Here is a 70829-nt window from a genome sequence, read left to right as displayed (position 1 = left end):
TTTCTCTTTGAAGTTCAACATATAATAACTTGATGAGAGTTTAGATGAAGAGATTAGTTAGATGGAAATATTCGTCATTCCGTCTTTAATTAATTGTTATTTTTTGATATTTTATATAGATTAAAAAAATTAAAATAGAAATAGTAATTTGATTAATATAATTTTAGCATATGTAAATGTATTGAAAAAACAAATTAGTGTCAATCTAATTTTGATAAAATTTTATATGGGATATCTTCATTATTTTTTCTAAAAAATAAATCAAATATGTTCCACGTATGTTGTAGATAAATGTTAGATAATCACTTATAAAATTTGATTGTAAAATAAATTTAAAAATTATGTCTTGAAATTAGTTGTTTAATATATATATATATAATACAAATACACGAAAGTAAGGAAGCCGATAAAATGAGAAAAACATACTTTTTTTTTTTTCTGAAGTTCAACACGTAAATTTTATTAAGCCGTAAGACAATCCAAACGAGCTACAAAATCCACCATCGGTGGAATAGAGCAATGATCAAAGGAAATATGAGGAAAATATAATAGGAAAATGAAAGTACGTCAATTCATGGACTACCTTATTACCAGATCTACGAATAAACTAAAATTACAATTTTAAAACAGAGTTGTAGCCTTTTGTTTGATATTGTCAATCAAATTTCCAACAGCCAAGAATGATCTTTTTGAAGAGTTTAAAGCATCAATGAGAACCTTGCAATCGCCTTCAAGAATGATATCACCAATCTGACTAGTAATTACAAATTCTAAGGCCTTAAGAGCAACAACAGTTTCGGATTGAAGAGCGGATTCAGTTCTTCCAACTATACCACTTGCAGCCTTAACTATGCGCCCAAGATGATCTTTAGTTACAACACCATAACGATTACTAACATTGTATAAAAACGTGGCATCAAAATTGATTTTATAAACCTCTATTTTTAGAGGTCTCCAGACTTAGAAAGGTAAGACAAATTTTTGTGGTACAGGATTTCCATCGGCAACAGTCAATAAACACAAACTAGCCTGCCATTTTTTGCATCCAATAACAGCAGAGCATAATACGAAACAATTTCCTCTAAATATGCAATCGTTCCAATTATTCCAAATCCACAACAATCCAACAATGAAAAATTTCAAATCATCCAACGATAAAAATTCAAATACATTATTAAGTCAGAATTGAGATGGAGAAGAAATAAACCCGAAGATATTAATATATCAAAATTCTACCAAAATGATGCAGCCCATAAACAATCTCTGAATAAATGAATCATAGATTCATTGTGGTCGAAACAAACTTCAGAATACAATGGAATGTCCATTCCACGAGAAATCAAAGTTTCCCTTATAGAGATAATGCCCACGACAAACTTTCCAAACAAAAAATTTTATTACCTTAAATTCCAGACAAACTTTCCCAAACTGAAAAACATACTATTTATCAAAATGACATTATACTTGGAGGCAATTTTATTTTTATTTTTATTTTTCAAAATTGGCACTTAAATAATACGGACGGAGAGAGTATGAGACAGGAAATTTCATAAAAAATTAGAATAGTAATCTCCTCTTTTTGGAAAAAATCTCAAATAATTCAAAAACCTAATAAAAGTTCGAACTGAAAAAAACATCTGATTAAAATGGAATTACTTGAACTAATTACGTTCGCATTATTATTATGTTTTTATAGCGAATCAAACATTATCCATTTATTTATTTTGATCGGAACATAAAACATGTGTTGGATTATGTTATTGTAGAATGTAAATGCCACGTGTTTACATGCAATCCAATTAATTGGTTCCCGCAAAAATCAAACGTCTCCTCTGCCACACACAAACTGAAAATGCAAACTTGAATAAAACTTGTGTAAAGCAAAAACTACTCATGTGTGAGAAAATAAGCAGAACATCATCATCTCTATGAGCCTCAGCACTATGTGGGACACCATTTCTTGCTATCGAACTTCAAAGGTAACCTCCATTAATTTCTTGCTATCAAAAGGAACTTCAAAGATAAGTCATGTTAGTTCCTCAATCGAATCAATCATTGCTAATTCCTTGTTCGTTTATAGGGATTTGACTTTGCTCAACATCATATCCCAATTCGACCTCCATCGCATGCTAAATCATCACCTTCTTCCAATTGTAAAATCGCCAACACTCGTCGTCACCTGCTGCTTTTGAGTTCATCGTCGGCCTCTCAGATAAATTATGGGAGCAAACTTAGGTTTTCTGTCTCCAAAAGTTCATTCGGTAGCTCCATTTCCTCAATTTATGGCTCTTCCCGCCGGGAACGAGCTGGGGTATTGGCGGCGCTAGAGGTTGCTTCTGCAGTTGAAGTTATTAATGATTTAGGATTGGACACTTTGACGTTTCTGGCTGTAACTGTCGTCGTTGTTCCAGCCTTCAAGTTACTTAAAGCTAGCCCTGTAAGGAGGATATTATACTAGTTTCATTACTCGTCAATTCTTTCTTTCTTTCATTTGTTTTTTTTTTCTGTAAGCATTGGCTGTTAGATTTTCCCATCTATTGCATGATTATCCAAAGGGTTTCTTGTTTGTAAAGAAGAACAAAATACTTTTTGAATTCATTAATTTTCAGAGGGATTCTTCAATCTATCTCTTTTATGATGTCCTTCAGTATCAATGACAAGTTAGCCTTGTCTGTATGAATAGTCCATGTTTTCTCTTCTTTCGTGATGCGTATCCCAGAATTTCTGTTATGGAATAATAGTCAGAAGCTGCTGATTTCATGTAGTAATTATGAACTTAATTATTGCCTTAATTCTCATTGAACAAATTGTTTGTTGTGTTTTAGATCCTTGGCTTCTTTTTAGCGGGGGTTGTGCTCAACCAGTTTGGTTTGATAAGAAATCTTACTGATGTTAAAGTGCTGTCAGAATGGGGGATCCTATTTTTGGTAAGTTCAATCATCTGTCTGCTTCTTATAATCTGCTGATACTGTCATTCTTTTTGTCTAACTGTGTGTATGTCGGAGTATTGCATAATGTCATAATTTACGAATAAAGTTTGGGCTAATACTCCTTTTCAGCTGTTTGAGATGGGTTTGGAGCTTTCCCTAGGACGTTTAAAAGCTCTTGCGAAATTTGCTTTTGGCATGGGATTGACTCAGGTAAGAGTCATAAAATTATTAATATTATTGCTTCATCCTACGCGAGTTTCTGAAGTTTTGTCTCATCTTTCTTATTCAACCTTCTTTCTGTATTTGAAGGTTGTGTTATCTACTCTTGCTTTCACAGCATTTGAACTTCCCCCTAATGGTGCCATTGGAACAAAAATTCTGGAGTTCCTTTTCCACTCAAGGCCGGATTTGGTAAGATTATATTCAATGCAACCTTATAACTGTACTTTGATATAGACTACTAGATATGTGCCCTTTTTGGAGAAAATGAATTTTGTCAGACTCTGGAATTGCAAGTTGGTGTGTAGAGTGCAAGTTTGTAATGTTTTTTGAAAAGTCCCATGTTATAGTTTTACATTCTTTTACTTGAACTTTTACATCAAATGACTTTGTGCTCTTTCACTTTGCTTGATGTCCAAGTAGCAATTATGGGCACTTTTGTAATAAACATAGTGCTAAACCGCAATTGGTAAGGTTAAGTAACTAAAGAGTGATGATATATAATTTTGCATTGTCGTCGTTGGTTTATTGTAGGTAAACATCAGAAGCATTGATGAGGCTATAGTGATTGGTGCCGCCCTCTCTCTCTCTTCTTCGGCATTCGTTCTGCAGGTATTTCTAAAGGAATATATCCTCAGATGGTTGTTATCATAAAGCAATCCTATTTGGCATGTATTCCCTCATTTGACCAGTTGAGCTGATCAAACATAGAACTCAGAATGTTATATGTTCAAATAAGGCCTTAGTCGTATGCAGCTTTTGCAGAAATGGGTTCAGACATATACGTTAAAATGAAATAGGACAAACATCAAAGTTTCGAATCCAAAGAGAAGAATAAAAATTATACATTCGGGACCTAAGTGAAATTAATACAAATCGAAGGATATAGATTTTATTTCTCAATTACTTACATGCATAATCTATAGCTACTTGCAGAGAAGGGTGAGCTCCCAACAAGGTTTGGCTCAGCAACTTTGGGAATTCTTCTTTTTCAGGTACATTTTACTTTCATACGTGGATTTACCTTCTCGATATGATTTTCCAACGCCACATCTAATTTTCACAGTGATTATCTTATCTGTCATACAGATAATGCGAGATGAATAACCTTTTAACAAAACCCATTGGTTGTTTCTTCCAGGACATAGCAGTTGTTCCTCTCTTGGTTATTCTTCCAGTTCTGGAGAGCCAGGTATATAGTAGGAGACTTCTTAATTTTGTATAGATTATCTTTTCAACTTGTTTCACCATCCACTGCTCTAGAATGCTTTGTCCTTCTTGTACACCTTCTTCTTTGTGCTTTTGTTGTATGTGTGGAAGAACCTTTTATCCTTTATTCCTTTTACAATCTTCCTCCAGAATTTGGCGGAGGGAAGTATATGGCCAATGCTTGCTAAAGAAAGTTTGAAGGCTTTAGGTGGACTTGGTATACTTTCTCTTGGGGGGAAATATGTTCTTAGACGCTTTTTTGAGGTGAAGATCATGTTTACCCATGATATTATTCATTCTGAGTTTATATTTTGTAACTTTGAGCATACTTTCGTATTGTTCTGACGTTCATTAAGCTTTTAGGTTGTTGCTGAGGCGAGGAGCTCCGAGGCTTTCGTCGCCCTCTGCCTACTAACTGTTGCTGGGACATCCCTCATGACCCAGAAATTAGGGTTCAGTGATACGGTATATTATATATCTTCTCAAAGATGAAGATTGTAACTCGATTATCTTCTATGCACGTAATAATTTCATCGTGCAGCTTGGAGCATTTTTGGCTGGGGCATTATTGGCAGAAACAAATTTCCGAACACAGATTGAAGCTGACATTCGGCCATTTAGAGGCCTATTTCTTGGGTTATTTTTTATGACGACTGGGACTTCAATAGACATGGAGGTATAAAATTACTTGAGAGTTACCATTGTTTATTAGTCTCAATATATCACATATCGTTACTCTTTGCTTTGGGAGATTTTAAATTCCATTGCGATAAGCTAGCATGTGCTTAGAATAAGATGGTCCAAACCTGATCTTGCAAGAAATGTCCGTGATGCAATGGAAACTTTTACATTTACTGCATACTTAGAATACAGAATAGTGTACGGGATTGCAGTTCTAATTGTATCCTGTAAGCTTCTAGTTTGATCATTTAAACAAGTAAAACCACATTTAGTAGCATTCATAAATTTCCTTTGTGTAAGTCACATGTTTTTCTATGCAGGTCCTTCTCCGCGAGTGGCCAAATGTACTCTCACTCTTGGCAGGTTTAATCGTCATCAAGACGCTGATTATTAGTGCAATTGGTCCACGGGTTGGGCTCTCTATAAAAGAGAGTGTCAGAATAGGATTTCTTCTATCCCAAGGAGGGGAGTTTGCATTTGTAGTTTTCTCACTAGCGAACAGGTCAGTTGCAAACGTAAATTGATCTTGAAATAGTCCCTTACAAAGCATTATTCTATTCTTCTAACACTTTTGCCTTTCCTCTCACAGGCTTGGTGTATTGCCACTAGAGCTTAACAAGCTGCTTATAATTGTAGTTGTACTGTCAATGTCATTAACTCCGTTTCTTAATGATGTCGGAAGAAGGGCTGCTGAATTCCTTGATGACAAATTTGAAGGAGAGGAGGTTTGTAATCTGCATTCACTATTGAAGTATATATAGGCCTAGTGTTATTGTTCTTGAGCAATAAGTCAAAACATCCTTAATGTCTTTTTCTTACTTTGTGAAGAAAGAAGATGTCTCGGTGAACTTTGACGCAAGTGAGCCTGTTGTAATCCTTGGATTTGGACAAATGGGGCAGGTAAGCTATTGAGAGTGTCCTTAGTCCTTACAATTGGTACATTTTGAAGACTTTGTAGGAATATTAATATTTATTTTTTCATTAATGCAGGTCCTTGCCAATTTGTTGTCTACCCCTTTGGCATCTGGCGAAAATGTTGGATGGCCTTATGTAGTTTTTGATCTCGATCCGTCCGTTGTCAAGGTCAGTTGTTTCCTTTTAACCATTTATTTTAAATGATTATCCCTGGTGTTGGTGGTAATTATTTTTCGTAAATATTAAGGAACATTAAAAATTTTGCACTTTTGCAGGAATCTAGAAAACTCGGTTTTCCAACCCTGTACGGTGATGGATCACGACCTGAAGTTTTGCAGGCTGCTGGTATTTCCTCCCCAAAAGCTGTTATGGTCATGCACACAGGAAAGAAGAGGACAACTGAAGCTGTTCAAAGGCTTCGCCTCGCATTTCCAGCGGTAATTTTAGTTTAACCCACAAAATACATCATTCTAGTACATCCATTGAAGATACAAATAGAATTGAAGATTCCAAATGGTAATAATTGTGTATGTTACTATAGGTCCCAATTTATGCCAGAGCCCAAGATCTCAAGCATCTCCTGGAGTTAAAGGAAGCAGGCGCGACAGACGCTATTGTTGAAAACGCTGAGGTATCTTTCAAGTAATTTATCTTTATCCGTGTGGTTCAGCCACCAGAAGAATGAATATCTGACTGAGGATTTGTTATTTTTGCAGACAAGTTTGCAGCTTGGCTCTAAACTTTTGACTGGGTTTGGTGTCATGTCTGATGATGTGACCTTCTATAGCCAGATAGTTCGTAACTCGATGGAGTTGCAAGCTCAAGATAAATTAAGCAAGGTTGATGAGCAAGACGTGGATATTATGAAACCACTTCAGGTATGTATATTACTAGTTCTTCATTATGGTTGTTTAGCATTTCTGTTTTCCATGAATGATTATGACCGTGGGTTGACATCCTAGTACGTTTTTGCACTTGAAAAATTACAGTGGAGATTAACTTTTCTTTTTCTTTTTTTTTACTTACAAGATGAGAGTGGCCGACTTGATCGGGACACGAGCCTCTGGGGAAGAAGAATCAGCAAAGCAGATTGAGGCTGCAAAGATAGGAGAATCCTCAGATTCCGATGCCAAAGGAGTTCTATACTGTGAACTTGAAGCAGATTGAATGAAGTGATATTTTTGTTGCTGGCTTCAATTCTTTTGTACAGAGACATGTGAGGCCTTACCCTTTATTCAAAATTTTCGTTACAACCTAAGTATCATCAAGTAGGCAATGATGCTGAAAGCTTAGGAATTATTTTTTCCTTCAATTATGTAATTATAGTCTATAGGTCCCTGAACTTTATCAAAAAGTTTAATAGACGCCTTCTGTTATGAATCTAATCAATTACTTACTTACGGCTGATGTTGCCCTTCAAGACATCTGCTACGGAGATTGTACATGTTTCTGTTCACAGAGCATTAAGTAGGAAACGATTCGGAGCTTCATTCTGGAACTTGTGTAAAATAAGACGGCGGCCATGTTGTAATCTATCTATCTATCTATGTAATTCTGAAGACCAAAAGCTGACGTGGCAGCTCAGATTTCTGTCTTTCACCATTTTTCAATTTAAATTATATATTAAGTCTAACTTTTACGATTAACCACGATTTTGCCATCGAATGTTTTTCCCCAATGAATTCCTCGACCTAAAAAATTAAAACGACGTCGTAGAGACCCTCTATTGGGACCTGGTCCATAAATCCGTTTAAGCTTCTTCCGCTATACCGCCCGCGGTGGGAATACATACAGACCCACTAGGGCCACTAGACCACTACCGACCGCAGGTGAACCACGTCGTCTTCGGGATTACACCGTCGTCGAAGCTCTGGCACCATCGGAAAAACTACACCAAGCTCTGGTACAAGACTGAGAAAATGAGAGGCTTCCTTCCATATTCAATTGCAGGTATTATGTGTTTCAAATTGGATTTGTAGTTCTAGCAGGATTGAGCTTTGTGTATATACTGATTAGATGTTAATGATAATATGCAGTATCTCCCGATGGAGGGGGTTTGGCTGCTTCAACAAGACAACTGCAGAGTTATTGCTTGAAGCAGATAACCCAGTAATAAAGGAACCAAAAGGTATGTAAATCTCAATGATCGAATTCATTTTCTATTTCTAAATTGCAGAGATTTCTGTTAAAACTAAAAAAGGATTTCTTAAGTTTACTTTGTAATTTACTGTTTCCCAGGTTGCAACCGTTCAAGGTCTTACAAGAACAGGTCCTCTACGACTGCCTGCTGCTCGTATAGAACGATATTTCTCTGGGGCAAAAGTTTAACAGCATTGTTTGGTAGATAATCACAAGAATATATTCAATGATGCTTGAGTTCCTTGGTCTGAATACAAATACTATGATGCACAAACTATTGGGATGGATTTTGCATGACAGCAGACATACATGTTGTTTCACTTTTTAGTAATCCGGTTATATATTTTCAGCATGCAATTGTTGTTCACAGTGCTGAGGGTGCTCATCCGTTCCACAAGGCAACAACTATGCCACATGGATTAGCTCTTGGAATGGTTACCAGCTCCCTTCAAGTGATGAGACGTCAAATAGTAGAAGGCATCTTCTAACTCGACTTCATGTCTGTATGGGAGGACAAGTTGCACTCGAACTCATCTTTGGTCGGAACGGTGTCACAACTAGAGCAAGTAATGATCTTAACACTACTATGAAAGCTTGCACAATGTATGGACTTCTTTTATCAACATAAAACGCACCAGTGATAGAGTGTTGTTGTGTAGGATCTAGTTACGGGTTGGTTGATTATAGAACCAATCCAAAAGAGAATATGAATTGAGAAAGAACAAAGAACGGTAAAACTAATGAGTCTTGATAAACTTTAGACTTCATTTTATTAATAACTTATGCAACATATATATATGAAACCTAGACTTGAGCTTCAAGCAAACCCAATTACTAACTTAATAGGAAACAAAGGTCAAATAAGAAACATACTTCTATTTGAAAAAGACTGATCAAAAGAAAAAGGAAATAATATCAAATACTATAACTAATTTATACTAATTAATTATTGAATTAATTAGCACTCATAACATCACTCCCCTCTTGAAGATCGAGTTTGTCCTCAAGCTCGAAGCTCGAATGATGGAAGTCCCCACTAATCAATCAGGATGAAAATTAGGCACGCTGGAGCTCGATGCAAAAGTCTGATATTGGGCTTCTAGCTCGACTCACAGCCTGCATCATTGGGATTTCTTAGAATCTCCAGTATTGCCACCAGATCTAGCAAGTTTTTCTTCAACAACAAAATTCTCAGGTTTTTCCTATGTTGCCAACACCAGAATTCCCATGTTTGTCCGTGTTTCCAGTTTCAAGAGTAAGGATGCGATCGCGAATGTTTGTCATGTCAACGTTCACAGCTGCAATCCGTCTTCCATTCGTGTTGTTTGCGCATCCATATCATTGGCGAGTTTTGCTAAATCGCTAGTGATTTGTGCGGAGAGTTGTTCGGAGAACTTCCGAAAAGCCTCCTGAATTGACTTGTTAATTTGCTCGGTAATACTTGGAGTGTCTCCCATAATGCCTGGAATCTGATACCAAATTGATAGAGTATTGTTGCCTGGAATCTGATACCAAATTGATAGAGCGTTGTTGTGTAGGATCTAGTTACGGGAGAATTGATTGATTATAGAACCAATCCAAAAGAGAATATGAATTGAGAAAGAACAAAAAACTGTAAAACTAATGAGTCTTAATAAATCTAATTTAAGTTAATACTGTAGACTTCATTTTATTAATAACTTATGCAACATATATTTAAGAAACCTAGACTTGAGCTTTAACCACTGAAACCCAATTACTAACTTAATAGAAAACAAAGGTCAAATAAAAAACATATTCTTATTTGAAAAAAACCATGATCAAAAGAAAAGGAAAATAATATTAAATACTATAACTAATTTATACTAATTAATTATTGAATTAATTAGCACTCATAACAACCGGTGAAAAATTCCCAAAATTCTTTTACTTCTATATATTTTTTCTTATTCAGTAATGATTTTTGTTAATTATCCTTTCTACAATGGGTCAAGTTGTCGCATGATGGACGCAATCGGGCCAATTCATATTAAAGATGAACAGAGTTCAAGAATGTAATCACGGGTTGATGCATGTACGTGCTCTAAACCCTAGGCTCATGATCTTGTCAAAGCCTTGCTAAAACAGGTTTGTCCCATATGGTTGGATTTTACCAAGTTGTACAGAGGTTTTATTAATAATGAAAAATGCAATAAATAAGGACATATGATTTTGAATCTTTGGCCTTTCAATGATGCTATAATAGCCTTTTGAACTTGCATATAGTTCCACGATTTAGATCTATTTTGTTGTAATAGTTTTATAAATTTTTGGATAATTAGCTTATAATATAATCTTATTTTTCATCTTCCTCAGAGAACGGACAAATGGACCAAAAGGTAGACTGAAAAGAGGGGATCAAGAGATCCTCAATCAACTCAAGGATCTATTGGAAATGTTAATTCGGCTACGTTTATTCAGGTAACTTCAAACACAAGATTTATAATTGAACAACTTCTATTCCAAGTTTAAATAATTTCTTCTCTTTCTTTCTTCTTTGCCATGTGATATAATTCCCTCTATTATACAGAATGAACGTCAATTAAGAAGCCAAATTCAGATGCTTCATAGAAAGGAAGCAAATTTCAGTCATACTGGTCATCTGGTAGATTCATCTTCTTCTTCTTCAACACAAGCTCAAGAATATAATCAAAAGAGACTTTCACAATCAGGACAACTGGTTCAGGGTTCTGGTTGGCCAAAAGGATGGAAACCAAATGATTATCATCTAATGGTGTCAAGTGTCAACTAAATCAACCTTTTATGGTTTTCTATCATCAACAAGAAACAATCTGTATGATGAAAGCTGCAGTCGAGATAAACAACGGTAAGAATTGATGAACCGTAGTGATAAATACAATGATGGATTATCATTTAGTGAAGTTGAGATTGCAATAAAGCAAGATCATTCAGGAAATGGAAGAATAAGTATTAAAGAATCCCCTCTGGTTAGTGTCCTCTTCATCCAATATGGTCCCTCTATTTTTGTGTTGTTCCATTTTCATCCCCCATTTCCTTTTCCATTCAAGTTTCGTCCCTCTGGTACATAGAAATTGGTATGTGCGCCTCTGGTTTGCAAACTCATTTATTCTAAGGACATATTTCTCCCCCTACAACATAGTTGAGGACCTAGAGGAAACAAGCTTTATGTTTACTGCCTGTTACTTGGTCCAACGAATAATATGGATCAGCTAATGAAAGAACATGATCGGAAAATCCAAGAATATGGCAGACGAACTACTCTTGACAAAACAAAACCTGAAAAGCAACTGGCTAGCAGTTCAACATTCGTTTCTATACGAGTCTGTAGGTAGATGATTTAAGTAAACAAGATTCCTCTTTCAAGTGTTGGATGGCTGGAATAAACCATCTATGTATCTAACAGAATAATTTGGCCGTTCGAGTGGAATTACTATGTACAGTTTTATTCTTTTTAATATTTTATACAGCCTTAGTAGAATATATATGATTCTTTTGTATCTTTCTTTTCCCTTTTCCCATGTTAATACTAGATTGAGTTTGCCTTTTCTTTTAAAATGCAATTACCGGATTTTGATTATTTGGAGCATATAGAGCACATATGATACTGCAATTGAATTTTATATGGGTTGGTTTCAATTTCTAACATTTTTGTTTAATTTGCGGCACACAGTTGTGATGAAGATGACAAGAGAGGCCAGCAATGGCTGGAGGTTACCGATGGGAGCCTAGAGCACTTGCAAGAATGCGACCAACATTGATTCGGTTATCAATCGGCTTGAGAAGCATTGAAAGCCAAAAAACTAAGAATTATCGGCGTCATATTATCAGAAGGTTGTTGTGTGAAAAGATACTGACAGAATGATTGATGTATGACCGTAAATTTAGTTAACTAATACAGTAATGATTAATGGAGTCTATATTTGGTTTACTACCATAAATTTAGTTAATTAATACAGTAATGATTAATGGAGTCTATGCTTTTGGCCCAACCTTAGTTATGTTAGCTTTTGTTGCCTGTGTATTGAAAAAATTATAGGAGCATTTTTTCTTACAGACTAAATATTGAACTTGCCAACCACCCACGCGTGAGACTATAACATCAAATTCTAATCTTATATTATATTATCGATATATCAAAAATAAAAATTAATTTTAAATTTCAAAAAAGTTAAATTATTAGTATTATTCATCATAATTCTTCATATCATGGATGGAAGTGATAATTTGATCGAGCAAAGGAACACACATTCTTACTCGAATCCAATAGTATTGCTCACTCTTTCATCCACCTTCTAGTTTCATAATTTTAAATTCAAGAAAAAATATAAATCGGATAAAAAGAGATCAAATCGAAAGCCTCTTTCTTTACGAAAAGAAATGAGCACATATGAATCATCAATCACGAATAGGAATCAAATAAAGTAGTTTTAGAAATTAAGAAATGAAATAAACTAAATAACAAATATATAAAAAAAATACAAAACATAAAGTAGTATAAAATTCTAATTGATATTGCCAGCTTTTATGTTTATAAAAATTAAAATATTTGTAGTATCAATTCCATCAAATTAATTTTTCAAATTAGAAAGTTTACTTTCAAATGTAAGAAGATCGACGACTGCTAGGGGCAGCGCCTTCAATGATATTTCTACTATGAGTTCTTCCCAACGTGATTTTTTGACGTCATAATCGTCGTACAATATTTACCCAACACGAATTAAATTTGATGAAAATTCTAAAATAATAAGAAAAATGGTTAAAATGAAACTAAAAATAGAATACGTTAAACAAAATTAGGTTATTCAGAAAAACCGTTATACATAATTACATCAATTATAAAACGGACGGCGAAAGAGGAACTGAGAGAATTATTACTCCATAATACAATAGAAATTCTTTAAATTAATATTCGGTAAATTATTAAACTCTCTAAAATAATAAATTTGTCCGGTCCCGACTTGGGTCAATGTAAAAAATTGAAAAACTCGATAAAATAATAAGATAATAATTTTTCGAGAGATCCCTTTATAATTTTTGTTCTCAAGAAAATCATAAATTAATAATTCATAGAAACTAAAAAAAAATATATTACACTCTATTGAAATATGATTCAATAGTTGTCTGTTTTTCTTTAAAGTTCAAGTCTATTTGGAAACATTGCCACCAAGTAAGAACACAGTACAACTATTGAGTCTGAAGGTTCGCTGCAACGTAATTCTAAAAGGCATAGACTAATTTGCTTTTTTGTTTGGTATGTACAGTATAATTATTTTATACGGAAATATGAATTACGTTGAATCGATTAAAAACTCTTTACATTAATAACTCTCTAAATTAATAAATTTCTCCGACCCTGATATTATTAATTTATAGAATTTTAACTTTAATTAGTATAAAAATTAACTATTTCTAAAATCTGTAAATATGTTGAGGTGACAACATGAAGATATATGTAGAGATGCTAATTGCTAAGAGCATATAGACAATCTTCTTGCGCCTTAAATCTGTAAAAGAAGAAAAAAATTTAATTGCATTTTGAAGATATTTTTGATAATTTTTGGGTCTTCATATGTGACAAAAATATTTTTGAGCAATGGCTCCAAACAATGATAAAAGTTAATTTTTATTTTCTAATCTTTTAAAAAACGTGATCCGCTAAAAATTAATAGATCAAGATAGAGATTATAATTTTTTTGAAGTGAAAACCATCAGTTCGAAATGTTACTATATTCTTGGAAGTTTTTCTTTCTACGATTATACTCGATTGTATTTATAGTGAATATTAATCAATCTATTTGATAATCTTATAAAATTGAATATCAAGAGTCTAAAAAGGATGAAATAAATCAAATATATTTTTTCCGTTATTAATTAATTGAAATTTAATTATAGATTTATTGTTGGTCGTGAAGTCCTTTGAGCTATATGTTATAAGTTATTTACATGTATGAAAGAAACTCCCCATTTGGGCTGCCGAATGACTTCTTCAAACAAAAATTTGATGAGACAAAATTTAAGATTGTTGTGGCATTTAAAGTTTAATTGATTAGGAAACGGGGGAGTTGTTTTTTTAGAATCAAGACTTGGTGGTGGGTTTAGACTATCTCTATTCTAAGGGTTAAATTTTTCATGTCATTTAGCTTGGAACTAAACTTGCACAAAAAAAAGTTGGATGCTGGCACTTCAAAACCTAAATTTTTTTTTCCTGACCTTCTTTTTAGGACCCGTCCCAACCTTTAAATTGACCAATTGCATTCTAATTCTAATTAATGAAAAAGTTCCAGCCATAATCTTATCCTAATTGGCTAATTAAAATCTATTTTCCGAAAGTAAAGACGTGAGTACAAATTAATAATTTCCATTAATAATTTAACACTATAATATAGAAAGCTGGAAAACTCCAGATTCTACTTTTAGATATAACTACATTTTCAACACATGACAATTAAAGATGATGTGGCAATTAAATATATATATAAATAAATAGATATGGTGGCTTTTTGTTTAAATTTATTACAGCTAGGATCAAATTAAACGAAGACAGAACCAAATTATGTAATTTGATAAGACTTAGAATATAATGTACAATTTATAATGTTTATGGTGTCTAATATAACATTATATTATCATATGTTTGAAAAATGCCTGTTTTCACGTCAGATTTTTGGAGCACCCAACCTCACAAAAAAAACGCTAGCCCTATGTCAAAAGTCGGACCTCATATTTGACATTTGGAAAACGAACGTCACCTGAGAATCGGACCTCACATTAGATATTTTGAAAAATAATTCTTAACTAAAATTATATCTCACATTAATATTTTAAAAAATATTTTTTAATAATTGACCTACTCATCTCTCTCGATAAATTGAAGGAATGGCCGCAAACAAAAATACAAATTTTAATCGTACCACTCTGCTAGTTTTTAAGAGTTTCTAGGAGGCAATATTGTGTTTGCTACACCACAGCAAAGCCTCATAATCAATCCCGACTCGTCAAAGTGTCGACTCCGAACCAAATCATAAACTAAATCGTGTTGACCGATTCAATCTGGGTTTGACCAGGCCCTGTTATTGTCCGGTTCAAGATCTGAACCAGCCCATGACACATTTTACCAGGCTACTGGTGTTACTGTGAGACTACTTAGCCTACTTTGTGAAACAATCTGAATTACTTGAAACATTTCAATATCCTAGGAATGTTAATTGAGACGATATTAATGCATTACAAAAAGAAAAGTTGGGTTTCATTCAAATCAATCTTTTGGAATTTCAACAATGAAATTGAAGATGCCATCCCCCATGCGTAATGGTATCTTGACAAAAGGGAACTTGAATATTAGGACTTTTGTTAATTAGGCTTCATTTGCAGAAATGTCTTGATGAAATATTTAGGTTCCATCGCTTGCCTTTTGTCTACGTCTTTCCATTCAAATGATAAGAAGGTTTTAGGCCTGGTCTGTTCCGACCCGAGGATGAATTTTTCACAGTTTCAGTTGAGTTATAAATTAGAGTGTTCAACAAATTCTTAATTTAAAATGTTTAAATTTTGGATAAATGAATATAGAGTTGTCGGGGACCAATAAAGGAGGACAACAAAGAGCTAGCCTAGAAATGCTATATTATCTGTTCGTTTTGTGGTTTACGGATGCTTCAAATTATGAATTAATTACATAATTGATGACGTTTATCTCAAAACAGGTGTTTTTTATTTAAAATAGCAAAAAACACGTATTTTATAGTTTGGAGCAAATTAGAGCATGTTCGAACATCCGCAAAACACGATTCAAACGGAACCATAATTATGCGATCAGAGAAAAAAAATAAAAAAAAATAAAGAAGGGCCCTATTATACATGAGTGTGTTCATCACATGCATTCTCTACCTAACACGAACTAGAAACGTACTACTTGTTGTAAGTATTACTTTGTGCACTTTCCTTACAATTGTACTGTAGCTAGCGTACGTCTTTGCTTCTTAATTTCTCTTTTTCCAACTCATGTCGTGCCAAGAAGAAACTAATTAACCTGCATAGCCAACAACATCGTTAACTAATCAGAGTTGTCAATGTACTATGCAATACTAATATTATCAGTAGCTAGAAGAAACTCAAGGATCTATAGCAAGATCAAAAGATATCGATAGTTAAACATCATGAAATTCTCCAAGCAATCATATTTATATTACAAGAAGTCTTGTCTGATATTATTATCAGCCCAATTTCGATGCAATGATTGGCCATTGCCGATATGTGTGGAGAAGGATGGAGAGAAGAAGGAATATGCAAAAATTGTCTACGGACAACATCTTATGAAGAAGATTAAAAACAATTAACTCTCCATGTTTTTAATCTTCTAAATGAGATGCTGTCCATAGACAGGTTTTTGCATATTCCTTCTTCTCTCAATCCGTGTGTTGGAGTGGAAGAGAGAATGAAGTGAGAGAAGAGAAAGTGTGTTGTGCGTTTTTTCTTATGTGCATTTACTCATGAATTTATAGACATTACAAGTACTATCCTCCATATGAGTCATTGCGTAAAGTAGTCATTCTTGTATTCAATACACAAATTAGTTTTTGAAATTACAGCACAAAGAGCATGTGCCGACTGCCGTCCAAATTGGTATCACGATTTCAAGCGTGTGAATATGAACTCATGATATTGGCAAGTGGATATATGATGGTCCCAATTTGTTACAAGTCCACGTCAAGACTAAGTAAAGTTGTAAATTATAGCAAATTAAAGATGTTTTTCGTCTTTCTTATTTCCTTCTTTTTCTTAGAATAACTCTTCTTTCTTTCTTTGATCTACTATATCCATGACGGAGGGAAGTATATGGCCAATGCTTGCTAAAGAAAGTTTGAAGGCTTTAGTTGGACTTGGTATACTTTCTCTTCGGGGGTAATATATATATATATATATATATGTTCTTAATTAGATGCTTCTTTGAGGTGAAGATGATGTTCATCCATGATAGTATTCTTTCCGAGTTTAAATTTTGGAACTTCAAGTATACGTTCGGATTGTTCTGATTGATGTTCATTAAGTTCTTAGGTTGTTGCTGAAGCGAGGAGCTCTGAGACTTTCGTCGCCCTCTGCCCACTAACTGTTGCGGGGACGTCATGACCCAAAAATTAGGGTTCAGTGATATGGTATCTCATATAATCTCTCAAAGATGAAGAATTGTAATTGAATTATCTTCTGTCAATGTGACACGATTTCATCGTGCAGCTTGGAGCATTTTTGGCTGGGGCAGTATTAGCAGAAACAAATTTCCGAACACATACCGAAGCTGATATTCGGACATTTAGAGGCCTATTTCTTAAATCTTGCTTCATTTTAAATCTCGTAGAACACGCATCAAAGCAAGAAAAAAATGAGGCACATAATAATAATAAATCCTTACTTTCATCCAAGGGGTCTAAATTGAGAACTAAAAGTGTAAAAGGTTTGCAGATTACTCGATGCTCAGACTGGGATTTGCAAAAAGTTTGCAGATATAAAATTGATAACTAAAAGTGCAAAAAGTTTGAAGTATTCTGGGATTTCTAGCCACAGAAAAACTCTGGATAAATTATTACAGCTTTTATAGAAGTGAAAGCTCTCCAGACGGAACTGAACGCTTGACCAGTTTTGCCCAAGACTCATTGGTCTCGGTAATGACCTTTAAAGCATAGTCCTGTTCATCAAAGATTTGAAATCAGAACATATAAAAGTATTTCTTCTAGAATCTACACAATCCCCGCAGCTAATTGCAATTTGCAGTATCCAACAGATGAAAACAGACATACCTTATTTACTGCCTTATTGCCAAGACCAAACTTGTTAGCAGGTTTTCCATCAGGGATTTTGTAATCTCTAAACCAGTCCCTGATTGCAGTAAGTGTGCCCTGATCAAAATCAACATATCAGTTCCCATGTTCGATGCATTTTTATAGTTCCTCATTCAATAATTGTAAAAATCCTCCCAGCAAACTGAATTGCAAGAGTACAGTTGAGTGATCTTGACACTATTGGAGAAAACGACTCACTGGAAAATGCTTTTCAACATCGTCAACATCATTGACCAGGGAAGCTCTTGGATCATCCAAGGAAATTGCAACAATTTTCCAGTCAAGCTCTCCCTCATCAATCATGGCTAAAGCAGCCAAAGGCTTGACCTTGACAATCTCACCAATCTTTCCCCGTGCATCACCGATTTCAACCACATCAACTACAAGTTGAAGAATTTTATCAGAGCGCGAATACTAGAGAAAATGGTAAAGACACAGAAAAAATATAGCCCATAACAGTTTAAAACTACACTCAGATATAGAAAATACAGTCATCAAACAGTGGTTTGACATACCTGGATCGTTATCTCCTAATGCACCTTCAACTTCAGAGTTGGCCAAAGATGGGTCTTCCCATGTTTGTGGAAACAGTCCATAGTTCCAATTTATGTTATACCTAATGGGAATAAATTAAATAACCAGGTAGTGCACCATTGCGTGTTTACAATAGTATGCAGTCCATTGACAAAGGGCAATCTAGCAATCATTGGCGTATGAAAACGAATACACTTAAGGAAAACTTACGGATAATAACGAAGCTTTCCCTTTTTTGTATCCTGCTTGATGGGAGTATGAGCTTCATCAGTAGCAACCTCCATCTTTGCACTGGATTGTTTTGGAATCTCAACAATGAAATTGAAGATTCCATCCCCCAAGTGTAATGGTATGTCGTGCCAAGGAGAAACCTGCATAACCAACAACATCGTAAGAAACTAATCAGAAAACACAGTTGTCAATGTACATTTATTTGTAAGAAACTACTCTATTTTTCCTTAGAAAGGCCAAATATTCATATATCTTGTTCACATTTGCTCATGAAATTCTCCAAGCAATCATTTCTCTAACATATTACACTATAGAAATTCCAAATTCAAGTGTATTTATCATTATCAAATAAGATTATAGATCCTTTTCAGTAGAAACTCAAAATGAAGGGAAAAATGCCACCTTTTTGCCAGAGTTATCATGGAAGAAGACTCTGTAATCGAGAGTTTCAAATTGGCCTTCCTCTTTGGTGAGAAGCTCTTGAGGGTTGTGTATTGCTCTACAACTAAACAAAGACCTCTTGGATAGGGGAGCTTTGCGTTTGAAAATGACGGTATTGAAATGACTTTCGATGTGATTATGATTGAAACCCAGAAATGATCCTCTGGAGAAGAAGCTAGAGGTTGTTGTGTTCGTCGTCATCACTCTCGCGGACGCCATGAGTGAGTCAAAGTGAATGATGAGTGAGTGTGACTGACTGCGAGTGAGTGAGGCTGACTCGTTTGAGAGTAATTTATTGCGATCTATTCTAACCCAATTGACAAGTGGAAAGGACGATTTATGGTTCAGTTGTTATTTATTGCGATCTATTCTAACCCAACTTGACGAGACCAGCTTAACGTTAGCATTCAACATTCCGGTTCTTCTCGTGATTTAGTTTAATTCACGTTTTTCTTTTTACAAGTCTGTACACCGGTCTATTGGAAAAAAATTCCGTACTTTAAATAATTACTAATATTAAAAGAATTTAAACATGGGTAAAATATTATATAAAAAAATTATAATATTGATTGATAGAGTTTAAAAAAACATACATAATTAATTGAAATTATAATCAAATTTTATTTTTACTTTTTAAAATAATAATTAGAAATACAGTAAAAAATATATCAATATTCAATTCGCAATAAATTCTGCAATCAATTTTACTTTCTTACTCATTAAATTTTACTATTTGATTATTTCGCAATCATGCAAATGTTTCGGATGAATCTACTCGTCTAGTCTCGGTGTAGAAATTTGTTTTAGGAAAATTATTTATTTATTTTTCCTTTACAATAAACTACATAGCTACAAGACTTACAATTTTTTTTCTTTATCGACGATACAACATGATTTTATTAATGGCTCGATTTTAGTTTGCATATTAATTCCTCGTTGACTTCGTCTCAATTAATCGCTTTTTGTTTCGTTGATGTTCATAGTCGCGAAAGCTGGAAGGCGTAATATATGGAATATCCCCATTGAGAATGTCTCATGTCTACATACTTTCAAATCCACGAGAGCCTCTTGATTTCTTAGGTTCAACTTCAGATATCCGTGTAGACCGTATCCATTTAACCGCCTAAATTTGATCTTGTTCGATGTACTGTCACGTACACATATTGCGCCGAGCTCTTCCATTTAATATTTTTCCAATTCTCGAATTCGAACTCGAGACTTCTAATTTAAGAATCGAGTTCTTTCTTTCGTCCGAACTCTTGACTAGTAGCATCTGATAATTACCGACAAAATGAAAGTCAAGAGAAACAGATTTGTTTGTAACAACAAAAAAGAGAAGAAACAAATTAGTTTGATGCTTGATTGTGCAGAAATGGACTTTTAGGATGATGTTATGATATATCTTTCAATTACGTACCCATCGCTAATCGAGGCAGCTAATCACCCGACACAAGTTTGGATAGATTCGTCGCTCTTCTCGAGTTTTGGGTCTACACACCTGTTAAAAGAACGAAAAATAAACCCACCAGTTTGTAGAGCTTAGTAGATCCTAATTTAGAAATCTAAAGCGATTCATTCGAAGTATGTTCATATATCATAACATAACATGCATATAGTTGTAAAAAAACCAAGTAAATTTATATATCATAACATAACATGCATACAGTTGTAAAAAAACCAAGTAAATTTAGGTGGGTAAGATCTCAAATTTTAATAGATCTTATGCATTTCTTAATTTATTCAAACGTAACCAGAAGACTAAAAAAGAAGAAACAACCAATTAGCTAAACAGATAGACCGACAGAGATATGACTTACATAATCTGATAAATCGTCCATTCGATATGACGTGAACTAGCAATTGAAAAAAAGTTATCTTCCATCATGAAGATTTATCAATAACTTTTCATTGCTCTTAGTTAAATGTGCGGAATAAAGTTGATAAACGAATCCATAGTTTTGGTTTCGAGCTCGAGATCGATGTTTTCGATGTTTAGATAGTAGAAAAGGAAAATGATGGCGATGAAAATAAGAAATGTTGAAGTATAAATCTCAACTGTTCATGAATAAAGTATTTATAGCGAATGAATTGTTTAGAGTTTCGCTAAAAAAGTAATTTGACAATTTTACCATTTCGATGAGACCGATGATGTGTGGTTAACGAATTAAAATGAGTCATTGGAGTATAAATTATCAACCCAAACCAAATTGTTTTTAGCTTGGTTTAAACTATTGATTTCTTTAAACTCAAAAAAAAAAAAAAAAAAAAGTACCGATTTCTTTATAATGTTCAGTTTAAAGTCTTTAGACCAATGTACCAAATAATACGGCCCTGCCCTTGCTCAGAAGTCCAACTCAATAAGATAGCTGTAGCAGAATTTGGTATCCGGTAGATCGAATGCCCGATTGTTTGGCGGATGAGTAGCGAAATACCTCAAAGAAAGCCGATACGCGACCCAACCCTGTCCAAAGTCCTAATTCAAAATAAAAATAATTTGCTATTCACATTCTATGATGTAGTATTGTTCAATACAGATTTTATCAAAATAATTGTTGCAATACAGTATATTCTAATTCAATTCAACTTAGAAAATTCAATTCAACTTAGATTGTTCTTTCTTGATTGACTAGCTTATATCCATCCATCCAGAACAATAAAACTGCATCATACTAAAACTTAAAAAAAAAGAAGACAAAACTGCATTCTTTTTTTCAGTTTTCACCAACTCCAAATGCAAAGAAAAAGAGAGGACATTTTCTCCCTCTAATTTTTTCGAATCGATCAATCAATCGATTCATAACTAAACCCTGCTTTTCCCGTTTTGTATTTTTCAATCAATACTCTACCATGGTCTCCTCCGAGATTGAAGTGGTATCTTCTTCAACTTCAAATTCCCAGCAAAACCCAAACGAACCTTCTGCTCCTGTTTCCATCCACGACGTCTTCTCTGCTTCTGCTTATGGAGATTTGGAGAAACTCAAGCAATTCGTTGAGCTTGATGGCGTCTCACTCTCCATACCCGATGCTAATGGTTACTTCGCTCTTCAGTGGGCATCTCTCAACAACTTTCCTCATGTTGTACAATACATAATTGAGGTGTGTATTCGAACCGTTTATGACGTATTTAATGTTGTCACTTTTAGTTACGAAGCAGAAAATGGTGGAATATCCAGCAAATTATTGCGTAATGCAATTGGGTCTCTATTCATTTAGATGTGTCTTTGGCATTTACTAGCATTTATCTACTTTTTTAGATTTTTCATTTTGGCCTGTTTTACAGCAGGCGGTACTATGAAACTGATAATATAAACTGAATTATATTAAATGCACAATTTTCGGTTTGATAATGTGTTTACTTTCTATTGATGATGGTGATTTTACTTCACAATGAAAGTTTGATTCATTTTATGCGCACGCTGTCTAAACACTGAGCTCAATTCTATTGTTGAAGCATGGTGGCAATGTAAATGCCACTGACAACACGCAACAAACGGCATTGCATTGGACAGCTGTTAGAGGTGCAATTCCGGCGGCAGATGTGCTCTTACAGAATGGGGCCCGAGTTGAAGCTGCAGATGTCAATGGATATCGGGTAAATATTTAAATTACTGGTGCTTCTTTCAAACTTTGATGTTACATAATCACTTTGCTCTAGAACTCCCTCCTTATGCCTTATACAATGCTGTTCTTGTTGAGAAGCCATTTGGGAAACATTTTTTAACTTGAAATGAACATTTTTTAACCCATCTATATTCATATAGATTGAGATTAATGTGCTTTTAAATTGCAATTTAAATTAGAGTATGTTATCTTGCAGGCAGTTCATGTTGCTGCTCAGTATGGGCAAACGGCTTTCTTAAATCATATTGTAGTAAGATATGGTGCAGAATGTGATGTACCGGATAGTGAAGGGAGGAGTCCACTTCATTGGTCAGTTCAATATGTCTTAAATTACAATGAAGCTGCAATTATTCCTTAGTAAATTTACGTAGACTTATACACAATTTTTTCTTGGCAGTTGTCTATAAACTTGCTTCCATAAGCATCTAATATTAAAACCATGAAATTTAAAACTGCCAATGTGCTTTGACTTCCTGTCACCTAATCCTGCTTGATAATATGGTGAAAAATATTTGAGTTCTTCTGGATTTTGTTAACTCAATAGTCTTCCTATCGTGCATGTATCAGGGCTGCCTACAAAGGGTATCCAGATACAGTCAGATTACTTTTGTTTAGAGATGCAAGCCAAGAGAGACAAGACAAAGATGGTTAGTAAGAAATCGTCCTCCATGAAAGTCAGATGATTTTAGATCGGGAACTGCAAGAAAATTCACTTTTGATTTTTTCTTCCGTGGATTTGGTGTCTTTGCAAGATTTATTTTAATGTCATTATTATCTTTATGGCTTCTTTATTTTTTTCCCCCACAGCAATAAACTTTAATTGGCCGGTTCAAGTTTGGGTTGGTTATAGCCAATAATTACACTTGTCCTTTGTTTCTAGTCCAATTAGAGATCATAACATTTCTTCAAAATCAAATGCTCAAGAACTGCATGGTTTAGCCAACTCATTCTCTCCATATATATGTTCAAATTTCAGGTTGTACCCCTTTGCACTGGGCGGCTATTAGAGGAAATGTCGAAGCAGGGACCGTACTTGTCCATGCAGGGACAAAGCGTGAACTAATGGTGAAAGATAAAGCTGGATTTACTCCTGCTCAGCTGGCATCTGATAAAGGTCATCGGCATTTTGCTCTTTTCCTTGTAGGTAACTCCGTGTTGGTGTCTTATTGCTGTTGAAATCTTGTTAAAATAAATATTATCTTTGTATTTTATTGCCTCAATTTTTGCACTTTCTCCTTCATCAATCTGAGTATCTTAGTATCCATCAATCTGAGCCGCAAATAGTGCTTGGAATACCAAGTTTTGTCTTTGAGAAGCGATAAAGAATTTGCAGTGGCTGTGGTTCAGTCTTCTAGACATAATCAATAACCATTTTACTTGTGTTTCTGGATTCTTTGTTGATGTTCTGTTGGCAGAGGTTGCATGAAAGGTTTCTTTAATTATCATAACAGTTTTTCACTTTGTTGAAATACCTTTCTTTCTCTTGGCTTTTGCAGTCCAATGCGCAACGAGTACATAGAAATTTCTGCGCAGACAAAATTTTTGGTGGAAAAGTGAACGTTGGTTATGCGCCTATATTATTTTCTTATATAGTTATCCTCGTAATAATCTTCATCAACTCAATTCTCGTGGGTAAGTCGGTGAACACATTTGAATCGTCTTCAGTGGTGGTAGCAAACATACTGAATTGTTTATCATAACTGACATCCTACTTCTCATTTTAGCTCCCTCTCTTACAAAGGTGACAGCCATGGTTGGACTTTGGGGATGGACTGCTGTTTCTCTAGCTGTCGGTGCTCTGATAATGTTTTACAGGTGTAGTAGGTAAGCTTGTCAGTCACTGATATGTATAGCTATTATTTGACATTTGATTGATTGCTTCATTGTTTTGATGTCGCAACTGGGGACTGCGAAAATGAAATGAACAAATAAAAGTTTGTCTGTATGAGTAAAAATAAGTCTGTCTTTATGGCGAAGTGCTGTTTTCCCCCTGTGTTTTCGTGAGCGGTTCTTCCCAAAACGATTGGAATAAGTTAGATACATTGCAACCCTCGGCATTTCCGGTTGGCTTCGGCCAATAGAAGAGAATATTTTGCTGGAATGATGATTCTATTGATCTAGTGTTACTTGTATTTATTCTTCCCAAAACGATTGGAATAAGATAGATACATTGTAACCCTTGGAATTTCTGGTTGGCTTCGGCCAACAGAAGAGAATATTTTGCTGGAATGATGATTCTATTGATCTAGTGTTACTTGTATTTCTTTCTCAAACTGTAACTTATATAACTACGCATAATTCCAAGTAGTCAGGAGGGTTTGTGCTTTGGTATCATGTACAGGCATTCTTGATAATCATTGACATTTTCCTGTAGTTCATACATTCTTGATGCTCATAGAAACTGTGATCACATACATTCTCGATTCTCATTGACATTTGCCTGCAGTAAAGATCCAGGGTATATCAGAAGACCAGGAGATTTGGGTGACCATAAAGATTCTGAGGTATTTATCCTTTGTATTTGTCAACCATTCTTCACATGAGTATCCTATTTAAGAAGATAAATTTTGGTTTCTTGAGATGTTTGTAATCAAATACCTAAGAATGGCTTTACGGAAAGTTCGGGGTAGTCTGTCTTTATATTAGCTTCTAAGACTTGTTCTGTGAGAGGTTTTCCAGGCAACCCTAAACTTGAAACATATATATGGACTCTTAATTGCATTAATCTTTGTAGAAATTGGACTAAATGATATTTCTATTTGACTCCATAATATGTAACACAAGGAATTTTCTGTAATCATTCTCTAATCGAGTGGTGTTATGACAATTTGGCAGGATCCCTTGTTGAATATCGATCTGAACAACTCGCCTATGTGGACAGGAAACTGGTCTCAACTTTGCCCTACATGCAAGGTTCCTTGTGAATGTTTTTGAACAATAGATGCTAATGAGCTTGTCATTTATTCTGTGTTGATGTTGTATTTGTATTAATTTCTGTTGTCTGTTCTCGAATTTCTTCTTTTCAGATAATTAGACCTGTTCGCTCTAAGCACTGCCCGACATGTAAGCGTTGTGTGGAACAGTTTGACCATCATTGCCCATGGATATCCAACTGTGTTGGAAAGGTGAGATATTGGGGTAACTTGTTAATCTATTCTAAAGTCCAAATGGGTTAGACGAGACCTTTCTTGGGGTTGACGATGATACATTATATTTCTAAATGCAGTTATAGGGATGGGAATATGAAGTGTAGTTATCTATCATTCATATTTCATGTTGCTTCCAGATTGCATTTTACATGAAGTTTAGAACGATCCACTGTCATTTTTCTGGTACCATTGTTTGCTGCAAATGGAATGTAGTGTTAGGCTCTCTTTCTACTTGTTAACATTTGATATGCACTTTTATATGTTTAAAAGTTAAACTTATTTAGTGTCTCCGACCTAATTCTTCCAAAACAATTCCCACATGCATGTGCCCAAATTCCTTCATCTTGGATCTCGTTTCCCCTGTGCTATGTTTAACTGTGGTCTCACTGTAACTGTGTCTTGCAGAGGAACAAGCGGGACTTTTTTGTCTTTGTAATTTTGGCAATGCTGACATCGTCCATTGGGGCCATCGTTACAGTTCAACGTAAGTTTCTTGCCAGAAGAAGTCAATCATCATTGCCTCTCTCGAAGTTGGTCTATTCTTAATATTTTCGCTGGCCAATAACTCTTACATTGCTTTTTATTACATGACAGGAATGTGGAATGGAGTACCAACTGGACAAACATGGATTAAGTTTATGGTAGTTCATCATCCTGGTGCTGTTGTCTTCCTGTTGTTTGACACCATTCCTGTAATTGTCGCTGCAACTTTAACAATAACACAGGCATCCCAGGTATTCGACCAAATGTCAACACTTATTAAGTATTTGTTTTATTGGCACAAAAGAGTTTTATCGATGACTTTGAAATTGCAGATTTGCCGGAATATCACCACGAATGAGTTAGCAAATCGCAGTCGTTATGATTATCTTCACGGTCCAGATGGACGGTTTCGAAATCCATATAACCATGGATGCCAAAAGAATTGCTCTGATTTTATTGTTCAGGGGTACGCAGATGATGAGATTGCGTGGCCTTCATTACAATAAAGTTGGTAAAGATTTATTTACACAACCAAGTTTGAATTTGTTTTTTAAAGTTGGCTTCTTGACCGACCACATATTGTTGCCATTTATGTATCATCACTGGTCTTATTCATGTCATTATGAAAGGTCTATATAACACTCTAGTTTGCCATTTCTGCAAATCTGTGTTGTGAAAAAAGAAAATATCATGTTGCACATTTTTTTTTTTTCTTTTTGCGAGAATTTGTTTATTCAAGTTTGATTGGAATGGTCTTCTGAGCTGTGAGCTACTCAAATTTACATGCGAATATCAATAATGCTGGTATGGTAGGTAGAAGGTCACAAGTTATCTTCCTTGAAAAATTTCAACTCATAAGGACGAATGTCTTTGTACGCCCCGCTACATGGGACTGTCGGCTTGCACACCAAGACAAACTAAGATCGGATAAATCAATTAGTTTAAGCACCAAGGTGAGTACTTCTCCTTCATTCGTGAGGTAAGAGGTTCGAGTTGTGCCATTCCACACATTTATATTCGTGAGGTGAGAGGTTCGAGTTGTGCCGTCCCACACATTTATAAAATGTAGTTTAAAGAAAAAAAAGGTTAAAAACATATCAGCTTCTGGATATATATTTATAATCTCTTTACAATTTGTTTACGGTCGCAATCCATATACACGTGTTGGCCATGATCAAGGTTTTTAATTTTTGAACAAACTAAGGCTTAACAATTAATACTTCTCCGTTAGATAATCGAGCTTGCAACTTCTCGTTAGAAGAAGATATTTAATAATTTTTTATTTTTTTTTTGGCAAGTGAGTGTTGGAATTCATCAACATTCTTCTCATAACCATCATTTTTTAATCTATATAAAATGTAAAAAAAAAAAAAAAAGCATCGAAATTGTTTTTCTATATTAGAAATAAAATATAATGCATTAGTCTTGTTTTTATGGAGTGATGTGAGGATATGAGCCGCATACTTTATAAATAAATAAATAAAATTAAAGCTAAATAAAATAAATTTCATACTAGTAGTTCTGTTTCTGTAGAGTTCTTTGTTTATTTCCATTAATTAAGCCAAAAAGATCATAAGTATCCAAAATCTTTTACAAAGGAAAGTGCTTTTTGATTTGATTTTCGTCTGTTTGTAATTGTTTATGTGTTTTGTTTATAAGAGACTCATTCATCGGTGTTTCTCCAAATCCTTCCACCTTGTTATAAAATACTCATCTTTTTCATTCCATTTTGAGTATTTTTAGTTCTTCTCTCTCCATATCTCCAAAATCCAATCTTTTCTTTATTCATTCTTGTGCATAGATTAGACCATCACCATCCTCTTCAAATCTCTTCACTTGTACCTTTCTCTGTAGCTGGAATGTATCTCTGATCTGTTTGATCTAAAAGGAGCTATTTTTAACATCAATGGCGGTGGAGTACACTTGTTGCGGGACGAATTTCTTCATTCACATACTGATCATAGTGTTTTTGGTCTGTTTTGCCGGCTTAATGTCTGGTCTCACTTTGGGCCTCATGTCTATGTCTCTCGTCGACCTTGAAGTTTTGGCCAAATCGGGCACACCAACTGATCGGAAACATGCTGGTTTGCACCTTCAAACTCAATTCTTTAGTTTCTTTCTTTAATTTTGTCGTTTATTGATTTTGGGTACAACTCATTATCCATCTTATGCGTCAACAATCCATAACTTGGTTGGTAGTAGCTAACTTGCTTTCTATTTTGTGTAAAAATAATCAATTCATTGTGCTTGAATGTTTTCTGTGCTTTAATTCTGGCCGTTTAGCTTGTTCCTTGTCTTTTCATGCAATGATTTTGGTTATATACCGGTTTTTAAGCTTGAATTGATGATATGTGGTTAGTTTAATAGCTTAAGCTAACTTAACCTTTCGTGCAAGTGAAATTTTGGGTCTTTCTCTTTGACCTATAGGTGAAGGAAATAATAAAGAAATGGTATCATCTATGTTGTGAAATTTGTCTTTTGCAGTGTAAGGAAAGGAAAGGAAATAATGAATTGAACAGTTAATGTTGAATGCTAATATTTTTTTATACTTTGTGGGCCAGATATGAACAACAATTATCCACTTATAAGGAAGGAATGGCATTCACTTGTTGATATTGCTTGCATGTTCTATACGAATTTCATGCCTTTTCCGGTTTATAATATTATCAAGTGAAGGGATGAAAAGAACCATAATGTACCGTTTACTATTTACGTCAACATAACAAAATATTCCTAATCAATGGCATTGTTTCATGCCATATTTGATTCATGCGGGCCTTTCCATTGGCTGGCTGTTAAAAATAGTTCAAGAATGTTATACTGGCTTATTTGCCTTACACTTACCTAGGGTTTTTCTGGAACCAAATCATCTCATGGAAAATTTCATGACTTATTATGTTTTGTTTTCCATAACAGAAAAGATATTACCAGTAGTGAAAAACCAGCATTTACTGCTTTGCACCCTGCTTATCTGCAATGCTGCTGCCATGGAGGTAAAGATATAATTAACTGTATTCTCAAAATTACATTCTTTGAAAGACATGCTGTATCAATTTTCAGACACCTGGTCCGCTTTTCAGGCACTTCCCATATTTCTTGATAGTTTGGTTACAGCTTGGGGCGCTATTCTGATATCAGTGACATTGATTCTACTGTTTGGTGAGGTAATATATCCTTCAAATTCGACTGCTCTAACTTCTGTCAAACAGTTTAAAGATATATCAGTCTCTGGAATTCAATGTTAGGTTGTTTATGTTGCTTGAAATTGCAAATAAGATTCCACGGTTAAAAAGCTCTTTCTAGGGATCTGCTAATATATGATATATGCCCTTGCAAGTATCTGACCTGCATTGGTCTTGAAAAAAGTAGTTGGCATGCGTTTTTGGTTAAAATAGTTAGCTTAGATTCTCGTGTTATCTTCCAGTCCATTTCGAGATCAACGAGTTCTAATTACGGGGACTGCTAGGATGAGAAATTGAATTCTGTCTAGATCCTTACACATATTTTCTTAGCATTCATAAAGATGAAGAAACAATATCCTTTGTTTTTGATAACTTTGAACAATGTTCTTGTGCTCTTCTGGAGGTTACTGTTTGAGTCATCGTTGTATACTTCTATGTACTAATCTAATTCCTGCATTCTCGTGCAAACAGATTATACCGCAGTCTGTCTGTTCTCGATATGGTTTGGCAATTGGTGCAACAGTTGTTCCATTCGTACGCCTTCTTGTTTGGATCTGCTTTCCTGTCGCATATCCAATAAGCAAGGTTAATGCATGCTTGGTTTAGCACTCTTTTTGCTTGTCACTTCTCAGTATTATAATTTCCTTGTTTGTTCGTTTAACATACTGATTATAACTTGGCGTAATTTTGCAGCTACTAGATTTTCTGCTGGGCCACGGACAAGCCGCTCTTTTTCGTAGGGCTGAACTCAAGACTCTAGTGAATTTCCATGGAAATGAGGTGAGGTTCTTCTGTACTTTTTAGAGTTCCTAGCTATGGAAAGATTCGTGTTTCCCCTTACCATGGAGAATTCCTTTTTGCTCATACATTCTAAAATCATGGGGGATTCTTTCCCTTAATTTTGATTTGCTTGTTTATTATGAAATTTTCTTCTCTCTTAGGCTGGGAAAGGTGGAGAATTGACCCATGATGAGACCACAATCATTGCTGGAGCATTGGAGCTCACTGAGAAAACAGCAAAGGATGCTATGACTCCAATATCTGATACTTTTTGCATTGACATTAATGCTAAGCTCGATAGGTCTTGAACAATCTCTAATGTATATCTACATCTCATTTGTAGTTAGGGAAACAAAAATTTCCTTGCTGAACCTCATTGAAAAACTGTTGCTAAGCAGGGAATTAATGGGTCTTATACTGGAGAAAGGACACAGCAGAGTTCCCGTTTATTATGAGCAACAAACTAACATTATTGGGCTTGTACTTGTAAGTGTTTGTTCAACAATTTGTCATCTTTTTATTGTTATATTATCTTTTGACGTCTTTATTTCAATTTGTAAGGTGAAGAATCTTTTGACGATTCATCCCGAAGATGAGGTGCCTGTAAAAACTGTCACAATTCGGAGGATTCCAAGGTGTTCATTCTTACTTGTTTTGCTTTATTTTTTCCTTGGAAAAAACATATTTGTCATGAAGTCATATTTTTTTCATGTCTTTGTTCTAGGGTCAAAGAAACTTTGCCATTATATGACATATTGAACGAGTTTCAGAAAGGTCACAGTCACATGGCTATTGTCGTCAGAGAGTGCACAATGACAGAAGATCAGCAGCCATCGAGCAACCTTACAGATAGTAATCATCATCTTCCTTATTACTGGTTGTTGCTTTATGGAAAATTTTCCCCATTCCAAATGATTTTAACTGATTTTCGTGTCATTACTTAATTGTCAGGTTCAGTGAAAGAAGTGAGAGTAGATATTGATGGGGAAAAGACAGTCCAGGTTGTGAAAAGCAAGAGACCTGTCCAAAAGTGGAAGAGCTTTCCCAACAGTGCTAACAATTCTTATAGAGACAGTTCTAGGAGCAAGAAATGGGCAAAGGAAATGTACTCCGACATTTTGCATATCGACGGGAGTCCTCTTCCGAAGCCTCCCGAAGAAGAAGAAGCTGTTGGCGTAATAACGATGGAAGATGTCATCGAAGAGCTCTTGCAGGAAGAGATATATGACGAGACTGATCATCATTTTGAGAATTCATGACAAAAAAGAAAAAAGAAAAACACTATATACTATATAATGTAGCAATTAGACAATTAATTAAGAGAGAATATGTTAAATTTTCTGTCCTTGTACTTATAAATTTAATACATCTATCATGTATGTGAAATGTGAATATTTTTCTGCGACAAGTTATTTAAAATGAAAAAGTTATTCATATAAGTTTTTCTGACTTTATCATCAAAAAAAAAAAGAAAAAATAAAAAAGAAGAAGAAGCTAAGTTTGATTAAACGGCGTCGTCTCTCATCTCCTTGGGCTGTATCGGTGGCTTTGGGCTACTAAACTTCAACTTGAATGGGTCCGTTTTGTCTGAACTTACTTATCTAGGTTCACTAGTTAGAGAGCACATATCATTCACTAATGGTACGTTGACTTTCGAAACATGGTGTACAAGTTTAAGAATTTATAAGATTACAAAATCATATCATAAATTAATCCATACATCCCTCCGAAGTTTTTATAAGCTTTATTCAAAAAAAAAAAAAAGTTTTTATAAGCTAATTATGTCTTTATATATGAATAAAAAACGATCGATTCCATATAGCGAGGCACAAACATTCTAGATAATTGAACGGGCATTTTAAGCTTAAAATTTAAATTACATTTTCTAAACTCCTAAACAAAAATTATTAAATAGACAAAATAAGCTTCAACCTTAAAAAATGGATCCTTTGGCGGCTGTAAGCAGTACTGGCAGCGGTGGTGGTGGTAACGGCAGCCGCAGCGTGACGGTGGTTGGATCAAACACTCCATCGGACTATCAAATAGCCCCAAAGACACAGAACAGAGACCGGGCTTTCATGGATCCAACTCTGCTCCTTCTTTGGATAACCTGCCGCCAATTTGTCCTCCGTAAGTGGCGGTGGCCAAACTGTCAACGACGGTGCCTGGTAAGAAGAAGCGAGGAAGGCCCAGAAAGTACGATCCAGATGGCTCAAGGTCGACCTCGACGTTCTACCTGACGGGCATTTAGTTACTTTTATATTTTCATAAAAGTATCAATAAATATTGATAGAATTTAGAAAGATGGCACAAAAATAGTTATAATTAAGGAGTGATCACATATATAATTTTTAATAAATCATTGATTTGATGAACCATATCATCATGATTAATAAGTAGGAAAAAAAATCCATTCTTCAATTTGCTCATCATATCTTATTCTTCATTAATGCAGCCCTTTCTCAAATTCATCTACTAAAATGTAATGGGGTTTGTGTGCTTCAAATGTAATTGTGTTGGAAGGAATTTTGTTATGCTATTTTTAATGAGGTCAAAACCGCATCTCATCAGTGTATTATATTATTAAATAATTTTAGGTTTTCAAATACCCTCATTTTACTATTCTATCCATAATGTCATTTTAAAATTTTAATTCTTTAGAAATTAGATTAACAAATTTATAGGATCCTTCGGAGGAGAAATTAATATCTTTAAAAATATAAAAATTAAATTTTATGAATAATCATATTATAATATGTATTAAATTTTTTATTTGTATTTGAAGAGTTAGACTAAAAAGAAAAAAAAATGGTAATATTGGTAGACTTTAATTATGAACATATAATAAGTTATTTCTAATTTTTTTGACTTATTTTAATAATTATAATCTTACAGAATTTAACTCTTAAATAATATATGATGCATATATATGGTTGTTTTAATTAGGAAGAATGTGATTAGAAAAAAAAGACATGATAATATTTTGATTAGGAATAAGAAGTTTTAATTAGGAAGTTAGAAAAAACATGATGTATTATAATTTATTAGATTATTTTTTTAAAATGATAAATAAGAAAAAAGATATATATGCCAAACTTTAATTTTCTTATAAAAATCATGTGTTGAATTTTGATTTGATAATAAAATCTGTAATTAGAACAAATTCATATACTCGTTTTAATTAGGAAAATTGAGAATAGAAAAATAGAATGGAGTGATATTATGATTCAAAAATTTAATTAGAAAGTTGAAAAAAAATACCGTGTCTTGTAATTTAATTAGGAATAATTTTTTAAATAATAAATAGAAAAAAATACATGTATCAAATTTGAATTCGTTAATTAAATCTGCAACGGGACAACTCAATTAATATTTAAAACATAGATCTATTTTTTTAGTTGGGGGGTTGTACGTCATACATGAATTTTAAATAGATGACGTTTTGACTTTTTAGGTTCATTGAAAAATTGATGTATCCAATCATCATTATTGTCTAGATACATCAAATTTACAATGAACCTAAAAATGAAAGTGTCAACTATTTATATACAGAGATAGTATAATTTTAAAAATTATTATATAAATATTTTTAAGAAAAGTTAAATAGAATACATATAATTATTTCAGAAGGATATATGAGTTATAAGATTTTTTAATCACGTTAAATAAAATATAATTAATATTATTATTTATAAAAATTAAAAAATTTAACTTAGAATTTAATTGTAGAATAGGATGTGACGTGTGTATATATATCCATTGTAGTTAGAAATAATATGGATAGAAAAGTATAATGAAGATGGATTTTTATTAGGAATAAGAATTTAATTAGGAAGTTGGAAAAAAAAGTTGTTTCTGGTGTGTATAAGATATTTTTTAGTAATTTGATTCTTATTGTGTTAAGTCAAAGTAATTGGTATAATCTTATTAAGAATTATTATGTTCATATTATGTTTTGATTTTTAATTAAAATAGGAAATAATTAATGTTATTGGCTGAAAATTGTAATTTGATTCTTACTCAAACTAAATGTTTTAAAATCTATATGTCAAATTTCTAATCATCAATAAAACGTCAATATTTTTTTTTTGCTTTTTGATGTTGAAATTTGTATCTTTAAAAATATAATACATAGACATATAAATAGTCATTTTATTATAGTTATAATAGTATGAACGTATCAAAAATAATAAAAACATAAGTGGCTAATTAGTTTAATAATTATATGTGGCTAACTAGATCTAAAACGGGAAAAAAATATAATGTTAGTTGGGTTTAACTAGGAATATAAATCAATTATGATTCTTTAGATTTTATTTTAAGAGTTATCATTAAACTCGAAAAAAATAAATAAAAAAATATCATGTGTCAAAATAATATCATTAGTTGTGTTTTTATCAATAATGTTAAACTCAAAATTTGAATTATGTGTCAAATAATAATGTTAGTTGAGTTTATTTGACTAATTAGTTGAGTTTAATTAAAATAGTGAGTTTATTTGACTAATTAGTTGAGTTTAATTAAAATAGGAAAAAAATAATATTATTGGCTTAAAATTGTAACTTGATTTCTAATTAAACTCAAATTTCTAAATATATATATCAAATTATTATACATCAATAAAACACGTTGAATTTTGATTTGACGATAAAATTTATACTTATAGAAAATTGAAAAGCTCTTCTTATTGTATATATAAGAGTATGTTGTTGTGTCCACCAATCAGCATTAACCTTTCCTTATTATTATTCTTAGTTTATATTGTCATTCCAAAATTTTACACTTGACAATTGACATAGGTAGAGAGTTTTGAGCAATCTGTTTACTTCCTACAAAAGTCACTATGTTTTCTACAAAATTTGAAGCATATTTTTACTATAAATGTTTTTGTTCTGGTCGTCTTTCAGTTTTATCGTGTATGGCAACTGGCAAGTCATGTAAATGAGAACCAAGACATATTTTGCGTTAGGGAAAAATCAAACTAAAAAGAGTAGTACGTAGTTGACTAGTTGTACAGCATGAATACATCTTCAGGCTGTAGTACTAGTTGGAACAATCTCCATAATTCATTCATGTAAAATGCATAAAATTAACAATTTCTCTAAGGTATATATGCAGCTTTGTCTTTGGCTGAGAAATTAAATTAACGAGAGATATATGTGGATATTTGTAACAAGATATATAATTATATAAGAAAATTATGCAAAGATATCTTACACAGTATCTAAAATTTCATGATTTGGTAATAAAAAAAAATTCACGATTTGAACATATATTTTGTTTCAGTTTATATATCAGATATAGACTTATAGATCGATCTTTTCCGAGCTAAGTAATTTGTACATCAAGCGAGGGTGTCTCAGTCTCATTATAGAAGAAGAACCCGAACTTGTCTACACGACATCGTCCACTTGATCTCTCCTTGAGATATTGTGAGTTAAAGTTGGTGTAATTTCTAACTTCTTCTTCTCCTCCTATAGCTTGTGTTTAGTTGATAGCTGGCTCACTTAATGTACTGCAAATTAAACTGGGTCTATCGTCTGCCTTATTTTGGTCGTCGTCACCGAAAACGATTCCCTAAAACCAGCTTAGTACTGCAAATTAAATTGCGTAATTAAGAAATTTCACTAATTGAATCTGAATTAATAGCGATTAGCTAGGACATATATATATATATATATATAAAGAATTAACTTCTTGCATCCCCAAATAGATGTAAATATTTAAGATTTTACATAAATTAAGGAAATAAAGATAAAAGCAGTGATTTGACGGACATAATCTTGATAAGTGTTAGCACATGTTGATGCATATATTATGAAAAAATGTATTGAAAAAGTTGGTGATCAACTTAATTTTGATTGAATTTTATGTGGGATCCACTTGTTGTTTTGTCCAAAAAATTACTCTAAATATATTATACATATGTTGTAGATGAATGTGGTATAATTACTTGTAGAATTGACTATAAAATGAATTAAAAGTTATGTTTTAAAATAAATTATTTAATGTTTATAAGATAAAGTGCAAAATATACAAAAACTTAAATAGTAGATATGTATAAGATAAAATAGGAAAAATATATTTTTACTACCTTTAACTTATTAAATTTGTATGTATTTTAAAGAAAAAATATATATTTATATTTATATCTGAGACGGAAAGAGTATCACTTCGAACTCTGAATTGGCATCTATCTATAATAATAAACCACACACATACAATTGTTCTTCAAATCACAAAATAAAGATTTGTTAGGTCATATGGAAAAAAATTAAACAGTAAACAACATCAGTCTTTTGCAAGCATTTTGTGAGCATGTTCGCAGGTTTCATGAGCACAAACCATATGACGTATATGCCACATAGATGTGATTAAAATGATTTAATTGAATTTTAATGATATATCATCGATTTTTTACGATAAATATGATTTTGTTATAAATCTAATCGAACAAATATACATTTGATAGAAAAAAATTACTGAGATAACTGGTTAGCTATTAAGTCAATTTGAAGGACAAAAAATTGTTATTATTACTTCTCAAACTAGCTAGCTGCACCATGTCAATCCTAAATGTGAATCACTACAAATATCAAAAGTGCAAATTGTTGGATAAGTGATTATCCTCTCATGATAAATGTGCAATTAGAATTTTATTGAGATATTGAAATATTCTTGGTTGGACAATTAAATTCGGATTAAAAGGCCAATTAAGCTGAATTTAAATTGTCAGTTACACATGCTATAAAAATCAGCATTTCAGGCCATAATAGACACACCAATATTTTTTGAAATCACTATTTTACTCTACACAAAAATTCATATTGCATTAGTCTTTGTGTCTGAGAGAGTTTGGCGACCAAACGTTCCGCTCTTACCTTCATCACTAGCGCCGGTGTTCCGAAGGTACACTTCTTACCGTTGTATCCTGGGAGACGATTGCCATAGCGTTGTGCGTCGAGAGACGCGGCAAATACGTCTTAAGGACAGCGATTCAAAATCGTGCCTCGGTTTCGTATCTCTATCCTTATTTACTTTGCAATTTTCATATGTTGTTGTTTATATGAGTTGTCATATGAATGAAATCCAGTAATTTTATATTATTCAATATTCGTTTGCAATTGTTGTTTAATTTCGCACATATACATGAATTAATCCCAACAATCTTAAGACGTATTTTTTTTTGTTTTTTTTGGTATATGTGTTTATGTTCTCTGTCTATTTTCGATATATTGGTTCGAATATAACATACTGTTTTACTGATTTTATTCACATGATTAAGTATTAATCCTGTCCTGTTATATTCATTTTTCAAATTCATGTTACTGGATCAATCTTGTTCATACTGAAACTGTTGTTAAATCTGCCTACTGTTTAATTCCAAAAAGTGTGAATATATTGCTAATTGTTATTGGTTAATTGGATATCATTATTTCTATTATGTTTTGGATTAATTAAGGAAATTATTTTGTCACATGAGATTCTTCTGTTTCGTATGAGTTACAACTGCTAATTAATTACAAAGATTATTCTTGTTTGATTTTTCCAATCTGTCACTTGTTTTAATTAATTAAAGGACGCATGAATTTTTTGCATGCTAACGTTTAAGTATCACTAATTAAATTAATTGCTTTAATATGTGTTACAAGCACTGTTTTTCCGTATTAATTAATAAATTTGTCTCATCTGTTGGTGGTATTGCTTTGACTTTTTCAAATTAATTACTTCCCATTACTCACGTTTCAAATTGTACTGTTACTGATTGCTAATTAATCGCTTTAAATAAATTAATTAATTACTCTTTTCTTTCCTCACGAGTGTTAATTAGTCGTTACCGATATTCTCTCCCTATTGGTTACTGTTTTTTCGGATATGTGGTTTATTTGTTGTTTCAATATCACACGTTTCTTTACTGATATATCAATGATATACTGATTTTGTTTTACTGTTAGGTTCCGTGTATTACTCTTATTTGACTTTTCAACACATGATTTGTTAAAATTAATTTATTTTATATAATTTACATGTCACATATTTTAGAGATATATATATTTTGGTACTGTATGCATGCTCATATCTATCTCACGGTTTAAATTTTAAAATTTTTAATTATTTAATTATATGTTTAATTAATTAATTCAAATTGTAAGTTGATCATTACTATTTGTTTGCTAAATATATTTTATACTTGTTATAATTTTGGATTCGTGAGACTTATTCCATTTGTTCTCAAGTGCAGTTTTAATGGCCGATCTTACAAATAAAGACACACCAGTTGATGCGACCCTCGACGATGATGGTACCACTGCGGTCACTGTCATCCAAGTTGCTGGTGCGGGTCAAACCCCGACTATTGGTGCTTCTAGCGGTGGTGCTAGCAAGCTTATGCCCGGACAGCCCGGCTATGTTCCTCCTTATGCTCAAGGGGAAAAGCCGGCACCGTTCTCGGGAGCTGATTATAAGAGGTGGGCCCAGAAAATGTCGTTCTACTTGACGGCATTGGGCTTTGTGGCGTTCCTGCGGGATGACCCACCGACCCTCTCGGACGAACCTACGAAAGATGAGGTTTATGCTGTTCAATCATGGAGAGATAGTGATTTCGCGTGTCGGAATATACTATTGAATGGATTGGAGTCGAAGCTGTATGATGTGTTCAGCCTGAATAATTCGACTTCCAAACAAGTTTGGCTTGCATTAGAGCGCAAGTACAAATCTGATGATGCCGGTGTGGAGCAGCACGTGGTCGATTTGTTCATGGATTTCAAAATGGTGGATTCCAAGTCGGTCACAAGTCAAGTAGAGGAATTCCAAGTAATTGTCGGGAAGGTCCAAGCTGTTGGACATGAGCTGAGTGAAAGTTTCATCACGGCTGCGTTGGTGGGCAAGCTTCCACCGAGTTGGACGGACTTCAAGTTTTATCTAAAGCTGAAGACGAAGCGCATGACCATGGAGAAGCTGATCACTAGGTTGAGGATCGAAGAGGACAACCGGAAGAATAATAGGCGTCCGGGGTATCCTGTCCACATGGCCAAGGCAAATGTGGTGGAAGACAAGCCGTCCATCAAAGATCGAAAGAAGCAGAAGGAGCTGCCTAGGAAGAAGAAGGACTTCGACGGCACTTGCTACAATTGCAACAAGAAGGGCCACCGTTCTTTTGAGTGCCCAAAGCCGAAGAAGGGGAACGGAGGAAAGAAGCGTAAGCATCAGGCTAACTACGTGGATGGTTCCGACTCCGATCTCACTTGTGCTGTTGGCGAGGTCAACATGATTCAGGGAAACCAGAAATATTGGTTCGTCGATACCGGAGCGACCAAGCATATTTGCTCCGATCGCTCAATATTTTGCAACTATCGCGAGATTGATCAGACTCTCTACATGGCGAACCAAGCTACTTCCACCGCAGTTAGTATTGGAAAGGTGGTGCTGAAGATGACGTCCGGAAAGAAGGTGACTCTCACTGATGTGCTTCATGTTTCGGACATGAGGAAGAACCTGATCTCCGGCTCGAAGATGACTAGGGCCGGATTCAAGATAATTTGTGATGGTGATAGGATTGTTATTTTGAGGAGGGGTGAACAGATCGGGAAGGGTTATCTTCACGAGGGTTTATTTAAACTTTCTGTTCAAACTGTTGTAACCGGCAATGCCGGAAATGTTGACAATGTTGTTGCTAATAATAATAACAATGCTAGCTCTTCTGCTTATATGGTTGTGTCTTCTAATTTATGGCATAGTAGATTAGGACACGTAAATTATAAGTCCATTCAAAAATTAATGAGTATGAATTTAATTCCAAAGATGGATTTAAAAGATCATGGAAAATGTCAAATTTGCATAGAAGCAAAAATAACGAGAACTCCGTTCCGTAGTGTAGAGAGGAAAACACAACCACTCGATTTAATTCATACAGATGTATGCGATTTAAAATTTGTGCAAACAAGAGGCGGTAAAAAGTATTTTATTACATTTATCGATGATTGTACTAGATATAGTTATTTATATCTTTTGAGTGGTAAAGATGAAGCAATTGAGGCTTTTAAGAGTTACAAAGCTGAAGTAGAAAATCAATTGGGAAGAACGATTAAGTCGTTTAGAAGCGATAGAGGAGGAGAATATGTCCATCAGTTTGAAGAATTATGTAATGAATCCGGAATTATCCATCAAACGACTGCCCCCTATTCTCCTCAATCGAATGGCATTGCTGAACGTAAAAATCGTACTCTAAAAGAGATGATGAACGCATTGCTTATAAATTCCGGTCTACCACAAAACATGTGGGGTGAAGCCGTTCTTACGGCTAATTATATTTTAAATAAAGTGCCTCATCGGAAGTTAGAGAAAACTCCGCATGAATTATGGAAGGGAACACCACCTTCTTATAATTATATGAAAGTGTGGGGGTGTTTGGCTAAAGTAGTCGTACCGGAAAATAAAGATATGACTATAGGTCCAAAGACGGTGGATTGTATATTCATTGGTTATGGACACAATAGTCCAGTCTATAGATTTCTTGTGTATAAATCGAAAAATCCGGAAGTTCGTGAAAACACGATAATGGAAGCAAGGACAGCGGTGTTCCTTGAAGAGATATTTCCGAAAAAGGATACACAAAGAGCAAGCACTTCTAAACGGGTTAGGAACGAAAATGATGATATCATTCCCGAAAACGACAATGATGTCGTCACCGAAGAGATAGAAGTCGAACCAAGACGTAGCAAGAGAGCGAAAATTGCTAAGTCTTTTGGCTCAGACTATCTAGTCTATTTACTAGAAGATAAAGAGCCACGTACGTATAAAGAGGCAATGTCCACTCCGGAAGCTCCGTCATGGCAAGAGGCCGTAAATCGTGAAATGGAGTCCATTTTACATAATCATACATGGGAGCTAGTGGACTTACCTCCAGGACACAAACCTTTAGGGTGTAAGTGGATTTTCAAGAAGAAAATGAAAGTCGATGGAACGATAGACAAGTACAAAGCGAGACTTGTTATCAAGGGGTATAGACAAAAAGAAGGAGTAGACTTCTATGACACTTACTCACCCGTTACAAGAATAACTTCAATACGGATGTTATTAGCATTTGCATCTGTCAAGAAATTGCTAATTCATCAAATGGATGTTAAAACAACGTTTCTAAATGGCGATCTTGAAGAGAAGATCTACATGCAACAACCGGAAGGATTTGTTGCTAAAGGAGATGAGAAGAAGGTTTGTAGACTTGTAAAGTCTCTCTATGGACTAAAACAAGCTCCAAAACAATGGCATTTAAAGTTTGATCAAACCATGTTGAAGAATTATTTTAAGATCAATGAGTGTGACAAGTGCATTTATATAAAAGGCACCGATAAAGAATTTGTCATTGTTTGCTTGTATGTAGATGATATGCTTATAATGGGAAGCAATATAAATATCATAAAATCTACAAAAGCTATGTTGTCCAAAGCCTTTGAAATGCAAGACATGGGTGAAGCCGACGTAATCTTAGGCATTAAAATTATCCGTTCTCCGGAAGGATTAATTTTATCTCAATCGCATTACGTTGAGAAAATTTTACAGAGATTCTGTAAAGATGATGTCAATGAATCGAAAACACCTATGGACGCTAATTTAAGTCTTGAGAAACATAATGGTGAAGGAATATAACAAGTAGAGTATGCGCGCGCAATTGGCAGCTTGTTGTATCTTACCTCATGTACAAGACCAGATATTGCTAATGCCGTAAATAAGCTATGTAGCTTTACTAGCAATCCTAATAATGAGCATTGGAAGGCTCTCGTTAGAGTCCTAAGATATCTTAGATATACTAAGGATTATGCACTCCATTATAAGAGACATCCAGCCGTACTAGAAGGGTACTGTGATGCCAATTGGATATCTGCTGAAAAGGATACACTAGCAACAAGTGGATATGTATTTATGTTGGGAGGTGCAGCTGTGTCTTGGAAATCCGCTAAACAAAGTTGTAGAGCAAGATCGACCATGGAAGCAGAATTCATAGCTCTCGATCTAGCTGGGGCAGAAGCCGAATGGCTTAGAAACTTTCTTGAGGATATTCCGGGATGGCCTAAACCCGTTACGGCAATTGCATTACATTGCGACAACCAAGCGGCTATCGGTAGAGCCGAGAGTGTAATGTATAACGGGAAATCAAGACACATCCGAAGAAGACACAATACGGTGAGACAATTGATCTCTAGTGGAGTTATCTCAATTGACTTTGTAAGATCAAAAGATAACTTAGCGGATCCGCTCACTAAGAGTTTAAATAGAGATCTTGTCTATTCAACGTCAATAGGAATGGGACTAAAGCCCGTAAAATAGGATTTGGTTTAAACGGTAAACCTACCTTGAAGATGGGAGATCCCCATATCTTGGTTCAAAGGAAAACAGAGTTTCATAAATCCATGAGCATTGTGGGGGAATTCATAAATCCACGAGCATTGTGGGGGAATTCATTTTTCAACCTATTCCTGGAATGGCAAACAATGCTGAGTAATAAAAGGTTAAGCAAAGCTTTTAATGATTCTTGTATCTTGATTTAGTTGGAGAAATCAAGTGGGACATAAGGAAGATGTTCTTGACAAGAAGTCACCTATATGAGTATTGAAGTGGAGTCGCTTCTATGAAAATATGTGGGCTGTATTTTCTAGGTTACTCATGAATGCCAGGAGTGTCCAGGGCCACAAAAGGGCACAACGTGAGGAACAAATAAATCGTCAAAGAGTGTGACGTGTGATTAGTATTGTCTTGGTTTACACTAAAGCTGAACAATTCAAGACATCGCGTTCATTGGTTAGCAAGTAAATCCAATGCTAGTCACAACGGAAGGTTCAAGGTTAAGACCACCTAATCCGGCGACACACTTTTGCAAACTCTCTCGTGTCTGCATCTGTGTCAAGTTAATTTCACATTCATGTGGGGATTATTGGATAAGTGATTATCCTCTCATGATAAATGTGCAATTAGAATTTTATTGGGATATTGGAATATTCTTGGTTGGACAATTAAATTCGGATTAAAAGGCCAATTAAGCTGAATTTAAATTGTCAGTTACACAGGCTGTTTTTTCTACCTATAAAAACCAGCATTTCAGGCCATAATAGACACACCAATATTTTCTGAAATCACTATTTTACTCTACACAAAAATTCATATTGCATTAGTCTTTGTGTCTGAGAGAGTTTGGCGACCAAACGTTCCGCTCTTACCTTCATCACTAGCGCCGGTGTTCCGAAGGTACACTTCTTACCGTTTGTATCCTGGGAGACGATTGCCATAGCGTTGTGCGTCGAGAGAACGCGGCAAATACGTCTTAAGGACAGCGATTCAAAATCGTGCCTCGGTTTCGTATCTCTATCCTTATTTACTTTGCAATTTTCATATGTTGTTGTTTATATGAGTTGTCATATGAATGAAATCCAGTAATTTTATATTATTCAATATTCGTTTGCAATTGTTGTTTAATTTCGCACATATACATGAATTAATCCCAACACAAATCACCTTGATAATTGAATGGACATTTAGATGTGTGCATGTATATATATTTTTAACATATTCAATATTGAATTATCGGTAAAAAAAAAATATCAAAAAAAATACTCTCTATCCTTAATTAATTATCACTTTTTTTAAAATAAATTATATAAAAAACACGATAATTTATTAAAGACGGAGAGACAGAAGGAGAGACGCAAATCGTTAACTCGATTAGAAATATCATACTAACATATAGTATAACCGAAAGAATTTTAAACATCCAGCACTTCAATTTTGGCCGTATACATACGGTGCATGAAATCTGCACAAGTCCTGCAAGTGCAACCAACATATTTGCAAGTGAAGCAGCCGAAACATAAACACTTTTGGCATCCTGCACATCTCGAAACTCGGGGGCAGCCTCGAAGAAGTTTTTGCGCTTTCCGCTCCTCCTTCTCATTACAGGTTAACCTAGAAGCATACAAATATTATGGTTTCATAAATATGTTAATGTAAATAAAACATTCTCATTTATCCATATCTTTATATGGACTATCATGAATCGCTCTTCTCTGAATTTCAAGGCAAAAAAAACAATAAAAAATGAAACTAAAAATAATAGTATTAATTTCAATAACTCGATAAAATAAGAGAATGATGATTCTAATTAGCAATTAATATTCAAACTTACCTATCATATGGCCGCTTGTGGCACACCCAATTGTTATCAATCTTTAAGTGGTGATAAATTCGACGTTCAGTAGAATTGCGGAGCTTAAACCTTCTCCATTTTTTGCAGTTAGTGCATTCCAGGAACTCATCTCGATGGTATTGCCGTCTTCGATTTGTGATAGAAGTCTCATTGCCCAAGTTAGCTATCCCGCTGTAATACTTCATCAGTATTGATTCCTTAATTGGCACCTTTAGTCCATCTACTTGAATCCAGATATGACTCGACCAATCCTTCTTTCCCTTGCGATCCGTATGGAACTCGAATGCGTCAGGTGTGAGGTTGGCTGCAAAACAACAAATCGATCATTTTATCAGTTTCGAAACGAGCGTTGATGCAATGGACATTGGTAACAAATGATACAAGGAAAGCAAATATGTATAAACATATAGTGTATAGTATTGCCAACAAGTAAATTAATTCATTATTGTGTCACCTATACTATTCTTAGCGAACTGCATCGGTTACTCATAAAAAGATTCAAGTTTCATTAATTCTGTTGCTGCAAACTGCCTGGGCTCTTCACCTGTGGTCATAGTATCTGCTGACACAGGTCTGCAGCAGTTTACATTAGTTGGCTATTTTCGTCAAACCTCTTTAATTCTACCAGATATGATTCGATCCTTGTACAAGTCAGAATGGAAAACTAGTTGCTGAGAATCCTGGTTGATTTGTTCCCGTTTTGGTGAAGATTTGATTTGATTTGAAGTGTTATTAGTTTCCTATTCCGAAAAGGAAACTGTCTATCAAAAGGGAAGTCAACTAACAAAAGGATTCTGTTTTGTATGAATCTCCATATCAGTGGGATTCTGATTGAAGGTGATCTCGAATTAAGACAGGGGGATCCTGATTTGATTCATACGGTTTGGAGCATTATATAAAGAAGATAAAGAGACAAACCGTAGGAAGCACTTTTCACCTTCTTCTTCATTGAGCTTAAACGAAAGCACTCATCAAACTATTGAGAGTTAGTTTATACAGTGCATTGCGTGTGCAACACCTGTGATCTGAAAGAGGGTTACAGCAAGTCCTTGCCCGTTTGGTAAGGCACTTCGTGTAAGTCCTAGGCTGTGTTAGTTTAGGCTGTGTGAGGTAAAAGCGAGGAGTACGCTTAGTAAAATAGGGAGTCGGTTATAGATGAGCGAGTTGTAACCCGTTGTACTTGCCTATTGTTACAAAAATAGTGGAATACCGTTTTACCTCTGGGCTAGGCCCCGCAGATGTAGGGAAACCGAACTGCGTAAACATATCGTGTGTTGCTTTATTTTTCTACACTGTTTTTATCATACTGTGCTAACGGGCTCCTGTAAGCACACCTGTTTTAACCTGTGATTACAGTCAGTATCACCTTCAAGTGGTATCAGAGCAGGCTCGAGAAAGCTTCTCGGGAAAAGATCTTGCAGATACTGACTATGGAAGACCGAATAGAAGAAGGCGGCTCAACCACTCGACCTTCATTGCTGACAGAGTCAAACTATGATTACTGGAAAAATAGGATGAAATGGTTCCTGAAGAGTCAAGATGAGGCAATCTGGCGTGCTACACAGGTGCTGTGGAAACCCCCTACTGTGACTGCAGACGGTGTTGAAGACATCAAAAGCGAAGATCAATGGACTATAGGTGAACGAGCACTATGCACTGCAAATAGCAAAGCAGTTGGCATCATCCAGTGTGCAGTTCGTCCCAGCGTATACAAGATCATTCAAAACTTTGAAACTGCCAAGGAATCATGGGATGCACTCCAGCTTACTTACGAAGGATCGAGTTCAGTCAAACAATCCAAGCTGCATATTATCTCTAACAGGTTTGAATCTCTTACTATGAAAGATGATGAAACCATTGCTGAATTTGAAAAGAATCTTCGATACATCGCTAATGAATCTACTGCTCTTGGCGAGGTAATCCCGGAATCTAAGCTAGTGAGGAAGGTGTTGATTTCACTTCCAGAAAAATTCAACTCGAAGATGGATGCAATTAGCGAGTCAACTGAGTTTAAGAACCTGCGTTTTGATGATCTGATGGGTAAAATCAGAACCTATGAAATGACACTAGACATGAGGAGCAGGGACAAAGCCAAACCAAAATCTGTCGCGTTTAGATCTGGTGTGGAAACTGCACCTGTGCGCACAGAGGAAGAACAGTTTGTCCGTGATCAGCTGACACTTATAACTAAAAACATGGGAAAGATGTACAGGAAGTTTAACAAGCCCAGATACAGAGATTATTCATCCCCCAATGTTCAAAAGGATAATCGAAGCCTCCAGTCTAAAACTGAGCTTGGAGGTATCGGGCAGAGATTCAAGCAAGGTGAAACAAGTGAAGCTAGAACCAGACTCAAGAAAGAAAAGATTCAGTGTCATGAGTGTCAAGGTTTTGGGCATATGGCTGCAAAGTGTGCAAACACCCTCGAGAAACAGAAGAAGTCTTTCATCTCTACGTGGAGCGATGAGGAGACAACTGAAGATGGGTTTGAAACAAGTGACGATGAGAGTGAAATTGAATTCCCTGCTCACAAAGCACTCACAGCTCATACACCTGTAACAACAGGACCAGTCCGCACAGACAAGTCACGAGAAATCCAAGGATCAGAAAATGACTCAGACAGTGATGAAGATGAAGGCATACACACTGCTTTCAAAAACCTTCTTGAACAAATGAGCGAGTCCTTGCGTATCAACCATCTACTAGTTGATGAAAATGATCAATTGAAGGAAGAACGACGAGACTTTGACAAAATCGTGGAAAAGTACGAAGCTGAGATCAACAGTTTGAAATCAAACCTAGCCGAGTCGGAAAAGAAGGTTGAAGAAGCAAATCACGTCATCAAGAGATTCAACCAGGGAAAAGGAAAACTTGATGAGATTCTGACTAATGCTTCTCCAAAGAACAATATTTTCGGAATTGGACACAATGCTGCAAAAATGGAAAAAGGAAACACCTCTGGGCACAAGAACAGAGGAGCGAAGCGAAGAATTGTTTGTCACTATTGTGACAGACCTGGACACATTAGACCGTGGTGTTATAAAAGACAGAATGATATCCGAAGGCTAATTTCCACTCTCCCGGAAAAAGCTCCAAAGAAAAGGGTGGATGTCGTCAACCATTCTCAACCTAGGGTCTGGGTTCCGAAAAAGGAATTGAAAAGCCTCATGTGCAGATCTTCATCAAAGCATGTAAGTGATTGGTACTTTGACAGTGGCTGTTCGCAGCATATGACAGGAGAAGAAGACCTGTTAAAGAATATAGTGTTCAAAAACAGGGGAACTGTCACCTATGGAGATGGAAGTTCAAACTCCATAATCGGAGAAGGAAACCTTCCAGTGTCGTCGAAGGCAAAAATAAAAAACGTACTCTTGGTGGAAGGACTGAAGCATAACCTGATTAGCATAGCTCAGATATGTGATGAAGACTGTGAAGTCAGTTTCAAGAAGCACGGGTGCAGGGTAATAAACGATCAGGGAACGGTGGTCATGACGGGAACTCGACAATCCGACAACACCTATACCCTGAATGAAGATATGAAGTGTCTAAAGACTGGGATCGACAATCTTCAATCATGGCATAAGAAGCTTGGACATGTTAGCTACAGAAAGTTAGCAGATCTATCTAAAACTGGATCTGTGAAAGGGCTACCTGTGCTCGCACATAATCCTGACATCACGTGTGGAGACTGCCAACTGGGAAAGCAGACCAGAGAAAAGCATACTAAAGTTTCATTCGTCACCACAGAAAGGCCTTTACAACTTCTCCACATAGATCTGATGGGGCCTATGCAAACTACGAGCCTTGGAGGTAAGACTTATGCATTTGTGTGTGTTGATGATTTTTCCAGGTTTACATGGGTAGATTTTCTTAAAGAAAAGTCAGATGCTCCTAATGCCATCATAAAGCTGTGCACCAAACTAAACAATGACAGACGCAACACTACTGGGACTATCACTAGAATCAGGAGTGACCATGGAAAAGAGTTTGAGAACGCTGTGATAACAGCATTCTGTGAGCACAGTGGCATTGCACACGAATTTTCTGCTCCCATAACACCTCAGCAGAATGGCGTGGTCGAAAGGAAAAATCGATCAATTACAGAGATGGCCCGTACCATGATCCATGCTAAGAAGCTCAGTTACAAGCTATGGGGAGAGGCTATGTCAACCGCCTGTTACATCATCAACAGAGTACACCTGCGGCCACACCTTAACAAAACTCCGTATGAAATCTGGAAACAGAAGAAGCCTTCAGTAAAGTACTTCCATGAATTTGGCAGCCTGTGCTATGTGTTAAAAGATAGAGACCCACGAAGAAAGCTCGACTCCAAAAGCGAAAGGGGAGTATTTGTTGGTTATTCACATTCAGTAAATAGTAGAGCTTATCGAATTTTCATTGAAAGAACCAATACTATCACTGAATCAATCAATGTTGTGTTTGATGACAAGCAGGTAAACACAGAAAATGACGAGGATTGTGAACCTGGAACATGTCAGCTTTGGACTAGCGATAACACACCTAGTGTGGGAGCGTTAGGAACTGAAGGTGCGAACGGGGCTGAAAACACACCTAGTGTGGAGGCTGTACCCGTGAGCACAGACACCAGGAACACACAGGAGAATCTTACTGCTGTCGCAAACCCAAATGTTTACCCCTCAATCCGCATTCAGAAGAATCACTCAGCTGATAATATCATCGGGAACATTTCAGAAAGAAGCACTCGAGGAGTACCAAGGAAGAACTATAGAGATATGATAAATTATGTGGCGTATACTTCAAAGATTGAACCAAGAAAGGTTGAGGAGGCACTAAAAGATGAACACTAGATTCTTGCTATGCAGGATGAACTCCACCAGTTTGAGCGAAACAAGGTGTGGGAATTGGTTCCTTGACGGAAGGATGGCAACATAATTGGCACAAAATGGATCTTCAAAAACAAATCTGACGAACAGGGCAATATCACACGCAACAAAGCTAGACTTGTGGCTCAAGGCTATACACAGGTAGAAGGTATAGATTTCGATGAAACCTTTGCTCCTGTTGCACGACTTGAATCTATCAGATTGTTGATTGCTGTGGCTGCATATGGAGATATAACACTGTATCAGATGGATGTTAAGAGTGCATTTCTTAACGGGCATTTGAATGAGGAAGTCTATGTGGAGCAGCCAAAGGGCTTTACAGATCCGACCTATCCAGATCATGTCTACAAACTGACCAAGGCGTTATATGGTCTCAAACAGGCCCCACGAGCATGGTATGAACGACTGTCTGTGTACCTGTGCCAACAGGGCTATCGAAGAGGTGGAGTTGACAGAACACTGTTTCTCAAAGCCACTGAGAAAGACTTAACCATTGCCCAAATATATGTTGATGACATCATCTTTGGTTCAACCTGTGATAAGGAAAGAAAACGATTCGTGCAGAGTATGGCGAGTGAATTCGAGATGAGCATGGTAGGTGAGTTAACCTACTTCTTGGGCTTTCAGATTAAACAAGGAAAAGAAGGTACTTCTATTACTCAAGAAAAATATGCCAAAAATCTTGTGAAGAAATTCGGGTTAGAATCTTCGAAACCCATGAGAACTCCAATGAGCACAACTGAGCATTTGTCTAAGGATGCTGAAGGAGAAAATGCGGATCTAACAATGTATAGAAGCATGATTGGCAGCCTACTATACCTGTGTGCTAGCAGACCGGACCTGTGTTACAGTGTAGGGGTGTGTGCACGGTACCAAGCCAATCCCAAGCAATCACATGTAAAGGCAGTAAAGAGAATTGTGCGATATGTCTCAGGAACCATAGGTTTGAGGCTTTGGTATTCCAAGGATACAAATGGAATATTAGCTGGTTACAGTGACGCGAATATGACAGGGTGTGTTGATGATCGGAGAAGCACATCAGGAGGTTGTTTCTATTTGGGAAGCAATCTAGTGTCCTGGTTCAGCAAGAAACAGAACTCTGTGTCTCTATCCACGGCTGAAGCAGAATATATTTCAGCTAGTAGCTGCTGTGCCCAACTACTTTGGATGAAGCAAATGATGGAAGAATATGGCCTGGAGCAAGGTGTGTTAACGATCTACTGTGATAACACCAGTGCCATAAGCATATCGAAGAACCCTGTGCAGCACTCCAAAACAAAACACATCCAAGTTCGTCATCACTTCATAAGAGAGCTTGTCGAAGAAAAGAAGGTGAGCCTGGAATATATCTCAACAGAAAGGTAACTTGCGGATATCTTCACGAAAAGTCTCGATGCAAATCGTTTTGAGTTCTTGAGGGGAGCTCTTGGACTTTGCACCATGACGTGACAGTTGAGATAAGTGCTTCATCCTTGTAAATACCATCTTATATTTTCTGTTTCTATTATCAAAAAGAAAAAAAAAGGGACAATCAAAAACAAAAATATTGTGTTTTTGTCTCTAAGGAGACTACTGAGAACCCTGCTAGTACAGAGGGTAATTCTGATAATGTTGTGTCAGCTCATCCGGCTACCATAGGGGATGATATCGTCATTATGGCTTCTCACTGTGCTGAGGACCTGTTGGAGGAGGATCTCGCTCCATCTGAGGGGGAGCGTATTGCTGCTGAGGCAGATGCTGAAGGGGAACACCTGACTGACACTGGTGTTTCTACAAGTATGGACATTACTGGGTTGGTTGTGTCTGAAGAAGACCCTGTGGGGGAACTCAGCAGAAGAAGAAGAAGACCAGAAATTCTTCACAGCAGCTCCGGTAGAAGCCGTCGATCCTCTCTTTCCCCTGACGTTCTGGCCATTGCACAGGCCACAATCAGATTCCTGAGAAGGGGAGAATACCAGTTGATGAAGCAGCGCAGGATGCTGGAAGCCCGAGTGGCTCGAAGCTCGAACACAGGGGGAGTGTCTCTGGCTTGTTGAGAACAATGTTCTTGTTCATTGACAGACTTATTCTACACTATTTTGGTCTGTCATAACCTTTGCCCGACTAGGTTACTTTCTGATGCTTGGTTTTTATGATGACTATCTCTTTGGCGATTTCTTGACAAAAAAGGGGGAGATGTGTGTGCCAACATCAGTCGGGTATGCAGGCAAAAAGATGTGCAAGTCAATTCTGTGTCACTTGGGTGTGTCTGCACACTTGACTTACCGTGTCCCACGAGTGTGGTTTTACAGGTTGACTCTTTTTGCCTTTCTACTAGTTTCCAAAGACTTGTTACCTTCGTCTCTTTGCTTCTGCTGTGCATGCTTACTCAAAGGGGGAGTTAGGCATTTGAATACTGTACGAAGGATCTTGGAAGTTTTTGCCAAAAATGCCAAAGGGGGAGATTGTTGCTGCAAACTGCCTGGGCTCTTCACCTGTGGTCACCGTATCTGCTGACACAGGTCTGCGGCAGTTTACGTTAGTTGGCTATTTTCGTCAAACCTCTTTAATTCCATCAGATATGATTCGATCCTTGCACAAGTCAGAATGGAAAACTAGTTATTAAGAATCCTGGTTGATTTGTTCCTATTTTGATGAAGATTTGATTTGATTTGAAGTGTTACTTAGTTTCCTATTCCGAAAAGGAAACTAGTTATCAAAAGAGAAGTCAACTGGCCAAAGGATTCTGTTGTGTATCAATTCCCATATCAGTGGGATTCTGATTGAAGGTGATCACGAAATTAATACTGAAGATTTCGATTTGATTTGATACGGTTTGGAGCAGTATATAAAGAAGATGTAGAGACAAACCTATTAAGCACTTTTTCACCTTCTTCTTCATTGAGCTTAAACGAGAGCACTCATCAAACTATTGAGAGTTAGTTTATAAAGTGCATTGCGTGTGCAACACCTGTGATCTGAAAGAGGGTTACAGCAAGTCCTTGCCCGTTCTGGTAAGGCACTTCGTGTAAGTCCTAGACTGTGTTAGTTTAGGCTGTGTGAGGTAAGAGCGAAGAGTACGCTTAGTAAAATAGGGAGTCGGTTATAGATGAGCGAATTGTAACCCGAGTACTTGCCTATTGTTACAAAAATAGTGGAATACCGTTTTACCTCTGGGCTAGGCCCCGCAGATGTAGGGAAACCGAACTGCGTAAACATATCGTGTGTTGCTTTATTTTTCTGCACTGTTTTTATCTTACTGTGCTAACACGCTCCTGTGAGCGCACCTGTTATTTAACCTGTAATTACAATCAGTATCACCTTCATTAACCGTTCAGATTAAGAGATAAATTAAGATCTATTAATTACAAACAAAAATATCCTAAATAACATAGCCGCCGGCAAGTCACCTTGCAAGTCCAAATTGAAAAGTATAATTCTCATGCAAAGAAAAGTAAAATTAGTACTCCATATATGTATGATCAAACATCAATAACTAGACTATACAAGTAAGTAGCTTAGAAGCCATGGATGATTTGAGCCCAACAAAACTTGAATACTATGATCACATGTGGAAGCTCCAATCTCAAGCCAAACTCCTCTCTCACTACAAGGTAACTTCTCATTCCCACTTTGCTAAAAATCTGTGTAAAATGACTTTGAGATTGTTTTGTTGCTAATTCAAGAGTATTCTTTGGGTTGTTTAAATAAAAGGGCGACGATGGAAGGCTAGCTCTGATTTTGGATTCAACTGTATTTTACCCACAAGGAGGTGGTCAACCATCGGACACTGGATTCATCACTATTGCCGACTCTGCTACCAAATTCCTTGTGCAAGATGTTCGATCAAAACAAGGAATTGTGAGTTAAACAATTTTTTATTTTACTTTTTTGGGTTTGAGTTGTATGGATGAGAATTTGTTTCTACATGGGAAGGTTTGAATTTGAAATAAATGACTACTTCAATGAACGATATTGAGAATTGCACTTTTGGATTTTATTGTTAGTGAATTTGAACGATAAGTTGTATGTTTTCTGGTGTAGGTTTATCATTATGGGGTCTTTGTTGAGAATGAGAATTCTGATGGGGAAGTTGAATTGAAGCTTGAAAGTGGAACAAATGTCTTGCTTTTTGTTGATGAGCCTAGGCGCATGCTAAATACCAGGTTTGAATCAGTTGCTTTGATTGAAAAATCAATGACTCTTTGATGTGCTAACTCTGTTCTTCGATAAATGATATTTCTTCCTCGGCATTTGCTGGAACTTGCCGTTCCCAGTATCGTGATATTTAATAAAATGTGGCTTTGCATACGTGTTGTGTAACTATCTTTTCGGTTCAGCACATATTACTCTGATTAATCGTAAAAGTAAATTACTGCAAGTTTTTTGCTTAGGTTTTATTGCTTAGCGTGCTTATGTTTTAATTTGTGTAGGCTGCACTCTGCTGGGCATTTACTGGATATGTGTATGCTTAATGTGGGGCTAGGGTATTTGGAGCCTGGCAAAGGCTATGATTTCCCTGATGGGTAAATATCATCTATGCACTATCCTTTGATTCTAAATTTTCAATTGTAGCATAAAAATCCTTGTACATATGTTCATTCACTCACAACAAATGCAAAGCATTTCTAACATCCTCTCCCCTTTTGGCCAGGCCATATGTTGAATATAAAGGCACAATTCCTCAGAGTGAATTGCAGAGCAAGCAAAAAGAATTAGAATTGGAGGTGAATGCTCAAATATCAAAAGGAGAAAAGGTAGTTTTCAGTTTCACTTTTATGCTGTTCTGAGTGTACTTATCTTAATCTATCATCTGTTTATAAAATTTCTTTCTCCTTGTCGAGTCCAGATTACCGCCGACATATGCTCATACGAAGAAGCTGCTGAGTTATGTGGTGGTTGTCTTCCTGATTATATTCCAATGGTATGGTTTTTAAACTATTATTTTTTTCCTCTTAACAATTGCTAATATCATCCGAAGCCTGATGATTGCATTTGCATGAAACTGATTCTACTGTTTACCATTCTCGATGCATTTGTTATTCATACCTCTTTTATTGTCTGAATTCTTCTTTACATGGCTTGTTACATTGTATTCATTTTCATCTATTACAGGGTAGCACACCACGCATTGTCAAATTTGGCAAAAGTCCTGGTTGCCCTTGTGGCGGAACTCATGTTTCCGACGTTTCTGAAATTATCAGTGTCAAGGTACTTTCCTAATTCACTTTTATATAGAAATGTGTTGATACTTTGCGTAGTTTCATCATAGACCCGTTTTTGAGATTTAAGCGGAATTCGTAAATTGAACGAACTCAGTAGTCAGTAAGCCGCTTTTACATATTCTGGTCTGGTATATCATCTTGTCGGGAGTAACAATCAGTGTACGTAAGATAGGAAAATATGGCATGCGTATTAAATCTTCAGAAATGTTTTCTTTGTCACTGTCACTGACTCACTCAATATACAGGTTTCTCAAATTCGGACGAAGAAAGGGATGACAAAAGTTTTCTACAATGTTGGATAGTACTTTCAAAATGCAGTAATATTCAACTCTTCAAAGCTCTCGTTTCCATTTATATCAAGTTTGCCATTTTTAGATTATTACTGCAACTTGAAAGATTATTACTGTAATTAGGCTTTCCGTTAGGATTGAAAGAATATTTTCATTCAAAACAGAATCTATAGCTATGTTTCTGAATGTGGTCGAGCGGTAGAAGATTAAAAGTGCCGTTTGAATAGCAGTTGTCGTATAATTTCAATATTATTGGAACATCATTTTCTGCTAATTATTATCATATCATTCCTATTATTTGTTCATCATTTTCTCCTTACGATTTCCACAGCCTGGCTTTGAACCTGGAATGACAATCACAGTTCCACCTTAGCCAACACACTTTCTAATCTTTTTTTTTTTTTTCCTCACAAGGAATGAGAAACAAGACTGCAATCAAAAGCTGAAAAAGATTTTTCTTAAAATAAAATAAGCCGCAGCCGGGCTTCGAACTCGGAAGATATAACAATTATCATTAAACCAGTGCTACTAGGGCATCATTGTTGTTTCTTATGTGAAAGAAATTTTATTTCTAGTTTTATTTGAGCTCCACAAAAGAATAAGATGGATATAAAATAGTCAAAAACTTGCAGAACAATTACTAGAATAAAGACATGTGACATTTGTTAATATGAAGTTTCTTTTTAAAAAAAATATTTTCCACTAACGGTTTAAAAGATTTTTTTTTTAAATAAAATAAAATAAGCCGCAGCCGAGCTTCGAACCCGAAAGATATATTACCTCCGTTCCAAAATAAATATAAATTTTTATATATAATTTATATAGAAAAATTTTCATCAACAGAATAATAATTATCATTAAGACAATGCTACTGCGGCATCAATGTTGTTTCCTTTATGAAAGAAATTTTATCTCTATAGTTGTTTTTGAGCTTCACAAAAGAACAAGATGGCCTTCCCACAAGATGGATTTAAAATAGTAAAAAGCTTGCAGAACAATTAATAGAATAAATATATGTGGCATTTTTTAATATGCGATTTTTTATTAAAAAAAAAATATTTTTCTACTGATTTACCAATACCAATCCATCTTGTATAAAATAATAATAAAATATAAATATATTATATTATATTATATTATATTATCTTATTTTATTATTTTATTTTATTATAATATTATATTAAAGTTACTATAAAATATATATAAAAAATTACAAACCTTTTGACATAAAACTTACATATATTAATAAATATTATATATCTTTTTATTATTAATTGTTGGTTGCGTAGTTTTTTGCGTTATAAGAAGACCAGTATTTTATGCTTTCATTTTTTATGTTAAGGATGTGTTCTTTCGTTATACGTTATTTAAGATGCTCTAGACACGTAATGAACACATTCTAATCTAGCAGGTTAGTTTAAACTCGTCGATAAAAAATTGGGCCGCAGCTAGGCTTTGAACCTGGACCAAATAATATAACGGTTAGGATAAGTAGTATACTTTTTGAAAAGTAAAGACGTCATGCTCGAAAAACCTCGAAAACAACGACCAAACGGCAGGTTACTTTCGCCGTTTATGTTTGAATGTTTCCTGTGGTAGAAAACAGATATCGATTCCTATTTTGACTGTAATCAAACCTGACTATGATTAATATTATAATCGTAGCTCCAACTCCATATTGATTCATTCAGACACAAAACATGTCGTTTTGTTACTCATAAATTTAATTACAAAGTAAAGTTTACCACACGCAACACAGGGGAAATAAAAAATATTCTTCTTCGTTGCAAAGTGAACAGAACAAAATCAACGAAACGTATTGAGTGAGATTGAAAATGAATCACGAACCGTTCATATACAGCTTCGTGGCTCGAGGCACGACGATACTAGCCGATTACACAGACTTCACCGGCAATTTCCATGTAATCGCGACTCAATGTTTGGAGAGGCTCCCTTTGTCTTCTAACAACAAGTTCACTTACAACTACGATCACCATACCTTCACTTACCTTGTCGAAGACGGTTACAGTTAATTATTATTTCCTTGCTTGAAAGAATATATGGAATATACTTGCGGTTCTTGATTGATTTCATACGCCAACCATGAAAGAATATATGGAATATGCCATTTACCACGCTGAACTGATTGAAAAGCTACTTAACGAAATGATTCCAGTCCCGGAGGTTATAATTAATAAATGTGATGTTAGAAACTGTTGACAACGTAAATACCAAATTTTCATCACTTTTTCATGATTTTTTAAGTTTCAACGTCCCCGAAATGTTTCTTTGATGCGACATCGATTCAGGCCGATCCAGACAAGATACAAGGAATACGGATTCTGAGGAAGACGTGGTATCAAAAGATGGAGATAATTAATTTTGTCGATATAATTGGATTCACATTGTATTGGCTGATCATGATTATTTGGATCTCTGTTTGCCATGGATTCGACTGGACGTGTTAATTCCATTGGCATCCAAAGCTCGTGCCATCCCTGCGATATAGATGATGTATATACCATCATGCCTAGTATTCTTGTAATATTAATAGAATTGTCAATTGATCATTAGGTTTTCTTGTAAATAATGCTCTTTTAGATAATGCTTGTTATATAACAGCAATGATTGATGTAAATAGGGTTTTTATTTATAAATTTTCTATGGCAACCTTAATTACCCGAATTAAGATACTCAGAAATAGAAAATCTTCAAAAGAGCATGCAGCATGCTCAGTAGAGATGCCATTTGTAAGATAGAATTGTCAAATTCATTAGGTTTTCTTCTAAATAGTGCTCTTTTAGATCATGCTTGTCACTTGTTATAACAGTGATGATTGATGTAAATCGGGCTTTATTTATAAATTCTCTATGGCAACCTAACCCGAATTGAGATACGCAGTAGTAGAAAATCTTCAAATTAAAGAAATTATCTTTGCAAATAACAATCACTGTAAAATGGAAAAGGTTTTAGCTAACTCTTCAAGTTTTCATTTGTATCAAGTTTGGTCAAGTTTTGATAAATTACAACTTTGACAATTAGCGGCTTAGTCTTTCTTAAAAGGGAACGAATCTCTTCAATATTCAAACATGCATGTAGCATGCTCACTAGAGATGCCATTTGTATCGATTCTATCGACTATCAACTAATCAAATTTAAAACAACAAGGACGAAGTAAGCTAATTAATAAAACAATAAGACCTAACGATTGGTTTGAACGTTTTATTTTATTTTATAGAGGGACGATTTTATTATAATAAAATGGCCAACCGAAGTCATATCAATTTATCGATAATCATCGGATAAAACTTTTCCAGTCCTCTAAATTATGATAAAACTGTTGGTATTAATGATAAACATCTTTTATGACTCCACTACCGAAACGATTACATCAGAAGTCATTTAAAGGGAACATCAGAGAAAATACATGCCGGAATGAAGAATACATAGGAATAGACGAACCACAGTTGGATTAAAAAAAATTAAAACATATGAATGCTCATTGCTAAAGGAACATCTACTGCCTCTTCCTTTTATTAGGCCACATTTGAATTCCCGCCGGAGTTGCAATGAACTCTCAAACTGTGTACTAAATTTCTTGTCTGCCGTCTTGTACCCACACACGTCCATGTGAGGATAACATATGAATTGTTTTTGACCTACTTTTATGTGTTGAAAAGAAAATCTGCGTCAAGGAAACAATGAATGATCGTAATTCCGGTCAGAAGCTTCTGTTTTCTTGGTCTAAAGTCCAGTCACATATTGATTAATTCAGACACGAAACGCGTCGTTTTGTTTATATATACATTGAACAGAATTTCAACACACAAAAGAAAACTCTTTCTTCCTCTCGCAAAGTAAAATTTAAATCAAGAAGAGAAGCAAAATTACGTACCGGATTGATCTCGACGAACTTATTTTGAGCTCGGAAATGAGTCAGGATTCGTTCGTATACAGTTTCGTGGCTCGAGGGACGACGAAACTCGCCGAGTACACCGAGTTCAATGGCAATTTCGGTGCAATCGCCACTCAGTGCTTGGAGAAACTCCCTATTTCGAATAACAAGTTCATTTACAAGTGCGATCACCATATCTTCAACTTCCTCGTAGAAGACAGTTATGGTACTGATTATTTACTGATCTCTCTCACTTTCTCGAGAAAGTTTATGGCTTGCTTCGTTGATATTAAATTAAAATAATGCAATTTGCAGCTTATTGTGTCGTTGCCAATGAGTCTGTACTTAACAACGGGATCTCCATTGCTCTTTTGGAAAGAATTAAAAAAGACTTTAAACAAAGATATATGGGTGGTAAAGCAGATACTGCTGTTCCTAACAGCCTCGATAAAGAATTTGGGTATGCAAAAACTTAATATTTTCTTTATAGTACTGAGATTCTCAGTCAATTTTGAAAATATGTCGTTCTCGGCCTTTTTTGCAGACCGATCATGAAAGAACATATGAAATATATCGTTGAGCATGCTGCTGAGATCGATCAGATACTAAAAGTAAAGGCTCAAGTATCGGAGGTTAAAAGCGTAATGCTAGAAGTAGTCGACAATGTAAATATATTTATGCCATCCCACCTGATATTACGTAATATCATCGTCTAGTGATTTAGGTGTCTGGCACAAGTGGCGAAGCCACATTCACTATAGAACACCCAAATTATTTTTTTATACATTAACAATAAGTATTGTTAAATTAAGAAAGAATTATTTCTCTCTAATTATTTAAATACTTTGTAGATTAAAAAAATTGAACACCCATAAATTATTTTCTTGCTTTGCCCCTATTGGCATGCACGTCTTGGGCAATATTATTATACCAGAATAAAAAGAATATGTTGAATGGTATTTTAATTATTATGGCCTACAATTTCAAAAGAAAGAAAAAAAATATATTATGGCCTACATATATATTTAGTATATTTCTTTGTTCAATATCTCATAGCTTGATGCCCCAACCGGTAATCCTCCATGTAGTTCTGTTCTTATAATATATACTTTTGTTTATATAATTTGAGTTAGCGATTAATGTTATGGGCCCCAATTGTTGGTTTTGATAGTTTTAAGAATTTTGGATTCAAAAGGATTCATCAAATTAGTACTAATATATATGTTAAGAAAGTTTGTTTGAAGAATTAAGAAAAATTTGAAACAAATGACATTAGTGAAGAAAGGATGTGGAATGATCTGTATGAAGCTTAAGGATATTCTAAAAGGTAACATAAAGCAATTTGAATGGATCAAATCGAGCTACATTGTCCTGAAACTGCTAGGAAATAGGATTGGAGGAGCTGTAACGTAGAAAAAGGAGTGTAGGGACCAGAATATCTTTCTTTTTAATGGTAAGTCGGAATGGACTCAAACTTGGACAAAAGCTATAAGATGGGATTCCAAATATGTCTATGAAAAAAAAATGCAGAAAAGAGGTCATATGCAAATCTGATCATCTAGGTTGTTGTTTTTGGCTCTTTAAATAATTCAAATGCCATTTTTGTATTTTCTACAGTAAAATGGTTAATGGATGTTGCAATTATGCCATGAATACTGTCTTAAACTTGTCTATGGACTTGTATTGGAGTTTTCAATACCAGAAGTGAAATGTGGTCTTTAAAGTCAAGTTTTAGGCTTTTACTATTTATTGTCAAATGTTGTTAAATACCAGTAATGATTTTCTGATTTTTTTTGTTATTTAGTTCAATATTTTCTATTTTTTCAATCAATAGAAGTAAGATATTAGGTCTAATATGATTGATACGTTTTTTTTGGTTATCTTATTATTTGGTGAGCAAGAAAACCTCCTCTATATATATGTATTAGATGTAGAACTTAAAAATTGAACGAGAACACATTTCAAATTTAATTTATGTATTTTTAATTTAAATCAAATGAAAAAAATTTAGTTTATCCATTTATTTTTCAGTATTGAAGAAGCGAAGAGAAGAACAATTTATTTTCAATTTTCATTTCAATATTACTGCTTCATTAAAATTTTTGTTTTCTTTATTTTCAACCATCGAATTGATTATTTCCTCTCGTCATAAGTTCTCATTTCATCACCAACAAAATATTCGACTAAGATAGCTCTGAATTAATTACTATAAAGTCAGTTGTAATTTCTTAAATACATTTACTATGGATTACACCTAATCTTACTTGACAATCGTAATGTAAAAGTGAGTGTGCATCATCAACTTTTTTTTTATGCGACTTCTTACTTGAATTCATACATAATCCGAATAAAAACAAAGGAAAAGATTGGCAGCTCAAATTAAACAAACTGTCGATCGAAAGAAAACGAAACGAGAATCTGACTTTGGCCTCCAATCCATTATATATATCTTACAATCCAATTGAGGATTAGGATCAATCATAAAGTGCTGGCAGTCTTTCTCTTCTCCATACTGTTAAATTAATTAAAAATTGACTTCATTTATTTTTATCATCATCTTTAGAACTGACTACTCATTCCTGATTTGCATTGCAGCCCACTCACAGCAGGAATGGGCTTATATACGATGCCATTATATTGGAGGTGTTTCTGATTTCGACACGTGTTCTTATACAATATTGTTATTGATGCTTTCTAGCTACCTTTATCCACACCGTAATGTTGGATGTTTGGAATACCTTGATGATGATATGATAATTATTTATTCCAAATTTTTCCTATTGTAGTTGATGCATTCCGTTTCATTTTATTCACATTTGATATACTTTTAAAAGTATTTGATTGTTGAATGTGTGATTGAGATAACTTCTCGAATTCTTTCCTACGAATTGTGTTTCATGAGTGCCGTTTTACAAACTTTGAAAGTTCAAGACATATATATTTCACATTAATGATCATAATGGGGACAATGCTGTCTTAAATTAAATGGGTAGTGTCTTGCTATTCCACCGTTGGTGATAGCAAAGCAATGTAAATACACATGGTGAATCAGAGATTTGTATGTATATTAATGAATGGGTGATTTCCCTGAATATATGAAGCTCCCCTTAAATTCTACTTCCGGTATATTAGGCCGCCTCGGAAGGAAAAAGGTTTCCTCTTTTCAAGTAACCATCAAGACTTTATTATAAAGCACAATCTTGCCTCCAAGACCCTAACTAACAACAAGTTCAAAAAAAATGTGGTATATATAATTAAATTTAAATTTTTAAATTTATTTATGTTAAGGTTGTATTTGATTCATATTTTATTAAAAATTTAAAAATGAAACACTATTGAAATATTTTAATATTTTTGTATATATGTATAAATTTTTTGCCTTCATTATTGTATCTTATAATGTATGAATCCTAAAAAGAAAATGTCAAAAGCGATTTTAATAATTTTATTAAGGTTCGTTTTTAATTTTGATCATAATCCCTTATATAGATATAAACACATATGCCACAGCCCACATGCCTTATTATTAGTTGTTGTTGGTTTTAGGGTCTCATATGTTTTGCCTATAACAATATTAATATTTTCGTTTCAAATTAGATGTTAGGAGATTTCACACAAATCAAGAAAATATGTTTATAAATTTATTTTAAGATATAATTATGATTGTACAGACTAAAAAATTTTCATGGAGACATGTGAGTGAAGTTGGTGAGAGAGAGAGCATAGGGGACATAAAGGTAAAGATGGTGAGGAATAGTGCATGGGGACATGAGGGTAAAGATGGTGAAATTGTTGAGGGTATAATGGATACACAATTAATGTTCCTTAAATTTGTCAAAATTTGCATATAATTTAAGACAAAAAATTATGTTTATATTAGCATATAATATGTAACGAATTAGTATTATTTAAACTCCTTAGTAAACCACTAAAAGTTTAGTCAAATTTATTGTAAAATGACAATATTAATTCCATACTGTGAACTTGCCCAGCATTCACTTGAACTGATCGATCGAACTGGTTACAAATCTTTAGCTATGTATGTGGATCAAATAAATATTAGTATTAGTAAGCAATGTTGGAAAGTTTCTATTTTTGGTATATAGACTTGATTGGTTGATGATTAGTGGCTAATACTTATCGATTAAACTTCAATTTCCCTTTTTGACCAGACCGAGCAAGTGCAATATTCTCTACTGAATTACTGATCATTCTTACAAAAACTTCAGTTTTATTGTAAATTTAATTTCATGCAAAAGATAGTGATATAATTATTATCCACTAAGCTAGAAAGGACCACCGGTCTAATTAAGCTTGTACATGCATGTTGTTCAAGTGGGCGAAGAAAAACATGCAGCTTCCTCTCGGTCCCTTCTCGATCAAGTATGGAGTTAATTAGTACTTCTAATCAATTAATTATTCGTGTTTAGCGGAGTATTATTTCGTCTTACGGAGTATGCCTCAACAACGTTTTACTGCTAGCATAAAGAAGACAACAACAACTGAAACTACTTCTGCAACATGTAAATGCTTAATTTCTCCATGAAACGTACCAAGCTCACAGTCACAAGTTTGAAGTTCATCAATAAATTAAAGAGAGGAAAAAACCTAATTTGTACGGAGAAAGAAATTCGATCTGTAAAAACAGGATCAGAACCGAATTTTCATTGCACAATCACTATGACAAACAATTTACAAAAGAAAAAAAAAAACAGATTTTGAGCCACACACTTACAACTGAAATTAAATTTTAAGTACTGAGCATATAGGCCTATAATTAAATATTATACCCCATATTCCCCAACTAAAATATAAAAATCATCACCCTCACCACACAAGAAAACCCATTACACCAGATTATGATATAATTATATATAATATGATTACATGTCCCTAACCTCAAAGCAATTACGGTTCTTGACAACAATATCGTACATATGCATGGACTTAAGCTTGTTAAAGTCTTTTGGCAAGGAGATTAAATGAACGGTAGATCTTTTATGAAACTGAAGAAGATCAGGATCGTCGTAGTACCTCTCCCACCCGAGAGATGCTAGCTTACGCTCCAGCACACCGTAAGAAGTTATGACCTCGTTCGTAGGAACGTGTACGAGCACTTTACGGCGCGTGCTGGTCTGGGACTCGGGGTTCTCTACGAGGCGTATAACGCCGTTTTGAAATACCCAAACTCCCGACATTTTTGGTGTATATATATGTTTGTATATGCTTATGTTAAGCTTAACTAATTGCAGATCGAGATATATATGGAAAGATGTTTGTTTGGGTGGTGATCAGTGTGAGACCTGTTTGGGGTATTTATAGGCGAGTTTGCAATATGGGTATGTTTAGATGTGTGGGGCCAATTAAATTTTGAAGTTAGAGAGATAGGGAGGTGAATTTGGGTTCAGGGTTTTGGACATCATAAGGAACCATATTGATGTGGGCATATAGGATGGATATATTAATGGGAATATTTTTGTTTCATTTCGGAAAAAAAGAGAGGAGGGAATCCTTTTGTCCATATGTCTATTTTAGGATATTTTTGACGGAGGACAGAGATCGATCGGAATGATCGAAATTGATTTCAGTTGAATCAAAAGCTAAGTAATTCAGTTAGTTCATTAAGTTTGATTCGTTTATGAAGTGTTTATCGAGCTCGGGGTGGTTGGTTAATAAAGATTGGTGATCATGCCAGTCGATAAAGTGTGGCCCAATTTGATTAAACATTTCTTCTCGAAAAGACAATTATTCGATTTAAGATAGCATGGACTTTAGGGAATTAGCTTTTATTCAGAATAAATTAATAAATAAATAAATCGGTGATCACAAGTTTAAACGCAAATGGAAGTCAATTGAAGTACATAATTAACTAGTGTTAATGGGAGTATGTTTGGTGTTGTTCGTTCTTTAAATTTCTTATTTAAATTTCTTATTGTAATTGAAAAAATTGTTTGTTGATCATGAGTTAGATGTTAAAAATAAGTTTTTTGGTGGGGAAAGAGGTTATTGTTATTTTCTTTAAGGTGGATTTGAGATTTTTTCTCAATTTGGAGACTTTGGGAAGTGGGTGATATTCTCAGTAATTGCTTCACTTGGGTTCGGTTTTCTCATGTGCCGCTTCATAGTAGAAAATCTCGATACGCCTACGGTTTGATAAGCGTGGCCTAAAGTCAAAAAATCGTGGCAAAAAAATAGGCCACGGTTTTTTTTATTTTACGTCACGGTTTTGATTTGTGAAATTTGCTGCCGTGGCGGAAAGTATACACCACGATTTTCATCCCTTTTCTGCCACGGTTATAAGAAATCATGGTGTATAAAAATCGATCCAAGTTTTTCCTATTGGCCCTTTACGTCACAGTTTTTTAGCCGTGACCAAAGATTGCCACGGCTTCTACCACGGTTATAAAACTATGGAAATTTATGATTTTTTTTTCAACCACGCTCCTAAACCGTGGCGTATTCATATACTACATCAACATTCTAATTCGTAATTACGAAGCCACCTGCATGTGCATTGACATTTACTACCTACTAATTAATTAACTATTTAATTAAAATCACAATTCAATACAATTTAATATTTGCTTATAATACGTCGTATAATGCCTATAAGTTTGTTCTACAACTAATTAATGTTCAGCTAAACAAGTAAGCTACAAAAAGTTGTGTTTCATCATGTACGACTATCAAAATATCTACGTTCTTCCTTAAGGACTAATGATCATCGGCGTTGTCACTATGGGTCCGCTACTCTTTATGAGCTACCTGAAAGTCAAATACATCTCAAGAAAGATCAAATTTCAACACGCAATAGTTAACAGTGAAGGCCATAATAGTTAACCATTTTAAAAATTCTCCACATAACAGTTAAGGCCAAAACAGTTAACCATGATCAAATGTCCTAAAAGTCCTCAAGTGTAACATTTTTTTTTATTGAAAAATATAGGGCAAATACAACAATAAACCATTATTTGAGTATTATAGCCTTGTTCAAAGCCAAAACAGTTAACCATTATCATTTAACAACAAATTAACCTCAAAGTCAAAAATTAAACTTTACTTCCACATCCTGCATTGTGAATGGAGTTGAATGCACTAACCTCATGGCCTTGATCATTGGTCCCTATGAAAGAACGTAGAGCATTCTTTGCATCCTTTGGAGTCGATGGTGACAACAATGCTTCGAGCCCAGGGATCCCACCTAAATCCAACCCTCCCTTCTCTACAACTTGCCTCAACAAGCTCATGACAACAAAATGTTCCTTTTTTCCTCTGCTTCTCCCTCTTTTCTCTCTCCCTCTCCCTCTCTGCCATGTCCCTCAATTCTAATTATCTCATCGCTTCCCTCTATTCCTTCTCCCTCTCCCTCTCTTCTCTCTCCTCTCCCTCTCTTCAAGTTGTCTCTATTTCTCTTCGAACTTTTTCTGCTGCGAATTGCCGCCAATTCTGATACATGCTTGATCTCCTATTTTTGTCTATAGAGGGTTTCCTTAACATCGTAAGAGTTGAAATCCTCCCTCCACAGTGGATTCGTCTGGACTTTTGTTTCCTGAAGACACATTGAAAGGCTTCTATATAATTCTTTCCATCTTCCTGAATTGTTGCGAGCTTTTCTTACAATAATAGAATTAATATGGTTCAATGCATCATTCACGAGGAACATTTCAACCCCAAATTTTGTATTCGACTTACAGCTGCTCCCTCCATTTCCTCATCTATATATCCTTTCAATTCTTTAACCTCGACATGAGGAACATTTCGGCTTGGGTTGGATCTCTTCCATGCTCTTGACGCTGTACCGCCAGGATAATTATTTTAGTACTAACTAATACAGGTTCAGTAAAAAACTAAGGGTTTATCACAAATCCTTATAAATTCTTCAACTAATACAGAACACCTCTCATTTCCCTTTTGATGAACGTGTTTCATTTTGGCCTTATTCTCAGCATTCTGTTGACATTCGTTCTACAAGTGCACGCCCAAAAAAAATAAACATACAACTTTTAATTAATGACAAAAGGCTAATTGTTACCAGCAACGAACATTTAGTAATTTAGACTCACCTTAATTTCGTCGTTACTCCAGTAAACCATGAGCTTCTTGAAATGGTGGGCAAGGATCAAACCATGAAGGTTGTCCAACCTCTCTGCATTTGTTGTATACGAATCGTAGACCCTTTTATTGACATTCATTTTGTATTTCCACCAAACATCACCAACTATGTGCATGGTCGCCTTGTATGCAGATGGAGGTACGACATACTTGCACTACAACGGTAACAGACCACAAAATACATGTAAGGCACACATTCAATTCAAAAAGATGCATAAAAGAAAATTAAAACTCATACATACGTACATTGATATATTCCCACAACTCATCCTCTTTGGGTACAACAGGCCATCTCGTACATATCAATGGGCACTTTGAGGATTTTCTTGCAAGCGTTCTAAGGAAAGCAGAGAACTCACCTTCTAGTTTACTTTTGGACTACAAGCTTCTCCATGTTTGTCAAAAAGGACTTCCACTCTAACTTCATAAGTTCTCGAATGAACTTTCGCGCACGTAGAGAGACTACGAGTTTTCCTTGATGAAGATGCAATCAATCCAAACTCATATTCATATTCATTAACAAAATAAAGTGCGAGGTTGTTAAATATTCAGAACATACTTGGCCCAATACTGCTGCTTGTCGTTCATTGGTCATTAAGTGGAAGAGTATTCATATCATCTGCAACACGTGTCTCCTCATGATCGACAGCCAGTTTCTCTGTGCCTTCATCCTCACCAGCCAGATTCTCTGCTACTCCATCCCGAGCAGCTCAATTTTCTGCTCCTTCATCCTGAGTAGCCTGATTCTCTGCTCCTTCAAGTTCTAGTAGTTCAGCCAGCTGACCAATTTTCTCAATGAATTTATCAAGGCACATAGCGGGATTTTTTAGTGTTGGTTTCATTTTCTTCTTTCAGGATAGACAGACTTCTTCAATATTCTCTTCAGGTTGATGATCATCTTGCAATTTTAGTTACGGTAAAAAATTAACATGTTAATTACTGTTAATAAAAGAAACAAGTCGCAATCTAACAGTGTACAGAATTATCATTACCATTTGTTTGTTATTCTTTTGCTTTGTAGGAACATTCTTGGTTGCTTCTTGACTCTTCCCATCTTTTAAGATATTAAATAAACCTCTCAAACTTCCACTCGTTGTTCCAGGCTGCTTTTACTGTTCTCCAGATGCAGTGTTCTCACAAACATGATTCTCTCTTCTTTCAACTGACCTACTTGTCTGCTTCTTTCTCCCTCCAGTGCCACCAGATTGAATTCTCTTATTCTCATCCTCTCTTCTTCCAACTGACCCACTTCACTGTTTCTCTTTCTCTCCTATGCCACCAGACTGACTTCCCTTCTTCTCATTATCTCTTCTTCTTGCTGACCCACTTCTCTACTGCTCTCTCCCTCCTATGCCACCAGATGGACTTCCCTTCTTCTCATTCCCTTTTCTTCCAACTGAATTAGTTTTCCACTTCTCTATTTTTCTTGTGCCACCAGCCTCATTTTCCTTCATCTCTTCGTCCCTTATTCCTTGCTCACCTCCTGACCACGGTCAAGAACATAGCTTTTATTAATTTATTGAATCTGTTGGGCTAGTGTTGGCTTCTTCCGAACATTGGTGTTCTTCTTAGATAACGGTTTTTTTGTTGTTTTGGGAGATGCTTTGGCTGCCTGCTACCACCGACCTGGAAACTTTTATTTCCTTGCGTGGCAAGTGTCTGGTTTGATATTTCCTCAGAACTAAATCTCTACAACCGGCATATCTATCTTCCTCCTCATCAATTTTCTTCTTCTTACTCACTCCACCATCTTCGATTTGATTCTGCTATTTTGTTTGCCTGCGTTTGAATTGATATTGTTTCCTCTGATTATTTTCAAACCGTTCCTACTTTACCTTAACTGCTGCTTGGATCTTCGGTACTATCACTGATTGTAAATTATTCAACTTCATTAATTTTTGTTAATTTTTTGCTTGAATAATTTTCATCTCTGACCGAACCTCAATTGATTTGCTAGCCATATGTTGCCACTGAATTATTAAAGAACATATAATTAAATGCATGTTCACCCATAAGCACAATCTCGTTCAGACATTTTCTCAAACACATTCCCCCCATAGTACCCACAAACTCTAGATTTTATTTAATATTAACAATCAACCTAATTCTTGGTATGAAACAAATATAATCTACACAAAATCGAAAATTAGTTATAAGCCCTATATTTAATTTTATTATTTTGTATACCTGAAGTTACAACCTAGTACGTATAGAGTCGGTTAGCGTTGTTATCTTAGTTGATTGAACTGAGAGATTAAAGCTTGATGGTTAGTATAGACGAAATCACAAGATTTTGGAGTTGATTGTAACAAGGGTCGAAATCCGATTGTAGAGAGAGAATTTGAGCTGAAAGCGAATTGAAGTTTACTTAGCGAAAATTTGAGCTGAAAGAGAATTTGAGCTGAAAGCGAAATGAATTGTGAATGTCGCGTGTGTACAATTTTTACTTTGCGAAATTTTTTTTAAAAAAACCGCCACCAAAACGTCCACGTTTTAATCACCGTATCTATAATAAGAACTTGCCACGGTTTTTAAACCGTGGTGCAATATTATACTCAAGACCCAAAATACAATTAAGACATTAAAGACAATATAAAATTATTGAACAGATAATTTCAATTCAATTAAGACATTAAACACAATATGCAATTATTGAACATGGAATAGCATTCATATTAAAATAGTCTGATAAAAACTTCATATAATGAATATATTCATCGTCACAAATCCAAGTTGAAACATAATGGTTACAATTATAACTACATATGCTTAATTTCATGAAAATAGTTTCTTACTTAATTATCAACCATTTTACAATTACAAACATCACTAAAGAAGAAAGTGATGATATAGGATGCAAACTTTCTCGATTAGGCCAATTACGCGAAGGAAGATATTGCAATGAGTGGCAATGGAAACTGAGGTCGAGTGGAGTTGAGGTGTATACTTGAGGACACTACACAGATTGCAAGACTCAAAACACAGAGTAGAGGAGCTCCATCCAACTTCTTGTGAGCAACAAAATGCAAGACCGTCGCATGATACAAGATTTGCTTGATAGGACATACTCGAGTACCTCCATCAAGAAAAGCTTCGAGGATTGATTCTTCTATTTGGCAGACTCATGTCTGCATACACTCTTTCAGATCCTAACGGATTAATCCATTAGGGTCCGAAGAAATGGAGCCAGACATGAGTCTCCCAAATAGAAGCTTGAAATACTCGAAGCTTTTCTTGCTGGAAATATTGAAGATGGCGGACTAAACATATCTTCAATGAAGTAGAAGCCTTTACAATGTTGCTCGCAAGAAGTTAGACGAAGCTGTTGTACTACATGTTCCGAGCACTTTCAACCTGTGGTGGGGCCCTCAAATATTCACCAAAACTCATGACGATCTTTCAAATCAACTTGACCTCAGTCTCCATTACCACTCATCGCCATACCTTTTCTTAGCATAATTGGCCTATTCGGTTTGATTCCCATATCATCATCCCTTTCTTCTCTTACTTCCTGATCCTCTTAAATTATCTACTCTGATGACTTTAGCGAGGAAAACCATGTATGCTTCTGGTGTCATTCCAATCGATAGGAGTCTAAATCTATCCCCTACTGCTACTTTTTGGTTTCTATAAAATGCTAGCCACTCAACCCTGAAATGGTGGAATATCGGTCTTCCATATTGACCTTCAGCTGACAGTTGTATATCCTCGACCTTGAAATAAGTCTAGCTGGACAGATCTGATCAACAACAAGTCCATATTTGCGGAGCTGTGTAGTGCGGAGCTCCTGAAAAGACGAATCAAATCAAAACGGTCAATAAAATATTTATTCATTTATATGAACAGATTTAAGTTCAAAGGATGATAATTATTATCATTGGTGCTTCTCCTAAAACATGGTGGCTCGTCACTGACTCTGACAAGT

General features: G+C 35.1%; 8 protein-coding genes across 9 annotated transcripts; 6 read left to right on the top strand and 2 right to left on the bottom strand.

The window, feature by feature from the left end:
• Positions 1-1943: 1943 nt before the first annotated feature.
• Positions 1944-7121, top strand: LOC139881054 (K(+) efflux antiporter 3, chloroplastic). Its single transcript, XM_071865593.1, has 19 exons — positions 1944-1979; positions 2081-2437; positions 2826-2927; positions 3060-3140; positions 3240-3341; positions 3684-3761; positions 4076-4144; positions 4291-4341; positions 4509-4622; positions 4722-4823; positions 4900-5034; positions 5360-5541; positions 5629-5764; positions 5868-5939; positions 6030-6122; positions 6230-6391; positions 6496-6585; positions 6671-6832; positions 6984-7121. Exons 1-19 carry the CDS (start codon positions 1944-1946, stop codon positions 7119-7121), a joined length of 2262 nt encoding a protein of 753 aa, XP_071721694.1.
• Positions 7122-17676: 10555 nt separating this feature from the next.
• On the bottom strand, positions 17677-19348 carry LOC139881060 (soluble inorganic pyrophosphatase 6, chloroplastic-like). The gene is made up of 6 exons (XM_071865599.1): positions 19091-19348; positions 18668-18828; positions 18439-18539; positions 18122-18303; positions 17882-17980; positions 17677-17769 (listed from the first exon to the last, which is right to left on the bottom strand). Exons 1-6 carry the CDS (start codon positions 19346-19348, stop codon positions 17677-17679), a joined length of 894 nt encoding a protein of 297 aa, XP_071721700.1.
• A 2628-nt stretch (positions 19349-21976) lies between these two features.
• Positions 21977-26888, top strand: LOC139881058 (probable protein S-acyltransferase 23). The gene is made up of 13 exons (XM_071865597.1): positions 21977-22225; positions 22581-22721; positions 22947-23059; positions 23318-23397; positions 23727-23890; positions 24247-24382; positions 24475-24574; positions 25197-25254; positions 25586-25663; positions 25777-25875; positions 26305-26383; positions 26494-26633; positions 26715-26888. Exons 1-13 carry the CDS (start codon positions 21977-21979, stop codon positions 26886-26888), a joined length of 1611 nt encoding a protein of 536 aa, XP_071721698.1.
• Positions 26889-28288: 1400 nt separating this feature from the next.
• LOC139881049 (DUF21 domain-containing protein At2g14520-like) lies at positions 28289-31603 on the top strand. 2 transcript variants are annotated; one of them, XM_071865588.1, is made up of 10 exons: positions 28289-28466; positions 29299-29375; positions 29463-29546; positions 30036-30149; positions 30258-30344; positions 30506-30645; positions 30743-30830; positions 30906-30979; positions 31069-31196; positions 31302-31603. In XM_071865588.1, the coding sequence occupies exons 1-10, from the start codon at positions 28289-28291 to the stop codon at positions 31601-31603; spliced, it is 1272 nt and encodes a 423-aa protein (XP_071721689.1). The 2 variants fall into 2 exon arrangements, with proteins under 2 accessions (XP_071721689.1, XP_071721688.1); XM_071865587.1 differs by having other exon boundaries at positions 31296-31603.
• Positions 31604-45968: 14365 nt separating this feature from the next.
• On the top strand, positions 45969-49367 carry LOC139881053 (uncharacterized). The gene has a single exon (XM_071865591.1). The coding sequence runs from the start codon at positions 45969-45971 to the stop codon at positions 49365-49367; it is 3399 nt and encodes a 1132-aa protein (XP_071721692.1).
• A 3542-nt stretch (positions 49368-52909) lies between these two features.
• On the top strand, positions 52910-54909 carry LOC139881051 (uncharacterized). Its single transcript, XM_071865590.1, has 8 exons — positions 52910-52996; positions 53097-53243; positions 53427-53548; positions 53816-53908; positions 54037-54139; positions 54232-54306; positions 54498-54593; positions 54853-54909. The coding sequence occupies exons 1-8, from the start codon at positions 52910-52912 to the stop codon at positions 54907-54909; spliced, it is 780 nt and encodes a 259-aa protein (XP_071721691.1).
• A 3919-nt stretch (positions 54910-58828) lies between these two features.
• On the top strand, positions 58829-62643 carry LOC139881050 (vesicle-associated membrane protein 724-like). The gene is made up of 4 exons (XM_071865589.1): positions 58829-59018; positions 59108-59252; positions 59337-59457; positions 62464-62643. The coding sequence occupies exons 1-4, from the start codon at positions 58829-58831 to the stop codon at positions 62641-62643; spliced, it is 636 nt and encodes a 211-aa protein (XP_071721690.1).
• Positions 62644-63675: 1032 nt separating this feature from the next.
• Positions 63676-63990, bottom strand: LOC139881059 (flowering-promoting factor 1-like protein 3). The gene has a single exon (XM_071865598.1). The coding sequence runs from the start codon at positions 63988-63990 to the stop codon at positions 63676-63678; it is 315 nt and encodes a 104-aa protein (XP_071721699.1).
• Between the last annotated feature and the right edge of the window lie 6839 nt (positions 63991-70829).

This window comes from Rutidosis leptorrhynchoides, unplaced genomic scaffold, assembly GCF_046630445.1.
Source record: "Rutidosis leptorrhynchoides isolate AG116_Rl617_1_P2 unplaced genomic scaffold, CSIRO_AGI_Rlap_v1 contig108, whole genome shotgun sequence".
NCBI classification, from domain to species: domain Eukaryota; kingdom Viridiplantae; phylum Streptophyta; class Magnoliopsida; order Asterales; family Asteraceae; genus Rutidosis; species Rutidosis leptorrhynchoides.
Note: the sequence above shows the minus strand (reverse complement) of the source record. Positions and strands in the feature narration are given on the sequence as shown.

Coding starts and splice junctions, on each gene's coding strand:
- LOC139881054 (XM_071865593.1), top strand. CDS start 1,944: ATGTGGGACACCATTTCTTGCTATCGAACTTCAAAG. Junction 3,141..3,239: donor TTGGCATGGGATTGACTCAG/GTAAGAGTCATA, acceptor CTGTATTTGAAG/GTTGTGTTATCTACTCTTGC. Junction 4,145..4,290: donor TGGGAATTCTTCTTTTTCAG/GTACATTTTACT, acceptor TGTTTCTTCCAG/GACATAGCAGTTGTTCCTCT.
- LOC139881060 (XM_071865599.1), bottom strand. CDS start 19,348: ATGGCGTCCGCGAGAGTGATGACGACGAACACAACAACCTCTAGCTTC. Junction 18,829..19,090: donor ATGATAACTCTGGCAAAAAG/GTGGCATTTTTC, acceptor TTGGTTATGCAG/GTTTCTCCTTGGCACGACAT. Junction 17,770..17,881: donor GCAATAAGGCAGTAAATAAG/GTATGTCTGTTT, acceptor TTTGATGAACAG/GACTATGCTTTAAAGGTCAT.
- LOC139881058 (XM_071865597.1), top strand. CDS start 21,977: ATGGTCTCCTCCGAGATTGAAGTGGTATCTTCTTCAACTTCAAATTCC. Junction 26,384..26,493: donor GGCCATCGTTACAGTTCAAC/GTAAGTTTCTTG, acceptor ATTACATGACAG/GAATGTGGAATGGAGTACCA. Junction 26,634..26,714: donor CAATAACACAGGCATCCCAG/GTATTCGACCAA, acceptor TTGAAATTGCAG/ATTTGCCGGAATATCACCAC.
- LOC139881049 (XM_071865587.1), top strand. CDS start 28,289: ATGGCGGTGGAGTACACTTGTTGCGGGACGAATTTCTTCATTCACATA. Junction 28,467..29,298: donor AACTGATCGGAAACATGCTG/GTTTGCACCTTC, acceptor TTTCCATAACAG/AAAAGATATTACCAGTAGTG. Junction 29,376..29,462: donor GCAATGCTGCTGCCATGGAG/GTAAAGATATAA, acceptor TCCGCTTTTCAG/GCACTTCCCATATTTCTTGA.
- LOC139881053 (XM_071865591.1), top strand. CDS start 45,969: ATGGAAGACCGAATAGAAGAAGGCGGCTCAACCACTCGACCTTCATTG.
- LOC139881051 (XM_071865590.1), top strand. CDS start 52,910: ATGGATGATTTGAGCCCAACAAAACTTGAATACTATGATCACATGTGG. Junction 53,549..53,815: donor AGGCGCATGCTAAATACCAG/GTTTGAATCAGT, acceptor TAATTTGTGTAG/GCTGCACTCTGCTGGGCATT. Junction 54,140..54,231: donor AAATATCAAAAGGAGAAAAG/GTAGTTTTCAGT, acceptor TGTCGAGTCCAG/ATTACCGCCGACATATGCTC.
- LOC139881050 (XM_071865589.1), top strand. CDS start 58,829: ATGAGTCAGGATTCGTTCGTATACAGTTTCGTGGCTCGAGGGACGACG. Junction 59,253..59,336: donor AGCCTCGATAAAGAATTTGG/GTATGCAAAAAC, acceptor CCTTTTTTGCAG/ACCGATCATGAAAGAACATA. Junction 59,458..62,463: donor TGCTAGAAGTAGTCGACAAT/GTAAATATATTT, acceptor ATGATTGTACAG/ACTAAAAAATTTTCATGGAG.
- LOC139881059 (XM_071865598.1), bottom strand. CDS start 63,990: ATGTCGGGAGTTTGGGTATTTCAAAACGGCGTTATACGCCTCGTAGAG.